Raw genomic sequence first — 72,089 nt, forward strand, 5'->3', positions numbered from 1 at the left:
TAACAGGGGGTCAACACTAAAACATCATGAGCATGCCTCAATGAATTCAAAGAAATGAGGGACCATTTGGATGACATATTATGAAAGACCACAATGCCAAATATTTACCACCACGTGTCTCAATTTTACTTTGTAAATGAAAATCTTAGTGCAAGAAGCCTCTTGAAGGCTCTTGGGATGCTTATGTATTTCGAGATCAAGAACCTCTTCATATCTGTTTCAAACTAGAGCGGGGTTCTTGGTCATGTCTTTTGTCTATGGGAATTTTCTTGGATAATCAAATTTTGAAGGAATGAAGTGAGAAGTGTATGAGATATCCCCAAGAAAATTGACCCAAGTCTCAAGTTGTGTGATGTATCAGCAGGAACATCCATCTCAATGAGCCAAGATTGTTCTATCTTCTCCTTTTCTTAGAAACGTTTTGGTGCTAGAAAATATATTTTTGGAGAATAAAATGTTGCATGTTATCTTTAAAATATTTTCTTCTCCAAGAAACTTCATGCCTTGATTTTCATTCTCAATAGAATGTTAATAATGGGCTTTTCCTTGGACATGCACCACATATGCTTTTCACGTAGAACTAATTCTACAAGACACTATATTAACTTCCACCTCGAGTGTACTTAAAAGCCACTCTCCATCTTATACCATCGTTTATTTTATTCACACTATTATCTCAGAACCTGCAATAATAGTCAGTGATGTTGATGCAAGCCAAAAGCTAGCGATGATCTACCTTAATCTTGAAAACTACACACGATAGGATGCATGGCGCACGATAGCCCCTTGTATACTCTCCTAAAAAAATGCACAACTTGACTATGATTTGGCTTCCTAATTTTCACTAGCTGTGAAATGACCCATACAATATCCCAACTTGTGATCATTACTTCAACCTTGGCTTTTATTTTATAGATTGAAGTTCCTTCATGTCTATAAATATAACCATGATGCAGAGTCCTTGTTGTCTTAGAGTTTGATTTAGTTTGTTGCATATTAGGAGCTTGGATACTCCCATTAGGTTCTCATTACTTCATCTTGAGCTCCTCTTGGAAGCTCAGGTTCTTGAGCCATGTATTCACAAAGGGCCTTCCCTTAGATTACCTTGGTGGGTCTGATGTCAATGCCATACTCAAGAATCTTGGTAATTCAATTGGCTCTCTTATCTGTCATTTCTCCTTTCATTATGTATTTATAGACCATAGGGTGAACCATGTAGATAGTTGTCTTATTATAGACAATGAAATGCCTAAATTTCTTCAAGCTTTTTACTATGGCAAATGCTTGTTTTTAAACAGATTTGTACTTTACCTCATATGCTTTATCATTTTTGATTGAAAGGAAATTGGACGCTCCCCTGTACCTTCTACATCCCTCTGTTTTAGTACAATATTAATCAAGTTATTGGCATAAACATACATTAGAAAATCTTTGGACATATTTGGTTTAGACAAGACAAGGGAAGATGGGATGGCTTCTTTAATCTTTTTGAAAGCTTCTTTAGCTTCCGGAGTCCATTTGAAATGAAGGTCCTTTCTTAGCATAAGATTTATCAATCTTACCATTCCAGTAAAATCTGAAATGAATCGACTAATGAAATTCATCTTCCCCAAAAAGGATTGGACACCCTTCTGTTCATGGAAAAAGAAATCTCTTTGCTAGGTTTCACATAGTCTAGGTCAATGGAAATCCCCTCTTTAGACACTACATATCCTAGTAGCTTTACTTAAGAAACTCCAAAGTTACATTTCTTGGGGTTCAACAAGATACCAAACTCTAGCCATTTCTAGAAAACTAGCTCTACATGATCAAAATAGTCTTCTTTATTTTTTAAAAACATTGTCAAGTCATCCATGTAAATAAGAATAATCTTGTTAATCATGTCCCAAAAGGCTATATACATGACTCTTTGGAAAGTAGTACGAGCATTAGACAACCTGAATAGCATCTTTTGATAAGAAAACATTCCCCATTTGGTGGTGAAAGAGGTTTTGTGCTGGTCTTCTGGCTTGACAAGGACTTGGTTATATCCGAATAACCATCAAGCATAGAAAACATCTCAAACCCGACTACTTTATGCAAGATCTATTCTATTGGAGGCAAGTGTAATGGTCATTCAAGGACGCTCTATTTAGATACTAAAAATTCACACAGAGGCAAATGTATCCATTATTTTTCCAAACCGGCACCATGTTACAAACCCAAGTACTATGTTTGATCGGATAAATGATCAGGGATTCAATTAGATTTTGTAACTTTTGTGACATTAGGAAATCGATCTTGGGGTTCATAGGACGTTGCTTATATTGGACAAGATTTGCCCCTTCAGTTAGCTCAATGGTGTGTTGTATGACCTCAAAATTGTAGCCTTTGAGGTCATCATATGACCATATGATATCTCTTATGCATTCATCATAGAAATGAACCAGCCTCCTTATCATGTTGAGGGACATTTTTTCCTACCCTGAGCTTCTCCCCATCTCCAACATGAAGTTTGGTATAATCTCCCTTATATGTGATCAATTTCCTTTTATCATTTTTTGCATCCTCTCAATCAAAAAGGTTTTCCAAAGTGATCAAACCCTATGGGACTTTATTTGATCATAGTTTAATAACTTGTTCTTCGTTTGCCTTAGTGACCTTGGGCAACAGTTGGTATGCAAATTCCTTGGATTTCTGAATAAACGTGGCTATATGTTGATCATTTTCAAAGAATTTCTAGTGTGCATCATTGTCTAGGATATCTTGTCTAATGTCAGCCAAACTGAGTGTTTATTTTCTAGCAACTCAGAGGCCGAGTCAAACTGTGATCCTACTAAGGTCATACGATCAACACCTTCATTCTTCTTCCTCGAAATCCTCTGAATATTGAAAGCATCAAATATTTCAATTAGATCCCAAACTCAATAGCAATATGAATGCATGGGAACATGCTTTGCAGCTAATATCTCCTAGAATTGTTGAACCACTAGCTCAAAATGTCCCAAAACTTTAAACCGCTTGACTCCAAGGTATTATTTGTTAAGTTTGCAACAAATTCCTTGAATTTTCAATCATGTGATGAATCAAAGTTACTTTCTCTCTTATCCATGAGATAAAATAAATTTTGAATGTATCTTCTTGATGTTAGATTACACTTAGATTCTTAAACCCTACTTATATGATTTTCTACTCAATAATCCTTCCGCATGGAATGAATATTTGTGTTCGTTCCTTATTTCTTTGTAGTTTTTTTTTTGTTTCCATTTAGTTTAGTTACCTTTCTTTGTTTCTAATAAAAAGAAATACCCTTAAGAACCCAACCCTTATCATATGAAGGGGTTGGCTCTTTCAAACATAGAGGAAAATCATTAATCCCATAGTGATCTCTCCACTATTAAAGCATTTTTCACTATCTACTAGATCATTTAGGGTCATTTTCAATGTAAAACTATTGTGACAAGTATGTTTACAGATAGGCATAAAGAGTACTGCCCTAGATACAAATACCAAGAAGTCTAAGGCCACCCATAGTTCTGGGATGACAACTAAATCTCTAGAAATTTTATGAAAACCCTTGAAAACATAAGATTTATCTTGTAAAAGTCCTCGATGTAATTATTTATTTAATAATAGGAATCTGTGAAAGCTCAATTTCATGAAGTAAAAAAAATTGATTGACATAAATATCCTAGAATAAATATGAAATTTACTAGCCAATGAAATGTCTTTAGTAATCCAATAAACAAGTTAAGAATTTTAAATAAATATTTATAACTAAATAAATTGGAAAGAAAAAGATTCCCTATAACATTGATTCCTTTTCATTGAATGGGAGAATTTAAAACTACATGATAAATGTTAAAAGATTCTATAGCATGGACCATTTACTAGCCAAGTAGCCTATATGCAACTCCTAAGCCTTCTTTCAGTGAAAGACCTAGCTAACACTAGTACTTGCATCTAGGTAAGATGCATTGTATAATGCTGATAGTAATTTATATGATTATAAATGTGAGATAAAATTATAAAAATTCAAAACGTGTCAACATTTTTTTTTCAAAGATGTAATAAATGGATCCAAGGAGTCCTTATGTTTCCTCCTACATTAGGTGTTGGTCCCTTGAAAATAAGTTGAGGAACTAATCTTGGTGAGCCTTGAATAATGCATGTAGAATTTTGGGTGGACAATTGTGTTGCATTCAACTCGTTCAACAATGTCAACAATGATAAATGTTTATGATGTTTGAATTTTCGACAATAATTTTTTTTAGGCATGAAAACTAGCAATGACATTCTAGTGTGAGACAATATTTTTGGTGGGGGCTTCCCCACCATAAGATAGTCTACTAGTGCTTGCATCTAAATGAGGTGTAATGGACAAGTCAATAGTAATTTATTTATCTTTAGAATTTTAATATAGAGGATTTTCTTCATTAATTACTATTATTAAAAAAAACTTTAAAACAACTAATAAGAAAAATATAAAGGATGCAATCATAAAATAAAAGGAAAACCATCTCGAGTTAGTCTAAATATGTGATTTGATAATTTGTTAGATTGTCATATATATATATATATATATATATATAGTTTTTGTTTTGTTTTGTGTTAATATTCATAGATATTAATAATATTGATAAGTACATTTGTTGGATTATCATACTTTTAAAATTAATGAACCCTAAATTAATTCTCACATATTATTCTAATATTGAAAAGTAATAAAAACAGTTAATTCCTACAAGCATTTCAAAGAGGTTGAAAGAAAATATGTTTCTTGGTGAAAGTTTTGGAATGAATTACATTTGTGGAATTCGTTGAAACCCTAGAGAAATTTCCTCTAAAATTTTAACAAAATAGATTTGAATAGAATTGGCAGATACAAAATTTGTAGCCAAATCTCCTCAAAGTTAAACTAAAACAAATTAAAGAGGATCGGCCACTGTGCAACACTGAGGCAAATTTCATCCACAACAAATTCTAAGCAACTTGAAATGTAAAAACAGTATCAAAGAGGTAAAATCCGACACTTGATTAAATTTTCACAAAAAACATTCAAATTCAACAACAACCGTCCACAGAGCACACATGGAATCTTAAGAAATAATTAATATTAAATACAAATTCTACACCTTCAAATTCAACAACCACCATCCATAGAGCACACATGAAATCTTAAGAAATACTTGATATTAAATGTAAATTATACACCTTCAAATTTAACAAACACTGTCTACAAAGCACCATGAAATCTTAAGAAACACTTAAGATTAAATACAAATTGTACACAGCTATCTAATTCGTTCATCCCTACGGGATCAAACCCACCCAATCCTAAATCAAACTACAAACACATTCCAAATTCTGTGTTGCCAAATTTGTAGATAAATACACAGAATTTGGATTCTCTGTAATTTGTAATTGATCTTGGGTATTTTCATCTTCAGAAGATCTCGGTTTTGGAGCCCACAAAGACTTTAAATTTTGCCTAAAAATTCCTTTCACCCCGTCATTTGTTTCTATAAGAATAAATTTCACCACTACTTGGAAGCCATCTGTGGGAAGGGCTCATCGAACCACGCGTAACACAAATAATGTTCGGAAAATTGTTTTGAGATGACCGATTTTGACATGAGACAATTTCCCGATGGGGAGTTCCTCCCGAGGGAATGATGGGGAGTTCCTCCCTAGGGAATAGTAACAGAAATGAAAAAATATATTCGTAATCAAAAAGACAACTTTCAGGCAGCAACTTCCTCACATATTATGAGAGCATTGGAAGACAGTGGATGCCAGGGCTGTGCTAAGCACATTTAATGTTGCTTATTCACATTTATTGTAGGTCATTCATTGATAGTTGAGATAGTAAATGCACTTCTTGCAGAGTTTCTTGAATTTCCAGTCAGTGGGAAGGATTGATGTGAGCATGCAGCCAAAGCCAAAATTCTTTCCGATGTTATTCTTAAGAGATTGATCATGCAGCTTTCATATCTTAGCGAATAAAACATATACATATTCCAGCTACTAGCTTAAGAGATTGATCATGCAGCTTTCGTATCTTAGCGAATAAGACGAGACGAGAGGAATGCAGAAGTTGTTGGCTTTGGCATCCTTGGGCATGTTGAGCGTCTGTGTTGATTTATTGTATGACTGGTTGGGCATATTTTTCCCGAAGCAAACTGAGGTAACTATAAAGCATACCTCAACTATGTTGTTTTTCTTTGCAAAGTGCTTGCAAGATTTTTGGTTTGCTCTATCTGGTCACCTTCAAAAAGCTTGCATTTGTATTGTAAGTAGAGGGGTTCCGTTTGGCTTTCGGTTTACAAGATTTAAACTCATTTGAGGCGGTTTATTTCAGGCCGCGTGTCTGGGTTACACGATGCAGGCACAGTGACAAATGTAGCCAATGGAGAATGACCTTTCTTTTCCCGACACTACACCAAAATTTCATCACCGACGGAAACATGTACCACATAACACACAATGCTCGGAAAATTGTTTTAAGATGGTCGGTTCTGGCGTGAGACAATTTCCCGGTGAGGAGTTCCTCCCCAGGGAATAGCCTATCAGCTTAAAAAAACCCGTATAGTACTGAAACTATGTACAAGAATTATCGATTTGAGGCAATTCTAAATTAATCTCAATCTCAAGGAAAAGTGCTTCTAGAGGAAGATTAGCCCGGACCAGCAACATACATAATTTATCAAAGAGATTGAAAAGAGATAAAAAGAAATGGTTAGAGAATCACGTTGGACGATAGTTTAGAATAATCCTATTTTATTGTGCAAACGAGAGGGAGAAGGATACTCTAAAAAGAAAAAGTTAGGTCGAAAACTTTGTAATTATTGATGAATTTAATCTCTTTTATACTGTTAATGAGAAAGCTACAAAATAAAGCAGCAGCAGCGGTAACAAGAAATGGCACCCTAAGATAGGGATTGGAGCTTTGGACTGTAGGTAAGAGGACATATACAGAGATCTGCAGCGGGTGGGAGTAAAGGAGAGCCTCTGCTTAGCGTTGTCATACAGAATATGGTAATCTTGTTGCTGAAAACTTCCAAGGACGGCCGGTACACCTGCAACCGAAGCCTCATCCATATCTAACATTGCCAGACATAGTAAATTTCCAATTTTAGTCGGACCAGATTCTGTATATTGAACGAAATTATGTTTACCTTCGACAATATAATCTGCACCAAGCATATGGAAAGTCATATTCACATCAGGGATATAGTCATAGTAGGGTGATGAATAGCATACACTTAACCCAGCTTTAGAATCGTTAGATCTGGGTAGCCCTAGGACAGAATCTAAAACAGATGCCACTGCAGTGAAGGCAGCGTGCGGCAAAACTGTGTAGTGTGTTCCAGAGTCGATGATGAATCCCCCGCTTCCATTTGATTGTATATCGAACGTTCCTCGTGGAATATTGAGAGACACGTTCCCCAGAGTTATTCCTTCCACGGAGAAATAATAGTAGCTGTTAAGCTTGGGCAGGACTGTGTTGTTTATCACCATCGTCGACTGCACTCCTATGCCGTTCAACTCGGCTGCGCTGCCCAACAGGAGAGGCGTCGAAAATCTGTCAATGTCATGAAAGGGGGATCCATTGTATTCGAAAGATAAGCAGTAGGAAAATTTGGATTCTCCAATCTGTGAGATAAGCGATAATTGTCCTCGGCCGAGCCCCACTACGCCATTGGCCTCCTCCAAGCCATCTCCCTGAACGATATGGCTGCACCCAAACGCTATTCCGCCAAAGGAATGCGCAGCCCCGGATGTATCCGCCATGGTGAACGTCTCGAATGACAGTTCTCCCTGCGTGCTCCAGCTTCCGCTGTATATATGAGAATATTGACAGTCCAGCGCACAAGTTGAATTGCCAAGGGCAGAGCAGAGGGAAGAAGAGCAGGGAACCGGTCTGTATGTGGAGGAATCTTCTGGGTAGAACATAGGAAGAGTATATCTCCTAGAGCCATTGAAGGGATCGCACTGAAACCAAATCAAATCGCTTCCCGTGTCCACTTTTCCTCGGAAATTTCTTGGTGGGGTTCCGATGCCAATGTTCACTACATGTGTTGTGGGCAAGCGGATCAAAGGAGCAACAGCGCCACCCAGTTGGGTTTCGGTCCTTCCTGATTGCACAGCTTTAATCGAGGCTTCCATTCTTTTGAGCCTAGCAATGGCGGAATTCCTTTCCAAATGGGGGCCTCCACGCGCTTCTTCTGAACAGAGCAAACTGAAAAAACAACATATTGTTAGATTCGCCACAACTAATGTGATCGCATTTTTGTGTGCCATTGGGCACCTATTCAATCCCGCTTTCAAATTTCCCTTAATTACTACTACAGGCAGGTTTACTGAGGGTCGTCATTTATAAGGATTAGTCTATATCTTAATCGGATTGTTTAATAAATTGTGCGCCTGCAGGTAACTTCAGCATTCTGTGTTTCATCTGTCCAACCGTAGGATATAACGACGAGATTGATGAGATTATAGAATAAAAAGGGCATCTTGTTTAACAAGAAACAACGTGCGGAGTTTTCTAGTTGTTGTATCGAACGTGACAATGGGAAAGGCGCGGAATCAAGAGAGTTGTTATTTTTTTGTAATTTCAATTTTGGCCGAAGTGAACATGTTGATCAAACATTTCACGTAAAATTCGACCTTGTAAAACATTTCTGAATTCCCATTTTAAATTTTACTATAGATTAAAAAGTTTTTTTCTAATTTAGTTTGGATTTTAGAAATATGGCATGTTTCAATTACTTTTTAAAATATAATTCATATTATATTATAAATGATAACATAAATATTGTTAGTAAAAAAGATGTTCTATGTTTATGTTTTTTTAAGGAGAGATGATGTAAGATTATATCTATGTAAGATAGACAATTGCTTTATTAATCACTTTTATTTTTTTGTCCTATCTATTATCGAAAAGTTGTAGACTAATCTAATTATGAAAATAATGTTCTTCATTAATTTTACAAGAAATGCCTAACAAATCATGGTTCATGGTTACATATGACACGATGGAAAGCCAAAATTAATGTAAATATAAATGAACAAAAAATGTCCCATATCTAACATAGTGATCTTTCTACTATAGACAACCATCATAGCAATCCTCAAGAATTTATCTATATTATACTAATATGTTTATGTAAAAATAGATTGATTTCTTAAAATTATTTATTTTAGTCTCACAATTTGCACATGAAGTAATCAAAATTTAGTTTATTAAAACGGACTTTTTCTCCTCAATATGAAATACTTTTATTTTTGTGATTATATATCAAGATCAATTAATAGAGCATTTCCAAAGGTCAATAATGTGATGGCATATGTCATCTTCATAGTTGCATATTTAGAATCTCAATAAACATTATTTTTACAATACTTTGATGATCCCTCTATAATCATTACCCTATGTAAAGTATGAGATAGCCCTTCAAACCATGTCTTCCCTACCATTTCAATTTAAACTAGGTTGTGTATATATGAACTATTTGTTGTGACCTTCTAAAAATTTAAACCAATCCTAAATATCATAATAAATGGGTTTCTCTTTTGAATGGTTGAACTCCAAAACTATCTTTCCTTATTTTAAGTTCTTCCTTGTCAACTAAATAGAATCACTCGATGATTGATTGATCATATGAACTCTTGACCTCATTTGTATACATGTATACTACTAATCTCACTCTATCTTGATGTTTTTATCATGTGTTGTGGAAACTTATATGACCAATATATAGGATGTCCATATATAAAATAATTTTATTAAAAATTGTAATGTCTACCTCAAAAAAATATATACCTCTTCAAGAGTAATATCTTCCTATTGTTCTATGTATTTTGTTCTAAGTATGTTAAAAACTAGCCTCTTTATAATGGTTGTATTTTCCCTTTGCTAATTGCATATATTATATCCTTATCAAACCAGCCTCTACCTTTATCTAAACATTTCTACCTTATTGATATTGGTTCCTTATTTATACGAACCTATTGATAGGCTTCTTAAAAAAATTATAGTTTTACAGTGTTCGAACCATACTTTATATTCATCTTTAGGACATTGACATATCATGAAGCCTTCACATGATCTAGCTATTATTATCCGATCTTATGGAAGTTTTATTTTTTTTCTTTACATGCAACTCCATTTTTTATAATTTCTAAAATTTATTCAATAACTCAAGTTGATAACCAGGTTGGAATAGCATGGCCTTCATTCTAGTAACTATCCTATTTTAAGTAGTCATTTTTCTTCCCACTTCTGTTTATTTCAACAACACATCTTTCCACCAAAGTACAACATGCAATTTTATCTTGGTTTATGTTACCTTGATTCTGTTGGGGTCCTCTATTTGATTATACTCAAAATATTTTTACATTTCAATTAGCTAAGGAATTAGATGTTCTAAACCTAGACACACTAAGAAACTTCAAATTTTCATTTTCGTTATTTTTTCTAATCTCGAAAATAAGATTAATTAATTTATAATCTCTAACATCCATTCCATTTAGATCATTTTCCCATCTCACACTCTATACTCTCCAATGTTCATGGCCATTTCCATCCTCTTAAAATAAATCCATTATAATTTACATTTTAATTATGGATTCACTCTATTGATCTGAAATTATTTTTATTAGAGGAATACTCTCTTCATTACTCTCATTCCTCACTACAACATCCTTTGTCAAAATCCTATGCAAGGATACACACACTCTCTCTTACACATTGTTTTGGATTATTGCTAACCTTAAAGTGAGAATAGTGCATTCCTTCCTGTATTTGTAGCACGGTATGATAACAATGGATTTGATATAGTAAACTCACAAATCAATTTGTAGCAGTACACAGGATGGAATTGGGATAAATTATCTCGTACAAATGTGGCATCAAACACAATTATTGGCCGTCTAGAGATAAAAACAAAGTAATGCTTAATCAATAAATTACCAACTAGCATCGTCGACAAGTACATGTACAGACTGTAAACGCTTTCCTCGAATCCCCTTTCCTTTCGTCGTCTTGTGGGAGATTCTCATCAAAACAAATATGTATCAATGTCAAAGTACAAGAATGGTCCAAGAACCAGCCGGCTGCGATGAAAGCTGTCAAAAACCCAAAAAAAATAAAATATCTAAACACAAGAATGGTCCAAGAACCAACAGGGAGCCAATATAGAAGTTGTCAGAAACCGACTCATAGATTTAGTAGGGTATTGTTATACAAGGCGATCCCCACTCCCCACTAAGCAGGCCTGCAACTAAAGGCTAGAAAAATTAAGTCCACAATGGCATACAAAAATGTGGTCACAATGCTTGCGGTAAATCTGTTCATGTGCTGCTTTTGTACGTTACTTCTTGCGGAAGCTATGCGCGCAAACCACCAGTTCAGAAGTGATTCAGCCTTTAGCAGGCTCAAAAGAATGGAATCCTCAATTAAAGCTCAAAGTACAGGAAAACTGGAACCTCTAGTGGGTATGGGTATTCCTGAGGTGGGCGAGGACAGAGCATATTTCATGATAATCGGAATGGGAACGCCACCAATAAGCATACGCTCACAAGTTGATACGGGCAGCGATCTAATTTGGTTTGACTGCACAGCCCTCCCCACGAGTTCCTCTACCTTCAAATCTCTCCCCTGCCCATCTTCCCTCTGCTCTAATCTTCCCAATTCGACCTGTTCAACCAGCTGTCAATTTTCTCATAATTACACAGGCAGCCGGAACATATCGGGCGAGTTATTCTCGGAGACCTTCACCATGACAAATGGAAGCGGGACTTCGCATTCCTTTGCTGGAGTAGCATTTGGGTGTAGCCATGACACCCAGCGAGACGGCGAGGTGGGTGCTGACGGCGTAGTGTGGAAAAATAGCCTCGTCGGGAGAAATGGCGTCGTGGGGCTTGGGCGACGGAAATTATCGCTCATCTCACAGATTGGCGAGTCTAAATTTTCCTACTGTCTTGCCGATGATTACTCGGAAGACTACGATGACATATCCTCCACGCCTCTCCTTTTCGGCAGCGCAGCAGAATTGAGCGCCACAGGAGTGTAGTCGACGATGATGATAAAAAACTCAGCCACGCCGGAGCTCAACAGCTACTATTACCTCTCAGTGGAAGGAATAAGTGTGGGGAACTTATCTGTGAATATTCCGCAAGGAACGTTCGATATACAAGCGAATGGAAGCGGGGGATTCATCATTGACTCTGTAACACCGTATACTGTTTTACCGAATGGAGCCTTCACTGCAGTAGGATCTGTTTTGGATTCTTTTTTGGATTCTTCTCCTTGGTACAAGAGAATTAACATCTCTCGAGATGGGTTTAGTCTATGCTATCAAGCAACTTATGCCTTTGCACCTTATCTGAATATGACGTTTCACATGGGTGGGGGCGCAGACTATGTTATTGAAGGAAAACAGAATTTCATTACATATACAGACGTTGATCCATCTGTAGTGTGTCTGGCAGTGCTGGATATGGGGGATGCTTCTGTTGAAGGTGTGCCAGCCGTCCTTGGAAATTTCCAACAACAAAATTATCATATTCTCTACGACAATGGCAATGAGACTCTTTCGTTTGTCCCCACCAATTGCAGGCGTCTTATCAATGGCCCTTTATTCTATCCCGAATACACACAGTCTAAAGCTCCAACTTTGAGCTGCCATGGTTTGTCGCTGGTGATACTTTCTATTGTAATTTCTTTATTAATAGATTAATCAAACGCAATAAAATTTCCAAGTTGTTGCTTGATATCAATCGTATGTTAACTGAAAGTAACCATCGCTCCATAATGTTGAATGGGCATGTTGGATAAATAAAGAACACTATAAATGAAGATATTAGTCAATAAATTATTTGATATAGTACATATAAATGATGCCACTGATTATTCATATTTATAATTGTTTTTTTCTATTGTTGTGTAATTTAAAATAGGTTGAAACATTTTTAATAATTTTTATTATGAACATTTCATTCAAAGATATTAGTTAATAGATTGTTTGATATAGTATTATTATTTCATATATATATATTTTTTCTTTTGTTATAATGTAATTTGAAATAGGCTGAAAATATTTATTTGTTTAGATTTGATAATGATTAAATTTTGGTTAATTTGGTCAAGCAATTTTAATTGTAATAATTGTGATGTTGAATCATATTGAACTTTTCATGAAAGTTCAATCAATTGTTTGGAGGTTCAAACTCATCAAAATGAAAAGGAATCATTCAATTTAATATTAATACAAATATATATTAAATAAAATATTAAGATTTGTTCTTTTAGAAATTTATAAATCATGAGCAATAATAATAAGGGGTATTAACTTTTAGTAACAGCATGCTTTGCATGACATTGTGCTTTCCTCAAAATCATTTGCACATTCCCATCTATTTAGAGTTTTGATATTTACAAATAGAAAAAACTATTGTAGCATCTCTAATAACTTTTTGTTTGTTTTCAAGAAAAGAATGACCATTATAGCGAAATATAATCATTAAATTACCGCAATAGATGCAAAGCTCAACTTAGTTAATATATCAAGACTTTTATCCCTGCACATATGAAATGCTCTTTTTTTTATTTTTATTTTTATAGTTTTCTATATTTTTTAAATTTTCTACATCACACCCCCCAAGAATAACAAGTTTCTATTGTAATAGAAATTTAAATTGCACCTTCTAAGCTAGAAAATTTAGAAAAACCTTACATAACTTTAAATTACATTCTAATATAAGTATAAATTCATATGATAGTAGTAACAACATTCATTTAATTTAAGTGTAAAATGAGAAAAATAATGACAACATTGATATGCAAGCTAGAAAACAAATTTATTAAATTAACATTTCCCCAAGTGCATTCACAAGAAAACTATCATGGATGGTGCAATATGGCAACTCAAAAGGAACTTCAAATGATTTATCGATTCTCTTCAATATAGGTACAATATTATTAGTGTATGATATAACATTGTATTAATTGTTATTACACCTGATATGATGCATGTAACCTTTTGAAATGTTAGAACAACATCTTATATGACTATTCTAGCGTTTTGATGATTGGTATAATGACACATATGATTGATGTAGGCTTCCAAAATACTAAAATAACACCTTATTTAACTAGTATAACTTTATAACAATTAGAACAACACCTTATATGACTAATTAAATACTAAGGATGATTAGTGGTGGCTGGGAATGATGTAAACTAATAAATATGTAATTTGACCTTGCGGTTGGGATTTACTAATTTTACTCCTCCAAAGGTAGTTCTTAGGTATGGTTGACTAGAAATATAATAAAGAATTCATATCCATAAGTTTTTAATGCACACCAACTCTCTAAAGCCTTCAAAATTAATGCAACAACCCTTAAATACAATAAGAAAAATTCTATTACCTCTATAATATATCTTTAAATATCTAATGAATCAATGAAGTATTTAATAAACTATTATCTCGTAGGTCTATCTCTCAAAAATCTATCAAAAAATGGTCAAACACAGGTGTTGGGCACCCTACTCGAGGTGTTTCCACCTATTCAAAAGTCATCACAACTTTTAATAGTCTACTCTATGCTCTTATACCACTTTTGATGTTAGATATAAACTTGCACACACAGAAAAAAAGGAAGAAGGGTTATGTTGTATAATGTCTTCCCTAAATCAAAATCCATGCTAGTGTTCCCAACTTGATAATAACTATAATCATGAAAAAAAATGCACACCTAAAAAAGATGGAAGAAAAATAATATTGAAATGTTAAATGAAATGATTACACCTTAAGAATGAAACCCTCTCATGGAGTTTTGCATAATTTTAGTGGCGTAATGATATTTATGGAAGTCCTCCAAATGTTTTGTACAACCATTAAGATATAAGTTATCTAAAGCAGATACCGAGTTGAATAGTTTAGATTGGTTAATAGGAAAATGATAGCTAAATTTCAGTATAACAGATGTCAAACCAAAATTCTCAAAATCTTATCTTATTTATGGTTTCCGACTCATCTATTATTATTGTAGTTTCTATCTGAATCAATCGCATAAGAAAAGAAGAGCTAGAAAGCAACGAAGTTTCTGCCTATGAATGCAGGGACTGAGTTTGCGAAAAGGAGTCAGTCTATGGTTGAGCCACTTGCAAACTATGAAATGGTTCTCCATTGTGTGTATGGTTCTCCACTTGTAGACAGTTGTGAAATGGTTCTTCAGGGTTCTCCATTCAATTTCAAAAGATTCTTTCCCCTCCATTGAATTTAAAAATTTACTAAGGCATACCTTAGTTAAACTTCCCCACCACCTTGTCCAGCATACCCTTGAGATTCTGTTGATCCAGTCGCCTATAGATAAGTAGGGGGTAGCTTCGCCGAGAGCACCTGTTCCAGATCCTGAAGCAGCGAAGAGAGCAAAGGCAAAGCCCAGTAGCAAAAGGTGATACTACCAAGCCATAAAGTTCTCGCGAGCTACCCCCCACCAATATTGATAGCTTGTTCCGACTTTATGCACATTGCCTAGTTTATCCTAATAAGCATCCGTATAATAACCAGCAGCACCAGAGCAAGCAGAGGCAGTAGTAGGAGAGGCGTAGGAAATGGCGAGAGCATAGGCTTCAGTGGCAAAGCAAGCACCACAACTAATAGCATCAGAGCTGGTCTACAACCTATATTAACAAATCTTCCAAAATTTTGTCTATCAGAAATTATTGTCAACTAAAACTTTCATCAACTAACAGATTTTTTGATTTGAATACCCCGCATGTCATTAGATTTTATAAAATTTAAGACTTCCTGGTCGATTACACCTGTTGTGATGCTTTTCACTCCATTCAGTCTACTAGAGCCTAAGAATATATTTGCAGCATACATGGTTCCCATCATCATGAACAGGTCCTGTTCGCTATCTTGCTCTTGATTTTATTACACTTGAATCTTAGTAATTATGGATTAGAATTAAAACAAAAACACAGATATTGCTTACTATGAAATTTGAATATTCCAATTGAACTATAGAGTGCCATATTTTATCGTGAAAAGTTAATTCAACTCCAACTTCATATCACATCGGCTCACATATTTGTCCCTTGTTGCCAGTAGATGATACCACAGATCAATCTTGAGATAAAAGTGAAAGAAAAACATAGCAGATTGTAACCAGGACTTCGCCAATATGTTTAAAACTGTTTCAGAAAATAACATGTAAATTGTATCCAAAGATTTTGAGCATATAGAGCTGGAAAGTAAAGATCCTTGGCAGCAGAAACATGGACACTTAACTCCTTAACTAGTTAAATATTTTACCTTTATAAAATGCTATATTTCAGTATTTGAAAATAATTAGAAGATCCAAAGATTCTGACCGAGATGGAAGATGAAGAAGTGATTGGAAATGAATTGTTGTAATGAGCTTCACTTGTACTTACCTACAAAGATTCAATTCTTTGTAGATCTCAGTGAATTTTCTACCAAGTTGGTGCGCAACAGCCACAGAGGTTACCTCTAACATCAAAGTTGCAGGATTATGCCCATCCCTCATCTTGAGAATGGCCGGAATAGCCTTCAAGAAAATTATACCAATATTCACTCAAACCTTGCCTCATAATTTTTAGGCATAAATGACACTCAAGAAAAACCATACTTTCTTGGTATAGGGAATTTCTTTCTACCTCAAAATATTCTATTAGATTTTTTTATTGAAGGCCCAGTGCACCAGCATTAATGATTTCACTTTCCCACTTCACTAACAACAACTGCAATAAATGAAAAATTCACCAAGATTAGACTACAAAAAGAAGAATCTACCATTCTCAAATGTCATACCCCATGTAATTACCTCATCAAATGCTTAAAAAATATCAATACTTGGCTGGTGAATAGTGCAAACTACGATACACCCTGTATCCACAGTATTCCGCACTGCACATATTATAATAGCAGCAACCCGAGCATCTAAAGCCGAGGTGCGCTCATCCATGAATATGACTGAAGTTCATTTGTTGCTTCTAAAGCTCTCTTAACCAATTGACAATTTTTTGTATTTATGGCACTTTGTAAAGCATTAAAATGCTCCAGAGGTGATAAGATCTAAGCTGGAATTATGCTGCCAAAGTAGACAAGAAGCAATCACCCAAATTGAGGAATGCTTGAATGAGTTTCTGCATTCACTCTGGTTCCAGAGAACCATAAGATTCTTCCTCTAAAATTTTATTCAAGCATAATGAATGAAACCAAAAATTGAAATAAAATGGGGAATGAATTTAGGCTTCAAGCTAGTGTTGAAAAGTGAAATTGCTCTTAGAAACCAAACATAGAAGTTCAGGTAATTCCAACCAGAGTATACATAGCATAAACAAGATATTTTCACATACACGCACTACTTATTTGAAACATATAACTTCAAATGATACAAAAAAATTCCTATGCAAAATGTTGACAAAGAAAATCACATGGACAAACAATATGGCCAAAAAAGATTAATTTAATCTTTACTCTTGTTGCGTAAACTAGTTACCACTAAGACAAATCTATTAGGCATACCTTTATCAAATCTGCTAGATAATGTACGTCTATGTCATCAGAAACAATCGCTTTATTGAGTTGGTTTCGTAAATGCTCTTCTTCTGTACTCTCTGCATTTATGCAGAATATACCTTCCATTTGCAAGCTCATATAAAACAAATGTCAGTGAGACCGCAAGACAATTGTGAACTCCTCAAGCACTATTCAGATGCAATGAAATATGTTTATTATGTAAGAATAGAACTACATACCTTCAAACCTCCTTAGGCATACAGCCATTCCTGCATAAGCAAAAGAATAGGGAGCACATTGTTCCCTTTTGAATCATAACAGCACAACATTGATTCTACCGACAACCCAAAGACGCACTGCAAAATATTTTTTAAAAGGAATAAGATGCACATCCGTACAATTTGCCATTAGAAAATATATAATCCACCAGCTGTTGAATCTGAAGGATATGAAACATGACCAGACAGAATTAAAAAAGAAGCTGGAAGGCAACTATAGGAGAAGAGATGCAAATGTAGCATAGCAGACCTAGAACTAAAGAGACCAAAAATAAAAAAAATATAATCCATCCAACTTTCATCAGTTACCGTTACTTCGTAACACTAACAAATCTATGATATCCGTCTCACCAGTTTGATCGCTATCTGGCATGCAACATACATGATAAAAATGATTTGCCACCAGAAAAGATCACAAAGGATGAAAGAAAATATGAGAAGACAACTGTTTACTTATTTACCGATACCAGCTCCTGTAGATCTTGCAATGTACTGGCAGAGACCTCGTCGATAGTGCGTTCTCTTGCATTGATACCTACAAATTCATCTACCAACTAATTGCAGACTACCAAAATATGTTGGATTAAAGATAATTGATGTCGCAAACATGCATACAACTCATGCTTTAATTGTAGAACTCCAGTTCTTTCTATGCACAAGAAGAAAACTTTTTTCAGTTTTTTTGAGACAATTATTTCAGTTTTATTTTTAGTGGAATAAATCATGTGTACTCACATGTTTTATTTTTAGGAGACTATTCAATTAATTATTTTATTTAAATAATGCATAATGAATGTAATCAGGAATGAATTATTTGTTGGAAGAGGTTGCAACCTCTATAAAAACTCCTAAATTGCAATGTTTAGTATGGCTTGCAACAATTTAATTTGGTTTTCCAGATTTGACTAAAAGATTTGTGTTTGTAATTAAAAGATTTCTTTTCTTTAATGAATTTGTTGTAGCAGTTCTTTGTTTTTCAGAATTCAACAAATGGTATTAGAGCATTAGAAGGGATCCATGGAAGAGTTCAAGAATTTGCAGTGTTGAAAAAGATTGTGGGAAAGTCCATTACTGTTATTGGAAGTCAGAAAGGAAGGTTGCAGATCCCTGAAAGGTGAGATTTCAGTCACCAATAATTATTGAAGTCTTTGTTTCCTTAGTCGCTTGATTGTAGAAGCTTCCATAAAAGAAGTTTGAAGAAAATTGAAAAGTCTTAGAAGAGAAAGAAGAGCGTAGAAGAAGTGTATTAGGGAAATTTAAATTGTGTGTTTGAATGGGAAAAATAGGAAAAAAGACGAAAAAACAAAACACAAGTTTAATTTGTGAGAAGGATCTATTGAAAGAAGAATTGATGAAAACAAACAAGTGTAATTCAAAATTAATGGAAACTAAAATGAGATTGAAGATGGCATCGTTCGCAAAGGAGTCTACTGGGTTTCAAGCTAGGGCATCGATGCCTTAGCTCATGGGTAGTTGTTGTCTGCTGGTGCGTCCAAGGGAGGGTGGTGGAGTTTAGTGTAGGGAGGGGAGGAGTTTCTTTAGGGGTGGTAGGTATTGGTGGTTGAGTGGTGGTCTGCGGGAGGAGGGTTGTGTTGCGCATGACAAGGGCTCGGGGTTCCCTGCAGGCCCATGGATAGCCAGTGGGGTAGGGGGGTTGTCTTCTTTTCCATTCAGTGGTGCTTGGGAGGGGTGGGTTTTTGTTACCTTGCAGGGGTGTGATTCCTTGCTTTTTCCCCTTTGGGATGTGGGTTTTTTGTGAGGTACAATGTCTAGTATTGAGGGAGAGGCCTCGAAGGCACCTCCCATCATGGATTTTCATGTCATGGTGGGTTCAAAGTCCCCATCCCAAAGTATCAAGACTTTTGATAGAATCTTTTTGCCTCAGATTCGGGGTTTGGTAGTGATGGTGGTTCTTGGATTACAAAGATTAATGGCTGTCTGGAGAGATGCAGTGAGAGACTGAAGTTGGTTATTCCTCCAAAGATGATAGCTGAAGATGTTGAATACTTTTCAAAACACTCACTATGTTACAAGTTTTTGGGGATGAGGGTTTCTCTGCAATTTTTGGAAAAATAGGTGCAGAGGACTTGGGCAGCAGAAGGGGAAATGGAGATTATGCTATTGGAAAACAACTACTTCATGGTTACATTCAACTGCATGGAGGATCACAATAGGGTTTTTGAAGGAGGCCTGTATTTTTACAACCAGGTGGGGTTGTTCATCAAACCTTGACATGCAAGGTTTAAACCTTCAGAGGAGAGCCTGAATAGGGTCCCAGTGTGGGTTTGATTATAGCATTTTCCGGTGAAATGCTATCAAGAGGATGTGTTGTGGATGATCACTTCATTGCTTGGGAAGCTTGTTGGATCTTCAACGCAAACCCTAGGGAGAAAGGTAATGAATTTTCTTGTATCTATGTTGAAATTGATCTTAGTAAACCTTTACCAAATATGATAGATATGTGTGCGGGCTCTTATTCTTGGGTTCAATAGTTGTATTATGAGAATTTTCCATTTCGGCGCCGTCTATGTCATGAGTATGGTCATTTACAGTGCAAGTGTCCTAGGTATAAACTGGTGGTGCGCCAACATCAACAGTTGACCCATAACGTAGATGGGCCTGATAAAGGAAAAGATGCCATGTTGGATGAGGTAGTGGGTGTAGATAGTTGTCTTAGTTAGGACAAAGAAAAGGAATCAAGGACAAAAGAGGTCCTTGAAGGAGACACAAGAGGAGGACACCTTTAACAGATTTGAAGCCTTGGATGAACTTATCCAATAGGAAGTGAACCCTGGGTTAATTTCTTTGGATCAAGGTGCATCAAGGTTGGTTCTAGAAAGTGTGATCTGGACTCTACCCAAGCTCTGCAAGTGTTTGGAAGTCAGAAAATAGAGATGGATCAGCGAGTAGTGGCCCAATTGGGACCCACTTCTAGTGCAGAAGTGAAGTTGGCTGGGGGAGAGTGTTCTCCTGTAGCTCAAACATTGGAATTTGCTGAGGTCAAAAGTAATAAAACCTCCTTACACCTGGGTCTTCATCAAAAAGACATTAAGAAAGGAGCATCGAAGAAGAATTCGAAGGTTGGCAGAAAGAAGGATTTGGATAAGATAAAATTGATGGGAGAGAATTTGGTTGAGTCAGGGTCAGTAAAGACTCTGGATTCTCATTTTTCCAATCCCCTAAAATGATTGTGCTATCATGGAATGTGAGGGGCTTGAACAAAGGCCCTAGACAAAAAATTGTTTGGGAGTTGATAAGGAGTCATTCACCTGATGTCCTTTTTGGCAAGAAACTAAACTTTTTGTGGAAAGTATGATGGGTGTGGTGTTGAAGCTTTGGAGGAGAGGTGAGTGTCAATGTATTGTAGTAGTTGGCTCCTCTAGAGGGGTGGCCTATCTTTGGAACCCCTTGAGGATTCATCCTATTTAGTGGGTTGCTTCCAGATCTTATTTATCCAGGGTTTCCTCTAGTCTTGAGACTGGGGAATATATCTTGTTTACTAACATTTATGCCCCCACTAATTTTTAGGGTAAGTAGAATTTATGGTCTCACATTTCTTTTATGTGAGGGTTGTTCCCTTTTCATCCTTGGATTATGATGGGAGATTTCAATGCTATTTTAGAGTTGTGTTAGAAGAAGGGTGGTGTTATGCATTTGTAACCTTCTTCTTTCCTTCTCCAGAATAGTATATCTTCATTCCATCTTATTGATATTAAGCCTGGTAATTATCTGTTCACATGGAACAACAGGAGGGTAGGGGAGTATTGGATTGCAGAGATTTTGGATTGCTTTCTGGGTTTTGGTTTTTGGGTTGGTGGGGGGTGGTCCACATCTTTGGAGATTCTAGACTGGAGAGGGTCAGACCACTAGCCCATAAAGTTGGTGTCTTCTTCTGCTCGAGTCACCCTCACTCATTCATTCAAATTCTAGCTTATGTGGTTACGGGATCCTTCTTTAGAGGATCATGTTGCGGAGTAGTGGAGGAAAGGGAGGCCAACTTTTGGCACTGCTATGTACACTTTTGCCAAGAAGTTGCAATTTGTTAAGGTTCAGTTTAAATGGTGGAACCACCCGTGTTTCAAGAATATTTTTCATGCTAAGAAAGGTGCTCAAATAGTGTTCAATGGCATTACCAGGGAAATAAGAGAGCATGGTTTGTCTGAATCCTTTCTTAGGGAAGAAGACAGAGAAGTCAAGGCTTTAGAAGAATGCGAGCTTAGGGAGGAAGTCTATTGGAAAGAGAGAGCTCATATTGATTGGCATCAAGCGGGGGACAAGAAGACTACATTCTTCTTCAATTTAGTGAAAGAAAGAAGACATGGCAATTCTATTCCTGTTCTGGCCAATGTTAAAGGTGAGTAGTGTTTATCCTTGCACGATATCTCTAGGGAGTCTATACAATATTTTTGGTCCTTCTTTAGTGAGGATATGTAGGGGAAATCAGAAGAGGAGAATCAGGTTCTTTCTTGTATTCCTTCTATAGTTACTAGGGAGATGAATGAGTAGCTTATGGGTCCTATTTTGCTAGAAGAACTTGAGAGGATTATTTTTCACATGAGGAAAGGAAAAGACCCTGGTCCAGATGGGTTTCCAATTGAGTTCTTTCAAGATTTCTGGGATATTATCAAATTGGACTTATTGGAGGTGGTCCAAGAGTCCCAGAGGAATAAGAAGATGCTTCATGCATTGAATGCAACTTTCATTGCACTAATCCCCAAGTGTGATGGGGTTGACTGGTTAGGCCAGTTCCACCCTATCTCTCTCTGTAATATGATCTATAAGATCATTTCTAAGTTGATAGCAGAGAGGTTGAAGAACTGGCTTGGAGATGTCATCTTAGAGGAAGAGAGTGGGTTCGTGGAAGGTTGCCAAATCCTGGATGGTGTGATCATTGCTACTGATACCTGTAATTTTATGGAAGCTTCCAAGGAAAAAGCTATGTTTATTAAGCTGGATATGGCTAAGGCTTATGATAGTCCATTAGTCCTTTATCCAGAAGATCCTTAGGGCCTTTGGCTTTGTTGATGAATGGATTCAATGGGTAATGAGTTGTGTTACATCTACCTCCTTCTCTGTGCGAATTAATGGAGATCATACATAGTTTTTTGGTACATCTAGGGGTCTTCGTCAGGGGGACCCCCTCTCCCCGTACTTATTCATTCTTCTAGATGAGGGTCTGGGGAGGTTGATTAAGCATAATGTGGGTCTGGGTATTCTTCAAGGTTGGAGTTGGGGAAATGACTTGCATCCTCAATCTCATTTGCATTTTGCTGATGACACAACCCTGATGGGATTAGCTCGGATTAGAGAAGCTCCAAATCTATGTAAAGTTTTGGATGTTTATCTTTTTGCTTTAGGCCAGTTGATCAATGAGGATAAATCTACCATTCTCTTCTTCAACACACCTGGAACTATTCAGAGGAGGATTTCTCATATCCTGAGATTCCAGGTCGGTTCTCTTCCTTTGACTTACTTTGGTATTCCTATCTCTACTGGTAATCCTCCTAGGGATTCATGGCAGGGTATCTTGGATAAATTTTGCGTGAAGGTTGAACATTGGACACATAGATGGTTATCCTTTGTTGGGAGGGTTCAATTGATCCAATTGGTCGTTCAAGCTCTTCCGATTGATCATTGTATGCTCCAAGTGGCCCCTAAGTGGTTCTTGAAGGGATTGGATTCTTTGGGAAGACAATTCTTATGGGTAGGTAACCTGTCTTCCTACAAATGGTGTCTTGTCAATTGGGACTTGGTGTGTAGCCCGAAGCAGTTGGGTGATCTTGGCTTAAGGCAATTTGTTTTATTTGGGGAGACTTTGGCGGCTAAATTGTACTGGAGGTTGTGTGTTAAACAAGATCAAGGTTGGGCTAGGATTTTGTCTTGTAAATATATGCAGAGCATCCCAAAGGAGGAAATCCCAAGATATCCACTTGAGGGAAAAGGTTCATCGATTTAGAGTACTCTCAAGAAAGGGGCTTTTGTTATAAAGGAAGGAGTTTTTTGGATATGTAAGAGGGGAGAAGAGGTTCTTTTCTGGTTCAACTCTTGGGATGGATATCCCCCCATCCTTGATCAGTTTCCCAACCTTGAGAACCTTTACCAGAGGTTCCTGGAGGCAGGTGGGTCTAGGGTGAGTGACTTTAAGGTTGTTTATAGGTGTGGGCATTTGGATTTGGAGCGGTGGAAGGATCCTAGTGAATAGTCAATTGCTAGTATGGAATAAGAGTGTGCTGAGCTGTATGGCATTTTGACAAGTAGACATTGTATCTCCCTTAAGGGTAGGGATAGACTTGCTTGGTCCCCAAACCATGAGGGCATATTTTGTTGTGGCTAGTGGGTACTAAGAGCTGTTGTCCCGAAGATTGGAGGACTTGGTAATGGGGAGGAGGATTCCTCACACCTATTCTTCAGATGCCCTTTCTTGCTACTAATTTGGCATTACTGGTGGAGGGTGTGGAAGCACCCTTGTGTTCCCGCAGATTCTTTGGTGGAGTTTTGGAGTAGTTTGGGCAGGCCTCCTATTTTGTCCTCTTTTCTCCAGACTGTCTGGCATATTAGGCCCATTTTCATACTATGGTAGATCTGGCTAGAGAGGAATAGGAGGATATTTTGGGAGGTTAGATCGTTAGTTTAGCAAATGTGAAATACAATCATTGGTATGATTAGGGAGATGATGGAAGCTAAATGTGAGGTGAATTTTCCTTTGGATAGAGGTGAGGATGATATTGTGAGTAGGTTGGATTTGTAGGAGATATCTCCTGCCTCAGCTTGTGTCATGAGAGGTAGATGTGCTATGAAGAAGGTTCAAAGGGTGGGAAGGTGGATTCCCCCTTAGGATGAGTCTATCAAGATTAGCACTGATGGTTTCTCTAGGGGTAATCTGGGCTCTTCTAGGATTGGTGGTGTTGGTAGGGATAGTAGGGGGAGGTGGTTTTCTTCTTCTTGGTGCATAAAGGGCGACAGTCTAATAAATTTATGAAGGGATTAGCAATTTTCTATTCCCTCGAGTGTGCCTTGGAGTTGGAGTGGTGGAAGGTTATGCAAGTCAGATTCATTAATTATTGTTAACTTGTTGATTGAGCAGAAGGTGAATGGGATTCACTAGCAGCTGGCAGGGATCGTTCACTAGATTCTTCAAATTAGTTCTATGATCAAGAAGGTGTCTTTCATCCACATTCCTCATGAATCAAATAGAGCAATTGATTGTTTGGCTAAGTGGGCCTCGGAACATGATGATGATTGGAAAGTTTAAGGTTGGGAGAAACTCTCCCCGTATTACTGTTAGGACCTGCATAAGATATTTGTTAAGGATATGGATAGTTACGGAGCTGACTAATCTTGGGTTGGTCTTGTGGTTCCCTCCTGGGTCTTTGAGACTCTAGTTCTCTTTTGTAATTCTTGATTCTGATTTTCAATAAAGTTTTTACCCCTTTATTAAAAAAAATTCAGAATTGATAGAAACAATAAAAAAATTGAGAAAAGACATATATGAAAGTTCATGTGAGAATGATATTCTTAAAAAAGAATTGGAGAAAGTTGAACAATAAAATGTAGAATTAAATAAAAAGTTAAAGGTTTTTTAATAAGTCCAAAAAAAGAATGATGATCTTTAAAAATAGATAACATTGTTGGCCTAAGAAAATGTGAGTTTAAGGTTGAAAGCTTTAGCATGTGATGCTTCATGTGATACAAGTGATTTGTGTCCTTCAATTGATATGGATAATATACCAAAAGTTTGTTCGGGTGGAGATAGTCAAGTTGAAAGTAAGGATGTGTTTGCATGCACATGTGCAAGTTGTCATATTAAAAACAAAGGTTACGCTAAAAATAATATTGGTATGAAGATGATGTAGAAAATGGGTTATAAAGGAAAAGGTTTGGAAAAGCATGAGCAATAAATTCAAGAGCCCATCCATCCAATTATGAGACCAAAGTATGAAGGTCTTGGATATTGTAAGAAATAGAGATTTGATGTTGCTAGTGTTACACGCTTGTGTAAATCAGCTAAAAGAATTCAGTGTTCACATTGCCATTGAGAAGGACATACTGAAGATAAGTGTTGAGGTCTTCACCCTTATTCAATTTGAGGGTTGAAGAATCATTGTGAGAAGTCATGTTGGAATGAAGAGATGAATGAGAAATCTAAGAAAGGTTGTATGCAGATTGATTATGGTTGGATCGATGGATCTTGCTGGCAAAAGTTAATGAATATGTTCAAAACATTGTACAAGCCTAAATGTTTGCATGTGAATGGGAGAAGTGATCAAACATAGTTTGGATGTTTGAGTCAAGTTACAGATGACTGGTTGCTATGATGGCACATTGAAGTGCCACGAGTCTACTTTAAGTAAAGGAAGGGGAGGGAAGACTTTGTGATCTCTCATGAAGTGAGTTGCCAAAGTTTGGATTTTACTACATTGAATTCTCTTGTACAACAAGGTCACATAAGGTTACAAAGATTTAGTTTCTCAAAGCTTCAAGATAAATTTGTGATTCTCAGCATCAAGGGGGAGTATGAAGATAATTGATGCCCTGAATATGCATACAACTCATGTTTTAATTTTAGAAGTCTAGTTTCTTTCCATGTACAACAAGAAAACTTATATTAGTTTTCTTTTAGAGAATTAGTTCATTTTTATTTTTAGTGAAATAAATCATGTGCACTCACATGTTTTATTTTTAGGAGAAAATTTATAGTTTTATTTAGTTAATTATTTTTGAGACTCAATTAATTATTTTATTCGAATAATGCATAGTGAATGCATGAAATGTAATCAGGAGTGAACTATTTGTTGGAAGAGGTTGAAACCTCTATAAAAACTGTTGAATTGCAATGTTTAGTATGTCTTGCAACAATTTAATTGGGTTTTCCAGATTTGAATAAAGGATTTGTGTTTGTATTAAAAGATTTCTTTTTTTTATGAATTTTCTATACCAGTTCTCAGTTTTTTTAGAATTCAACATGGATAAGTATTTCAAATAAAAAAATGTGCAAGTTGTACATAATGTATACATGAAAAAAATTTAGACAAAAAAATGAGATAGTTTGATTGGCTTAGGAAAAAAAGATTAATCATTGTTTCATAAAGAATCGCTCAGGTATAATTTCTTGCAAGCAAGAACTAATAATTGAAAAGCAATTTATCTACTAACTTCTAACAATATTGGCATTAGAAAACTATCCTACCTAGTAGTGAAGTCATATCAAGTGTGAGAAGTTGCCCCTCCTCCTGATGAAGCTCTCTTGATTTATCTTACTGGTGATGATCTGATTCAACTAGCTTCCTCTATCCTTTCTTAATGGAGTGTTGATTTTCTTCTTTTGGTAAAGTTATGTGACTCAATCTATCTCTCACTCATATGACAATGATCATGATAACACTTATAAGAATATGGCAGCAGATGGAAGAAGATTTAGAAAGGAAATGGAAGATGAGACTAACACAAGGTAATGATGGTTTATAATCCATGTCTTACATAAAGTCTCCTGAGGGCATGGGGAAATATCATTCAAATTCGTGGCATTTCATCCTTTGTTTTTCCTTGATATTAAGTATTCTCATGGTGTGATTTTAAAAAAAATACATCGTCTTCTCTTTTTTGTTGCCACACCATTTAGAAGGTATGAGTGGTAACTAGTTGACATAGAATTTGAACAAAAACTACATGGATGGCTTTTCTCTTTCCCCATGTCACTATTTCTCTTGTCGATTAGGTTTTCATTAAACTCAACTTCATTCATCATGAGTTGGTTTATTCCCATATTATTTTAGTTTGTAAAATTTAATATATTTTATTATTAATTAGCTATTATTTTAAGTCAATTAAATTTATATTATATTAAAACAACATAATACATAAATTCAAATATCAAGACAAATTGACATGAGCACCAAGTTATGAGTGGCAAGAGGAGTTCATAACATTGACAAAGGGTGTTATAATAGGAAAGAAGAGTAATTAAAAAAGGATGCCTCTTAGAATAAAATAAAAAGAAGATTAATAGAGTAATTGAATCCCTAATTAAGATGTTCATAAGAATGGAACTAGTTTAAGAGGAAAAAGGAAGTGGCCATGCACATTGAAGAGTAGAATATGTGAGTGATGAAAATGAAGGACCAAAATAGGAGGGATGGGAAAAGGAAGGTGCACTAGATAAAATGGATGCTGGAGACTATAATTAAATAATTTCATCTTCAAGATTGATAAAAAAATGAAAATGGAGTTTCTAGTTAGTATTTTTAGGCTAAGAAAATCTAATTCATTAGGTAATTAAATGTAAGGATATTTTGAGTATAATCAAATAGAGGACCTTAAGAGTATCAAGGTATCACTACTAAAGAAACAATTTCATGTTGCACATTAGTAGAAAGATGTTGAATTGAAATAAAAAATAGTGGGAAGAAAAAATGACAAGTTAGAATACAAAAGTGACTATAATGAACGCCATATTATTTTCACGATTATTGATCTAAGTTGTAGAATAAATTATAGAAATTATAGAAAATGGAGCTTCATGCAAATACACAAAATATTTTTTTTATAAAATTAAGTCATAATGACTAGATCATGTGAGAGTTTCTTCATGCATCAATGTCTTAAAGATGAAAATTTAGTATGATTTGAGCATCATAAAGCTATATTATTTTTAAGAGGCATATCAATAGGTACCAATAATTAAGAGATAAAAATCAAGAAATTATAGCTACTTATATAAAGTTAGAGGCTGGTATATTAAGGATACATATATGTAATCAAGAAAGGGAAATTACAACCACTATATATTGGTTAGATTTTTACATAGAAGAAAAGACATAGAACAATACGAATATGTTATTCTTGAAAAACCATTTTGTTTTTGATGTAGAGGTTAGATTTTTCAATCAAATTATTCTATATGTGGACATTCTAGATGTTGATTCTATAAATTTCCACAACACATGTTAGAAGAAATAAGATGGAGGAGGCTACTAATTTACATGTAATTAAACAAGTTCAAGAATCCATATGATCCAACAATCATTGAGTGATTCTATTTAGTTGTCAAGGGAGAACTTACAATAAAAAAAGATAACTTTGGAGTTGACAAATAATTAGAATGGGACCATTTGAAGGATAAACCTATTTGCTACAATACTCAATATTGGTTTCAATTTGTAGGAGAACACAACTAATAGTGCATATATACACAACCTAGTTTCAACAGAATACAAGAGAAGTTAGGGTTTAAAGGAGTGTCTGTACAAGTTGTCATTATCTCCCATTGTTTGATAGATCTAAAAAATAATGATAAAAAACCAATAGGTGCCCAATTAATTAAACAATTTGATTAACATACAGACTAATCTTTATAAATGATGACCCCCAGTGAACTTGCCTCTAGTAGTAATTAAGAGAATTTGGAAAACGGGATTGAATAGATGCTCAATGAAATACAATTAAGTGATCACATTATTTTTGATTAAGGGAAAACAGGTTTGGAGAGGACTAGAAACCCCGTACATCAAGTTTTAAAGGGACTTGAAACCCTCAAATTTTGTGAGGATTTGAAACCTACAAAGAAACTTCTACCATAAAGATAGGCAAATAAGATCAACAAACTAAAACAATAGATTTGGCTAGAACTAGCCAAAAGCTAGCACAACCAAAAATAGAAAAAAATGAGCACCAAACCAGCTGGCAACACAACATAAATCATTAGATTAAGTCGATAGACTCCCACATCAAAACATCAAGGATTTTCTGAGCTCCCTTAGCCATATTCAGAAAAATTAGGCAGCAAAAGGCTAGCCCATCCCTTAACCAAAAACAACTACAGTCTGTGATGGGCCCTCAAAAACTATTAGCAGCTAGTGAGAATTGATTACATAAAAGAAACATTAAAAACTGAATCGAGACATAGGGGTTTTGAAAGGCTCCCCTAACCTTCAAGAGATTGTGTTTTGAATGCCTCCCACAACCAAAGGGTATATCAAGGCCCCTGCAAACCACAATGGGTTTTGAGCAAGCTCCCAAAACCAATAGTAAACTGAGTTTTGGGAAAGGTCCCAAAATCCACAAGTTAAAGCCAACAGAGAAAAACTAGTTGAAAATAATCTCCCCTTTGTTAGAGCACTTTTCCACCTCTATAAGAAAAGGACCCACTTCTATAGGATCTAAAGAGATACAGATCACTAGTTGAGCCTTCCAAGCACCATTCAACACCATAAAGGTCAAGGGAAAAAAAAAACCACACCCACACACAGAAGATCTGAGATTAAAAAAGGCTCTTGAAGCCTTCATAGAAAATAAAGGCCCATAGTAAGTAAGAACCTAGCGAACTGACAGAACTAGATAATACACCTCCACAGGATTAGAGTGGTCAGGAACAATCATTTTGGTAAAGAAAGAAGATTAGTTTCCAACCTCCAAAAATAGGGCAATAGATCCCCTTAAAAAAATCTATCTTGAAAAGATTGACCAGACACTGCTTCCTCCCACCAGGATTCTATTCACCTCTATAGATTAATTAAGGAGGGAAAAAGGAGGAACAGAGCTCCCCTACGAAGAAAAAAACTCTCCAAAGGCAATAGACAACCTGAGGGGGTAGAAGAGCTCAAGAACCCTAACAAAGGCCAAGTCCAAGTAGATCCATCTAGGTCCCAAATAGCACCCCCACACTCCACTGAGATAAGGGTAGTGACACATCCATAGGTCACAGTCAGACCAAGAGGGAGGATAGCAATGAGGAACCCACAACTACAAAGGGGCTATAGAGGGTGAGCCACAAAAGGCCAAATCTCCCACCGCCAAGCCTCCCCCTTGACGAGGCCCACATAGAGGAACAACAACCACTGCACCAAGTCTCCATTAGACCAGCATCCACTCTTTCAACCACTTCTAGTTCTGCTATCATGGCTACCCAGTAAACAACAATAAGCGAAGGAGTGGACCAAAATGAAACAAGGCACAAAAATGCCATCGCCATCACCATCTTTCAAGTCTTCAACAACCTCCTCTGAAACCCTAGTCCCGCTCTTGCATCCCTTCCTGCTCCTAGACTCACCATGCTCCTTGTTCTCTCCTTTGTTATGTGTGTTAAGTGATCACACTATTAGTGTTGAATTGAATCATATTTTGTATTCTTAGATTACTCTTAGTAGAAGTAGTGCGTGGAGGCCTCCATTTGGAAATAAATTTTGCCATTACCAAGCCCAAAAGAATGGAAGCCTTGGTTAGATTTGTACAATCAGAAAGGACAAAAACCTAACTGGTTGTTGTCATTTCTCCTTTAACCCACTTTCCCACAACACGTGCAATTTAGCATTAAAACCCCACCAAAAAATTTCCAAGGACAAGTGGACATAGGAAGTGATCCAATTTGGTTTTAGTGCGATCCATTCAGTGGCTCTAATGGCTCTAATCTTCCTACATTCTACTTGGAACTATTGGGATGTGAAGCCCAATAGTCATGACTATTCGTCTTTTAGAAACTCTTTGCTTGAAGCCTTTATATGATTATATATATACTTGAGTATAGTCCATGCTTGATGTGTTGTATTTGTATTATTGATTAATAGAGATTACTCCCTACATTTTTGGTGGACGTAACCACTTAGTGGTGAACCACATTAAAACTTGTGTTATGTGTTTTCTATTTTAGTTTTCTGTTAGGAGTTCTTAAATATATTTTCTCTGCTTGTTTATAATTAACAATTGTTAACAGAGCTATGGTAAAATGTTGAGCAGACATGGGTTCCCATGTATTGTGTTTGATCCCAGAGCTGGGTGCTTTCATGTTATAAGGAGACATGCTAAAGTTTCAAATGATGAGTCCGAATTAGTTGACGAAGCCAAATTAATCATCAATAAATTTCTTGGTAGTCTAGACTTAGTAGAGAGTGATCTCCAAGTGAAGGTTGAAAATAAATCTCATGTTCATTGGTGGGATGGATGTAAAAAGGGGGAGACTTTGGCTAAAGAAGAAGAGGGCTTGAAGTAATCATTATTTGAAGAAGAAGAGACTATTTTTTTTTCTTCCAGGATGAGAAGGATGCCTCTTGGGGTGAGGAGGATAGAGTCTCAAATCTGACAAATGAAAATGACCCTGAAGAAGGTAAGGCCAAAAACTTAGAAGATTGCCTATACGAACGAATTGAGAGACTGAGAGGAAAATTTTATTCTCATGGAGTGAATATACAATATGGAAGATGAAATGGCATATTTACGAGACAAATTTATGAAAGAGTGGGAGTTTTTTTAACAAAAAAAGAAATGAAGAGCTGAAAAAGGAATTGGTTACCGTCAATACATTTTTTTCTAGATTAGACAGTGTTTTAGGTTCTATGGATATGTCAGTAGAAATGAATATAGAGAAGGACATCGTGTCCTAAGTTTAAATTTTGGACATTGAAGAGGTGAATAAGTGGCTAGACAAGTGAACCCTGTTTGAAACACTCGATCATGGATGGTTGGACAACATAATACAGAGTTTGTTAGTGATAGAAGCAATAAAGGCTGAGAAATTCGACGTGGAGGATGAGGAGAACAAGAAGTTGTATCTAGTAGATTTTCCTGAGACCATGAAAGTAGAAGAGGCCATTGTCACCATCCCTAATTGCACAAAATATGGGATTCTAGTTTGGAAGCAGTGCCTGCCAGAAAAAGGTAGCAACCATGAATTAGCAGAGTTAAATCAGGAAAGATCCATTGGAATATTTAATTCCCTAGATTTCATTTCCATTGAATGCATTAAGGAATGAGAACCTCCACTGACAAGAACTAACGAAGGGGTTTTGTTGCCAGAGGATGAAGGAGGAAGTACATATTAGGCATGTGAAGATGATGAATTTCATTCTTCTCAGCATGATATTTCCATTGATAGCTTGTCCACATCTGCCCAAGGTAAGGATCTTCTAAAGAATGCATCTATGAAAATTTCTCATGGAAAGCATTCTGAGCTTTTGGATGAACTAGTGTGTGAATATGAATCACTGGAGGCATTGGCCTAAATTGGAGAATACCCACATAGCTTGGTGTGTACTGATTGGATGAAAATTAATGTTGTGGATTTGTTAAAGGAAGGACGACTTGGGCTTCAACAACTAGCCATGGTGGATGGACTTTGTGACATCGTGTATCCTGCTAGACCAATGGTTTTCCATGTGAAGTTGTTACAATATGATTGCATTAGTAGGCATGCAAAATGCAACAATGCATCATACTTATGGGCCCTTCCACACCTAACGGCTAGTGGATTTGTAACGGTTTTGGACGTAATCGAGTTTGGTAGCTTGGTACCAAAAGCTATAGGTGGCATGATGACAATGTCTATTCCAAGGAATATGATGTTTGTTCTAGAACCTTATGAATTGGTATTATTGAGCAGGCCTCATCAATCATGGTGTTTGAGAAAGATGCCATGTCTTTAGATTTTTTGTTGACGGGGAGCACAAGAGGAGTGTATCGTGATGGAGTGTTTTTTGAACCTCCAAAAAGTGGATTTGTACCTGAGTTTTTATTAGGAGGAGATGATATATTTGACTCTGATTTGACTTGGAAAAGGCTTATCCATAGTGTCTGTGAGAAAAATTGTGTGATATTGAAGTCTTTGATGTGCCTGATTTCAATGTGGAGAATTTGAAATGTAGAGAATACTGAGAGAATGGCTATGCCAGTTGGATTTCAAGTGGTAGATTGTTGGGATGTGAAGCCCAATGGTGATGACTATTCATCTTCTATAGACTCTTCGCTTGAAGGCTCTATATGATTATATACATACTTGAGTTTAGTTCATGCTTGATGTGTCTTATTTTCATTATTGATTAATAGAGATTACTCCCTATTTTTTAAATTGTGGATGTTGCCACTTAGTGGTGAACCATGTCAAAACTTGTCTTATGCATTTTTTGTTTAAGTTTTCTATTTTAAGTTCTTAAATATGTTTTCTCTACTTGTTCATAATTAACAAGAAGATTCCTCCACTTACAAACGGATTCCCAACTTCTCTTCTCTTCTTCCTTCCCCTTTGCCCTTGGCAATTCAACATGCATTATTTCAAACAGGTCTTTTAACTAAAAGAAATAACTAAATTATTGAAAATCATATCTAAATAGTTGTCTAAAAATTATAACCAAGGATGAATTTATTGCATGGTAGTGCATGCTAGTGAAATTGAGTTGAATAATAGGACACAAGCATCACTTGTCAACATGAATTTACTATCATGGATATTTGTAAGATAAAAATGGAGAGCATTCTCTCATTTAAATGAATGAATGCATATCTTATTATGCATCTAGTATAAAATGATAGGTCATTTCTGAATCTCTGAGTCATGAAATGTTTTGTGAGTGTATCCCTTTGATGTTAGATCATATTATAATTTTTAAAATTTAGTTGAATGATTTTCTTTTCAATAATTCTTCCCTATGGAATGGATCTTTGTATTCTTCTTTTTTTGTTAGTTTAGCTATCTTTCTTGCATACTCTTCAAATTTTAAATCATACCGTCTGAAATAGTTGACCCTCTCAAACATTGTTAATTCAATAATTATTGAAACATTTGTCCATATTTATTTGTAATCATAAATATAAAAAAGAAGAAAAAAATCTTTGTACAGTTGTTCAGAATAATCATCTCTTTACATAGTAGTTTAGAACTATTTCACCTTATTGTGCAAACAAAAATAAGAGAGTATGTGAAATCCAAGAAGTTAGATCAAAATGTTTGTAATTTTTCATGAATTTAGTCTCTGTTATAGGGTTACTGAAAGGGCTACAAAATAAAGAAGCAACATTGATAACACATGTTATTTAGATTATGGGTGTTATAGCCATATGTCAAAAAATGAGAACCTATTTTCTACAATAGACAAATATTTCAAATCCAACTTCAAGCTTGGTGATGATGAAACATTGGAGGATGCTGCAAAAGGAAATATGAAAGTCCATACAAGAAAAGATATGAAAAGTGTGAAAGAAATTTATTACACTCCACAATTAAAGAATAATTTGTTGACTATTGGATAATTTGAAGAGAATAAATATAAAGTATTATTTTAAAATTAGTAATATACAATATATGATATGAATCAAGACAATTGGGTGGTTACAGTTGTGTCTATGTCAAAGAATTGGATGTCCTCATTGATGTTTGGTGAACACAATTGGAAATTCTTGTCAATATGGAATATGAATATAAAATTTTGTTGTGGCATCTCAAGTATGACCATTTGAAATTTCATAGCTTGAAGCTTTGTTGAGGAACACAAGAAGGTTTGTCAAAGATGTTCTAAAGGAGAGCATGTAATGGAAAAAAGTTTCAAAAGGCAATGCATGGAGGATCCATTATTCACTTCGGCTAGTTAAGTCAGGCATTTGTGGTCCTATGTAAACAAAGAGTTTAGGTAAGTCATCATATTTTTTTATGTTTATTGATGAATACTCACAAAAGTGTTTCGTTCACTTATTGAGGACCAAGGATTAAGCCTCTAAAACATTTGAGAGGTTTAAATCCCTTACGGAAAATGAAAAATTGTACAAAATCAAATGCTTAATAAATACTCATAGAGGATAATTTTGTTGAAGAGATTTTTGAAATTATTGTAATATGAATCCTATCAAAAGACAAATCACCACTTCTTACACACCTCAAGAAAATGGAGTAGATGAAGAGAAAAATTATATAGCGGTGGAAATGACAAGGAGTATGTTATAGACCAAGTGATTAGGCAATTATTTCTAGGGTGGTCTAGTTACTACAATATTGCACATTCTCAATTGCAGTCTCACTAGTGTGCTGAATATGATGACTCTTTCTAAAGCCTTGTAGGAGAAAAAGCCAAATGTTAGTTATTTAATTTTTTTGGTTATTTAGCCTATGTTCATGTGGCTAATCAAAAGAGATAAAATTTAGATTCAAAAATTAAGTCAAGGATTTTTGTTGGGTATAATAAGAAAATTAAGGCTTACATGTTGCATAATCCTCTCACTAATAGCCTTATTGTGTTATGACATGTTATTTTTTATGGAGGGGGAGATTATGCTAATAAAAAGGGCCATGTTAAGATGTCAAAATCTATTTTGAATAGTTATAGTATTCAAGGTATTCACCATGAATAACCAACCAATATTTTAGTTTCAAGTGCTACAAATCCACCAAGTAGTCCCTTATATAATTCTTTAATTCCAAGTTCTACATTTAGAAAGTAAAACATTTATGTGATATTTATCAAAGGAGCAGAAGACAAACACATGAAGAGAACTCATTTGGTGATATAGTAAGTTTTTCTTTGCTTTCAAAAAAATTGAGCCATCTTGTTTTCAAGATGCATGCACTAATGAGGTTCAGTTGCAACGAAAGGAAGAAGAGATAGGTTTAATTCATAGGAATAATGATTGGGAGTTTATAAAGCTCCCAAATATCGATAAAAAGTTTGGTGTTAAGTTGGTCTACAAGACTAAGAGAAACAATCATAAGAGTGTGGAAAAAATACAAAGCATAGTTAGTTGAAAAGGTTGAGTATTCAAAGATTCAAGATCAGATTGCAAGAACTCTTTGAATCAAGGAAGTTGAAAAATGATGCTTTAGCACCACCATGGTCCAACTCACTTTAATTGTTAGATGCACCACCAGTAAAATCATCTTGATTTCCATATGTAGTTCTACATATTTTGACAATTAAATTCAATTTTGTTTATCTTTTAACAAGCTTTATTTTCCATTCAAGTCAATTGTTATACATAGTGAGAATAATGCATGAAAATTTACCTAAATTTTTACCTACCATAATAAACTCCTATTATATTTACGTGATCTTGTTAGATAGTTTAAATAACCAAAAGACAACTGAGAGCAGGGGGGTGAATGAGTTGTCTTAGATTACCAGAACCTTAAGCAATTAAAACTTTAATAAAGAAACCCAAAAGATCAATATCGGAATGCATAAACCAAATAAAGACATAGCAGATAAACTAATTAAGCATAAAAAACAATCAGAGAATAAATACCAACCACATGACACTAAGATTTGTACTTGGAAAACCTGGTAAAGGGAAAAACCACGGTGTGAAGCCTACCCATAGTTAGATAATACTTTTGCAGTAAGTATGTGAATTACAAATGAGGGGCCTACACTTGTAGGAAGGCCAACAACCTAGAGAACACTGCTTATCACAAAAGGAGTCTCACTAACTACATAGAAATATAGACTACAATCTAAAAGAAAGAATGAATTGCAAAGATAGCATGCATCTCCTATGCCTGAGTCTAGTTCTAGTTAAGCTCAATGCCAGAGGACTAAATCCTCTTACATAAATCCAACTCGATCACCAATGATCGACCAAATCCTCTACTTGAATGATAATTACTTTATTCGCACATTACATATCCATATCTCGTACCCATATGATCTACAATGAGAGCTTACATCATATATCTACAAACTCTCGACCATAGATAATAAGGTCGGCCATCAGACAATAAACCAATTACATAATTACAAAACATGTTAGCTTGATAACAAACAAATAGTATCCAACCCATAACACATCCCAGAAATGAATCAAGAGGTCCAATCCACATGTTACATTATGTCGGTCCATAACCTAGATAAACCGAGACCCAATTTTAGGTCCACACATGCTAAAGCAATGATCCCAATCAACCAAGCCTCTAACACAATCACCATCAATATCCTAAATCTCCACTAGAAGTTGCACCAACACCACTTATGCATAACATCAAATATCTTCATCAAAGCTCTACTGGTGAAACCCTCACCGGAATAATAAACCAAGCTTACTAGCCTACAAGACAACAGTCGATCACCAAATCAAAACCAACTAACTGAACATGAATTAGAGTAGCATTCATAAGCCAATTCCATAAACCAAACATGTCGGAGCATACCAGATCATCATGATCTAATCCAACCAGAAACCAAACAACCTACCCGAACAAGAAGAATGTCAGTAAAGCAACCAAAACAACTATTGTTGACATCAATGACAAAACAACAATGCAACACATAATCAATTCCTCCAGATGGCCAAAAATATCCCCCTTTGGCATTGATGGAAACACTACATGTGAAAAAAATCCAAGTACCAAGAAGTGCTAAACAAATCTTCACAAAAGAATATAGCAGTGAAGTTCTAAAACATGCTCCCCCTGAAGTATACATCCCTTAAGTTTTTCACATGAATATCTCTCCCCCTTTGATATCAATGCCAGAAATCTAATAAAAATATCAAAGCAAAAATAAAAAACCACTGAATCATAAGGCTAACTACTCCCCCTGAGTAGTAGCATCCCCACATCAGTCCAAAATGAATGGAATCTATGATAATGCATACCGATCTTATGCCAAAAAAATCAATTAGTTCTTTGTCGAAGGGGTAGAAACCCCTAATTTGTCTCTCAGGTACTCAAACGATTCTTTAGGCAAACATTTAGTGAAAATATCTGCAATCTTCTCTTTAATGTTCATAGAAACTAGTCTAACCTAATTCTCTTCCACCTTTTCCTTCAAAAAGTTATACTTAATAGATATATACTTTGTATTAGAGTGAAATATCAGCTTCTTTCATATGTCAATATCAGTAGAGTTATCACAATAAATAACTACTGGTCCAATGTAATGAACTTTAATATCATTCAACATTTTCTTCATCCATAGAACTTGTGTACAATTAGTTAGAACATCAACATAGTCATCTTCAACAATAGATAAAGAAGTACATGACCTTTTCTTGCTGATACATGAAACCAACTTATTTCCAAGAAAGAAAGCTTCACCGAAAGTTCTTTTCCGATCATCAACATCACCTTCCCAATCTGCATCTGTATATGCACATAAAGTAAAGTCATCATCCTTAAGGTACCACAAACTATATTTAGAAGTACCTTGCAAGTATCTAAAAACTCTTTTCATAGAAGTCTCATGATTTTCTCTAGGATCACTTTGATAACTTGATGCAATACAAACAACATTCATTATGTCAGGCCTAATCTAAGTCAAATATAGCATACCTCCAATCATAGACTTGTATCTTGTAAGATTTACCAGTGCAGATACATCTTTCCTTGACAATTTCTCACTGGTGACCATATGAGTACTTATAGATTTAGTCTTCCATACCAAATTTCTTCAATAGTTCCCTAGCATACTTAGTTTGATAGATGAAAATATCTTTATTAGTTTGAGTAATCTGCAAACCAAAGAAAATTTCATTTCCCCAATCATAGACATTTCAAATTCTTTCTCCATATTTTTAGAAAATTTCATGCATAACTTATCTTCACCTGCAAAAATGATGCCATCAACAAATACCTCAATAATTAGTATATCATCATTAGTGACTTCATAGTATAGATTACTGTCAGCATTACCTTTATTGAAACCAAGCCTAAAAGTATATTTATTCAACCTTGCATACCAAGCTCTAAGTGCCTATTTCAATCAATATAAAGCTTTCCTTAACCTGCAAACCATATTTTTATCATCTGAAAGTGAAAAGCCATCAGGTTGCCCAATATAAACTTCCTCATCAAGATCTCCATTCAAAAATGCACACTTAACATCCATTTGATGAACCTTGTAGTTTTTATGTGCAACATAGGCAAGAAATAATCTTACAACTTCAATCCTAGCTACCGATGCAAAAGTTTCACCATAATCAATTCCTTACTTATGAGAATATCCTTTACAAACCAATCTAGCTTTATTCCTTACAACTTGTCCATCTTCATTAAATTTATTCCTAAAATCCCATTTAGTTCCAATAACATTCTTAATTTTAGGCTGGGGAACTAAAGTTCATGTGTTATTCTTCTCAATTTGATCTAATTATTCTTCTATAGCTTTCATCCAACATTCATCTTTACATGCTTCAATTACCGATACCGGTTCAACTTGAGAAATTAAATATACCTCATTAGCTACCAATCTCCTTCTTGTCATCACTCCATTTCTCTTATCCCCAATGATATGATCTTTTGAATGATTCAATGTCACATACCTAGGAGTGTTCTAATTCTTTGTTCCTCTTTCCCATCCTTCAGTTACTGTTGAATTTTTTGATACTGCTAGAGTAACTTGCTCAACTTTCTATTCTGGTAAAGGTATTACCAGTTTAGTTATGATCATTTCCACTACCAGTTTTTGCTCATAAACTCTGATTTGACTTCTATTCAGCTCATCCACCTTGATATTAGTGCTCTCCACAATTCTCTTCAATCTTTTGTTATAATATCTATATACTTTGCTTTCATTAGAATAACCAATAAATATTCCTTCATCACATCTAAGATCAAATTTTCCAATGATATCATCTCTCCTAATATAATATTTACTACAAAAGATTTTGAAATACTTAGTTGTAGGTGTATTGCCAAACCATAATTCATAAGGTGTCTTACCAGTTTTTTCTTTGATATGTACTCTGTTGAATGTATAGACTGCTTTTCTTATTGCTTGTCTCCAATAAATTTGAGCTAGATTAGCTTCCATCATCATTTTTCTAAAGCCGGAACAATTGTCAAGAAATCTTCGAGAGCTTAACCTCACTCATGGGTAACTTCCTGAGTAGTGAAGACATTCTCATTTAGACAACGAAATTCCTAAATAATGTCTGAAATCTTTGAGAGAATCAACTCACCTTCTTTAATTCTCTTAATGCCCAGTGGGGAATGATGAGCCTACAAAGTAAGGAAAAATTTCTTAGATGCTCGATAACTCATATTTAAGAGATGAAGCTTGTATTTGATGTAATCTCTTGTAGCAACAAAGATATCATTAACCTATTTTTTGTGGTAAAGGTTCTCCATCGTCACTTGTAGATTGTAAGAAAAGGGATTGTGACAAGATACTCAATGGTATAGTAGAGATCTGAAGTGGTAGTTTCCTAGGACCATTCATGGAAGAGAGGAAGTTGTAAATCATATATATGGAGGAACAAAGTGTCATGTAGGATAGAATGGTTCTACCAAGCAATCTAACCAGCCTATTGAGTAGGATGGCACTTTAGGTTATAGACCCATAGCATGTGGGCCACCATAGGCATATAACTTCAAGAAATATTCTAGAAAAAATGAATTTTAGATGAATGAGCTTAGACCACCAGTTAGTAAACAAAAAAATTGATGGGAAAAGGGTTTGACAAGGTGACCTTAGGATGAGGCAAAATCATTAGTGCCTAGGAACTGAAGAGAAGGTAAAAATAGATTGTTCTATCAACATGGCATGATCAATCCTTTTAAGAACTCGGTCATTACCTACCTAAAACTCACTCCATGCATGCCACACAATATTTTGTTGGTAGTAAAAGGAATTAGGAGTATAAAAACTTGATTTATGGCATGAAAGGGAACTTATCCCTTTTTATAAAATGCTACTTCAACCATATTTATATTATCACATAACACCCAAGTGTCTAGAGGCATTTAATTAGCAATCCACTACTAAAGACTAGGTCTCTTTATAATATCATTGGGAGCACAAACATTAATTATCCTAAATAAGTGATTTATGATAGACAAGAAGGTCCATAACTCGCTATTGTATGGTCAAATCAATGATCAATCGCACAAATTGACCAATGTGGTGCAAGCGTAGTGACTACCCCTCCATGCCTAGCCTTGTTATAGGAAGCAAGAAAAAGGCTACTTAACCAAATAACTCTGCATGTTGCAAAAAAGGTTAGTTGGATGAGATGAAATCATAGATATAGGATAGAGTGTCTACACAAAAGTTGAAGACACAAAAGCCTCAATAGTGGTGGGAGCAATATTTTCCTTCCCCTTCTTAGAAGGGTTTGAAATGGGCATGGTAGGTGGTGACTACATAAGCAATGATTGCATGCTAGTTGCATCAATTGGCTTAGCTGAACAATTGCTAGAATTACCAGAGATTTTACCCTTGTAGGTAATTATAGGCCATTTTCCCTCCAAAATAGAAACCTCAAGAGAACGTTGAGAATCATAACTCTTAGGAGGTGACCTAGCTCAAGGATAACCTAAAGAGAAATCTTAGTTTCATGCTCTAAAGATTAACCCAAAAAGAGTATTGGGTAAATTTACATAGGGCACATGTTTGGTGTGGTAAAGACCTCCTATTTGAATGTCCACCATCCCTTTGAGGTCACAATACAAGTTGACATTAACATAGACCCTTTTTTGGGATCGAGCATGATAAAAGAGGTCAGGTTTGACACAAACAAACATTACTAAAGGATTGGGTAATGATTAGCAATAAAAGGCCAACAAGGAAAAGGCAACTCAATGAATTTAATCTAAACTGGGAAACAAAGCCTTTTCTGATTACAAACTATGAAGTCTCAAGACCAAGGTTGGAAGACCAAGAAAGAGGACCTGACATACTAGGGGACATGTTGGAAAATAGCTTGAACATGGTTAACCTCAATTAAACAAAATAAAAAAATATGCTTGGTCAGATTTTGGATGCCATGTAAGCAATCCTCGTTAGGGTTCCATGCCTTCACAACTCAAGCCTAGAGAATTCTTTGAGGGGGGATCCTCATAGCAAAAAATCCTATCAAATTATGCTTCTCTAACCATTAATATGCATTCTCAAAATCCCAGATGGACAAAATGAAATTTATAGGTTTATCGAAAGATGTACCTCATGAAACACTTTGGGCACAATTTTTTGGGCACGTTTATTCACACGAGCTATTATCACCAATTGCCAAATCATCAACCCCAACATTAACTATTATTGTGAGGCTGACTGAGGCCATTATAAAGCCAAAGGACCCCCATAGTTAAAGTATTATGACATAAGGTTGAGGAAAACCACACAGTATGCAAGGAAGACACAAAACCTTAGCAAAGCACAAAACCATCAATGTAGGACCAATTTTGGGAGAGGGACAAGCATCGATTTCGATATATAATATATTTTATCATAATATATAAAAATCTATTTAAAAATTAAAATAGTTTACAGAAATTCAGTTATTAAAATATGAAAGTTATTAAACTTCAATGTATTTAATTGTTAATGAAATCTAATAGAAATTAAACTTAAATTTTGTTAAAAAAAGAAAAAAACTCTTTCGTAATAAAAAATTGAAATTTAAAATATTTAATTATTACTAAATACATAAGATTTATATTTTTATTCATAATCAAACAAGTAAATGAAATAAAAATTTATTTCTATCAAAATATAAATTTTAATTTATATTAAAAATACTAAAATTTTAATATTTAAATAATTTAATATAAATAACATTTTAAAATGAGAGCAAGCACTAAAAGGATGCAAAGACACAACAAAGCCACTAAAAGGATGCAAAGCCACAACACGGAAATTGAGGATATTAAGCTGCCTGTGGACAATATGGAACAAATGGAGCTGGGGTGGAAATGCTTTAGAAATTGACCTAAGCCTGAGCTACAATCGGTCTTTTTTAGTTTTTAGTCTGTGTTCTCTTGTTTGCTGGCGTTTTGTTCGCCAACTGTCTTTCCTTTGGTTGTTGTCTTTTGTTTAGCTACACTGTAATGTTTATCTTTTGATCTTCTGTCTCCATCAAAAACTATTTTCCCTTAATCAAAAACATTTTAAATGACGTATTTAAATATTTGTACAACTTTAAAACATTACAATTAATAAAAGAAAAATAAAATATATTAAAAATTAAATTAAATTAAATTAAATTAAATTAAATTAAATTAATTAAATATATTTAAAATACTCTCATGCTCACATGTTGTATAGACCATTCCTCAATGCGTAAGTGCAATTTATAAATCCAGCAATTACTGATGGTGAAAAACAACATTCCCAAACTTCCCTTCTACTGCTAAAATCAACATAAACTGTGATAAAACTTTTAACAGCCGGAAACAGTAACAACACACTAAGCCCAGAGTTCATAGTGACTGGGAAAGGGGTTGAGTTAAGAGAGACAACCACCAAAGCAGTCAGCGCTTAGTGTATTGTTTAAGCTAAGCAGAAAAAAATGAAGTCATGCTGAAGAAAAAATTTCGCACATTTATTCAAGACAAGTACAATATAGTTCTTCTCCAGTAGTGCAGACTCTCTATTCTCGACAAGTACAAACTATGTAAACTCTTTGCCCGAATCCACCGTCTTATTGTTGTGCTGTGGAAGCTTTTCGTCCAGACAAAGAAGCTTTTCTTATTTATTCCCTCGCAATCATCTCGAATGAAGCACTCTATGGAAGAATCTCTGATATCTCCTACCCAAACATCCCCATCCAAAAAGGTTACAACACAAGAATACCTTTAAAGTAGTACAATTATAAAAGGCGATCCCCACTCTCTAGTAGGCAAACCTGCACTCGGTAGATATAAGGTTATTTCAAGATGTGTTCATCTCAAAAATCTATAAATTATTCATAGTAGTGATAAAGGAGTCTTAATTTTTTATAACAAAATTCTTAACTAGTCATAGTGGTAGCCTATGAATCACTAAATCCAATAATTGTAGAGTTGTGATGTTTATGAATTAAAGAAATTATTGATGCATTTTTTAGAATTTTGTGTTTGTTTTAATATAGAAAATGATTAATATAGTAAAATATATTATCCTAAACTAATAATATGATTAACTATTAGATTATCTTGCCATAAACAATGTACAATGTAAGAAGTTAAGATATGATTTTGTTTAAAAGGAAAATTGAATGTATCCCAAATTAAGACCTCCAAAATAGCATTATTTGTATGTCAAATAGCCGTTCCTAATTGATAGGACAAAAAAAAGTGGCTAAATTATTTCAAAAGCAATAAACACTATAGAACATAAAAATATATACAATAATAATGTCTATAAATTATTGATAAAAATAATGATAACCTCAATATAATAAATGTAGTGCTCTACCTAATTATACATTTTTTCTATAGACATAAACTTTGTTGATGACAAAATATCATGACTTTTCAATTTATTAACTTTTTTAATGAATACATTAAAAATTCCATGACTTTTCAATTTATTAAAAGCCTTAATATCTTTATATGTAGACACGTTTAATACATGCATAAAGCATAAAGTAATAACAAATTCACCTAAATAGTGATGGGGCTATGATATGGATAGGACTGACAGATATCAAATAGAATTTTTGTTTGTTTTCAAACTATATTTTTCAAAATGGCTGAAGGTTATAGTTGCTCCTACTATTCTAATGGTAGGGTGGAGGGGATTACGTTATGTATAAAATCTGGCATATCCAATTGAATATTTCAGACTTCATGAAATTTATGTTCCTATCCTCCGACCAATGTTAGTAGGAATAAAGGTGGTATCCCCTTTGGTTTCCGGATATAACCAAAAAAGATTCCCTATAAAATTGATTCCTTTTCGTTAAATGGAAAAATTTAAGGCTGCATGATTTTATGTTAAAAAATTATATAGCATGTAACATTTACTATAAGTTTGCCAAGTAGCCTATATGCAGCTCCTAAGCCTACCTTCAATGAAAGACCTATCTAACAAAATAACCGTATAGCACTGAAACTATGTACAAGAATTATCGATTTGATCTCAATCTCAAGCAAAAGTGCTTCTAGAGGAAGATTAGCCAAGACCGGCAATATACATAATTTACCATAGAGATTGAAAGGAGATAAAAAGAATTATTTAGAGAATCACGTAAGACAGTAGTTTAGAATAACTCCATTTTATTGTGCAAACAAGAGGGAGAAGCATACTCTCTTTATTGAAGTAAAAGCCAAAAAAATAAAAAAATTACATTGAAACGTTTGTAATTATTCGTGAATTTAATCTCTTTTATAGGGTTAATGAGAAAGCTACAAAATAAAGAAGTAGCACGGGTAACAAGACATGGGACCCTAAGATAGGAATGGGAGCTTTGGACTGTAGGTAGGAGGGATTGGGAGACATAGAGAGAGAACTGCAGCGGGTGGGAGTAAAGGACAGCCTCTGGTTAGCGTTGTCATACAGAATATGGTAATCTTGTTGCTGAAAACTTCCAAGGACGGCCGGTACACCTGCAACCGAAGCCTCATCCATATCTAACATTGCCAGACATAGTAAATTTCCTATTTTAGTCGGACCAGATTCCATATATTGAACGAAATTATGTTTACCTTCGACAACATAATCTGCACCAAGCATATGGAAAGTCATATTCAGATCAGGGACATAGTCATAGTAGGGTGATGAATAGCATACACTTAACCCATGTTTAGAATCGTTAGCTCTGGGTAGTCCTAGCACAGAATCCAAAACAGATGCCACTGCAGTGAAGGCAGCGTGCGGCAAAACTGTGAAGTGTATTCCAGAGTCAATGATGAATCCCCCGCTTCCATTCGCTTGAATATCAAACATTCCCCGTGAAATATTGAGAGACACGTTCCCCAGACTTATTCCTTCCACAGAGAGATAATAGTAGCTGTTGAGCTTGGGCAGGACTGTGTTGTTTATCACCATCGTCGACTGCACTCCTATGCCGTTAAACTCGGCTGCGCTACCGAACAGCAGAGGCGTGGAAAAGCTGTCAGTGTCCTGAAACGGGGATCCATTGTATTCGAAAGGTAAGCAATAGGAAAATTTGGATTCTCCAATCTGTGAGATAAGCGATAATTGTCCTCGGCCGAGCCCCAGAACGCCGTTGGCCTCCTCTAAGACATCTTCCTGAACGACATGGCTGCACCCAAACGCAATTCCGCCAAAGAAATGCGCCGCCCCGGTTGTATCCGCCATGGTGAATGTCTCGAATGACAATTCTTCCTGCGTGCTCCAGCTTTCGCTGTATATATGAGAATATTGACAGTCCGACGCACAAGTTGAATTGGCAAGGGCAGAGCAGAGGGAAGAAGAGCAAGGAACCCGCCTGTAAGTGGATGAATGTTCAGGGTAGAACGGAGGAGGATAATACCAGTTAGACCGATTGAACAGATCGCACTGAAGCCAAATCAGATCGCTTCCCGTGTCCACTTGTCCCTGGAAATTTTTTGGTGGGGTTCCGATGCCAATGTTCACTACATGTGTTTTGGGCAAGCGGATCACAGGTGCAACGGCACCACCCAATCGGGTTTGGGTCCTTCCTGATTGCACGGCTTTAATCGAGGCTTCCATTCTTTTGAGCCTGGCAATGGCGGAATTCCTTTCCAAATGGGAGACTCCGCGCGCTTCTTCTGCACAAAGCAAATTGAAAAAACAACATATGGTTATACTCACCACCACTAATGTCATCACCTTATTGTGTAATGTCATCACCTTATTGTGTGCCATTGAGCACCTATTCAATCCTGCTTTCAAAATTCCCTTAATTATTACTACAGACAGGTTTACTGGGGTCGTCATTTATAAGGATTAGTCTGTATGTTAATCAGATTGTTTAATAAATTGGGCGCCTGCTGGTTACTTAACCATTCTGTGTTTCATCTGTCCAACAGTAGGAGATGACGACAAGATTGATGAGGTTATAGATAACAAAAGGGAATCTTGTTATTCACGAAATAACGTGCCGTATTTTCTTGTTGTTGTATCGCAGGTGAAAATGGGAAGGCCCAGAACCAAGAGAGATGAAAACTTTTGTAATTTCCATTTTGGCGAAGCGAACTTGTTGGGTGGTCTTACTTTGGTAAGATTTATGGTGTGCAAGTACAAATGATAGCTGGTTTAAGTTCCAACCGTAAATCCTTTGGCCGTCTAGCGACAAGAACAAAGTAATGCTTAATAAATAAATTTCCCACTTGCATCATTGACAAATACATGTGCAGACTGTAAACTCTTTCCCCGAATCCCCTTTCCGTTCGTCGTCTTGTGGGAGATTCCCGTCAAAACAAAAATATAAAGCTGTCAAAAACCAAGAAAATAAAAAAAATGTCCAAACACAAGAATGGTCCCGCATAATTGTAGTGGCATAATGGTATTTGTAGAAGTCCTACAAATATTTTTTATCAAGGTAAAGTGGATTTTTTATAGGACCCAATTTTGAACAAAAAAAGGAGGATACAAATAGGTTAACTAGCAACAACAAAATAACAAAGGTGAATCAAAAGATCATTACAACTAATATATATATCAAAAAAATTGCAATGAAAATAGACTACTAGCCATATCTAGAGAAATAAATTAAAATCAGAGTTGGCACCCAAATTCATCCCAAAGGAGCTACCTCAAAGGGAGTAGCCTTTTAGGATTGGCATTTCTTCTTTCATCAAACAAATGTCTGAGAAGCCTTATTATTATGATCCAAAAATTTAGGAGTAGCAGAGGAATCGCCATTTGAATAAACTATAGAGACTCCGCCCAATTGTGAATTAGGTTTAAAAGGAGAGACTAAGTATCTAGGATAACTAAGCAAAGAGGAGAGTTATCAAAGCCACATGTGAATGATGTAGCAAAAGAGGAAATAACATTTAGGCAATCCTAGCCATTTGAACTAGCAGAGGAAGAAGGCACCAATTGAGTAGGACCATTTGAATCAAAATTTGGTTCACTAGAAAAAAAAAACCGAAATGGATTAGAAGAGAAATTTTTCACCAAGTAAGGGAAGGCCTTAGAAAAGAACCATGAGTACAAGTCAAGGTTGAATGGCTAGTAACAAAATAACATATATAATAAAAAGAAACACCCTCGTAATTAATCATCTAAGTTTAACAATATTTAAGCGCATAATATACAATGTCACCTTGTAAATCATTCAAGATATTCATATTAAAATAGATATGGGTAGAGGAAGAATGGGTGAAATTAGTAATATTTGAGTCTACCTTAAGGAACTAGCCTACAGTATTACCAACAACCTCATAAAAAATTATGTACTAAAACTATAGTGGAAGAAAGGGAAGTTTTATCCAAATAGAGGAAATATCATTAGACTACATTAACAAGTTGAAAGAGGCCATCCAAGGATGAAGAGAGGAAGTATAACCCCATTTTTAGTCCCCCACAACAAAGATAGCATTTTAGTCTCTTGGAAAGGGAAGACAAACAATAAAGAAAATATGGATAGAAGGGTTGATTTCCATTTTATCCTCTACCACAAAGGTCCATTGCTCAAAGATCAACTATTGCAAATCTAGGAACATCATCCAAAAATGGATAAACTTACAAATTAACATTAAACTCTCAAAAGAAGAGATATTGTTAACCATCTATTGACCAAGAACCACCATAGGAGTTGTGAAGGCACATAGAAGTTATTTCTAGGTGATTGTTGATCACTAAAATTGCTTTAAGGACTATAGCCTTATGGGAAACTCAGTGATGCGAGACTTGTTTTTTTTCATTAAGTGACCTCCGGGATTTTAGAAGTTGGCTCTTCATTCATTTAGTCCCATTCAAAAATTTGCATGCCCAGAACATTAATTAAGATATAACCAAAATTCCTTTTAACATAAAGCAATATACACCACACATCAACCAAATAACAAGTGCAAAAATAGTTTAATCGGCAGAGTATTAGGCATATAATTCTAAAGTTATATTAGAATTTCACATTCACATAAAACTATCAAATGCACAATGAATAATAACAATCATAAAGGCTACAAATATAATCTGATTATCTTGTCTTCAAAAATACAAAACAACACATTAAAGGCTAAATTCCTATAGAATATCAGTTTATCTTTTTAAAATAAGTTTTGAACCCTTGCCAAGCTAACCTCACTATTCTTATAAAACAAAATTCAACAACCCATAAGATGGGAAAACAAAAAAAAATACTACTAGCAACTCCTCCTCATTTGACGACATGCAAAAACCTACAAATGAAAACCATCCTTAGCTTCTAGTGAAACCACATTTTGTTGTTTTGTTATTTGGATCAAAAATATCTTTTGTCAGCTCATCTGCAACTAAAATGTGAAAAATTTTGTTCCGCCTCCATGGGAGACATGTGATAGTAGGAGGAAGAGAGGAGTGGGCCATGCAAACTACCAACCCAGGACCACCCAGGGAACTGCCATGTAACACGACATACTCCTCTGCAAACTGCGGGTCCCATTTACTTGGGGCAAAAATGAGCATCATAAATGAAATGCCATGTGTCAAGAGCACATGACTTAACTAAAATGAAAAAGAAAATGGTGGTAAGAATGAGTTTTGTGCCAATACATTATGGGCATGAGCCAAACTCTTCAAATTAGAGCATGTACAAAATAAAATACATAGTTTTTTGGTGACTTCTGGGGAAATCCTACCTGTAGGGTGCCGATACCCTAAATTTTTGGTTTCAAACAGATTCAAGTATAAGTAGGGAATAGTCGGTCAAGGACCTGCTGCAAAGGGACCCAATCATTCTCTGAGAGGTGCTCCCAAGATTCAAGGATTTGATAATTTTGATCAAGGTGAATAATCTCATGGAAAGGGAGATTGCCGAGCTCATTCTAAGTAACCTGAGAAAAGTATGGAGTCAAGTCAAAGGATGCAATAATTCTTCAACCTCTTTGGTAGTAGGGGTAATCCTTAGATTTTGGAGAAAAGTCTACTCTTGCCATTGTTTCTCAATCAAACTCACGATCTTCTCAATCTTCAAAACTAAACCATCAGGAGGAAGAGGGGAGGGTAAGCCAAGACTTACAAAATGTTCAAAATGCTCCTTAATATCTGACATCAAGGATTTGAGTGATCTTAAGGTGGACGCAACCTGAGCTACTATTTGGTGGTGATAGATGAAACTATTATCCTTTCTAACCAATTGCTTATAATCATTTACCCCCTTGGCCATCAATTCTTCCTCATAAGTGGTGTACAACCACTTGACTAGTTTTTGAGCATCAAGGACCTTAGTCATGGTATACTGCATGGACTCATCGATCAAAATTCTCACCTTAGCACATAGAGATTGCGCATTACCTAGAAACTTTAGGGCCGATTGCAAGACATGGAGAAATTGTTTAATTTTTTCCCAATGCAAGACATATAACTCCCAGATGAACAAGATGAAATTTGTCAAAGAAATAGGTGGAACATCGATGGTTTTTGACAAGAGATCAATTTCCTCTTCTTTTGCCTAGACTTTTGCATACAATTCTCTCACCTTTTTCCTGCAACAGATGCTTTATGTTCTAATGCTATGACCCTGGTGGCCTTGACTCACAATGTTTCTTATGTCCAGGCTAGTTCACTACATTATTTTTCTAGAATATGCTTTGAATCTCACAACTCATCATCTAATTGGGCCTACCTTGTCTACCATTCTTGTGCTGCCCATTCCTTTTCCTCTTTCTCCTTCGAGATGAGTGCCTACATTTGAGTCAAATCTTTGAAGAGTCTATTTTTATCCCGGATTGCATCTTGTGACTAGATCAAGATTTGAGCTATATTCGGGGAGTCCACCTGGAGTTGTAGGAACTCTTGTTCTTTATCATAGAACCTTTTACTCAATTCACTATTTGATACTTGCTTGACTTGCAGTTAATCTGTCACCACATTTAAAGCACTTTGAAACCTTTCCATTTCAATCCTCTCCTTTTGAACATCAACTTGATGGTGATATATCTTAGCATTCTTAGCCTTCTCCTCTACTTTGTAATGGTCAAGCGTGGTTTTAACATGATTCAATTTTGATATGAGATTTTCTACGTGCTTGCTCCCTTTGAAGGAAATCAAAAGACATAACCTTTTGTGTCTACTCCATCATCTTGACTTTACACTGTGTGCAAGCCTACTTCAAATCTATACCAATGACATGCAATGAATAGTTCATGGGATGCATTTCCTTTGTGGTTTGATGACATTAGGAACCATAGTTTCAAACATTATGTTTTTGGTCTCTTCATTGAAGTCCGTCTATATACTAGGCTGCAAGGGCTTTCAACAATATTTATCTATCCACTTTGCAACCCTTTGAACTTGATCCATTTTATAGGAGTTCATCTATTGTATAAAATATGAGGGAGACAAAATTTCCTGCCCTACAAAGGGAGTGCCATGAGGAAGAGTGAAGGGTACTGAGACAATAGGATCTCTTAGCCGCATTTGTATGGGCTAGGGAAGTGTAGCAAGAGAGAAAGGAAGGATACCAAACATAGCCCCAACAGGATGGGATGAGATAATACCAACACTTGAAGATGCAAGAGGTCTAGCGGAGTTGTAAATCCTAATATCCATGCGGTAGGAAAACATACTAGGGGATCTTCGTAGATAGGAAAACATACTGAATATTACTCAAGGCCCAAGAATCACATAGGGACATTGTGGGAATGCTAGTAGCTATAAGGCATGGCAAGGGTTGTGGCCTTGCTATAAAAACTATAACTCAGGCAGGGGAGAATACCATGGTGGTTGAGACTATAGAAATGGTGACACTGGGAGCGACTAGAGATTGAGAAGAAGGAAGAGGGGGAGCAAAGAGTACTTTAGCCAATGATCTTGCTTCTATTAATGAAACCTGAAATGCAACAGGTAATTAGGCTTGGGATCCCTCCAGAGGTTCTTCTAATATTTTCTTTTTCCTTGAAGGAGAGGAGCTCGCTCAAGTCTCACTAGTCCTTTTCATTGACAACTGGGAATGATGCCTTTGAGTGAGCTCAGTGGAAGCGAATGATACAACTGCTTGGCTTGTTGAACCCAACTCAATCTCCTTCCCTTTTCTAGGTCATTGTTGAGTATCTTTCAACAAGGTTGATTCTTGAGGGTCAGAGTCATTTCAAAAATATTCCTCGGCAAACTCTACATCTACATTTTGTTTATCCCACTCCTCAAAAATTTTATCCAAAGTGTAGTTTCCTATAGAAACTTGGGTCTATTGAACCTCCTTTTGGTACATCCAAAAAGATAAATTATTTCTTTGCGTCCATTTATCATCATCCATCCTCCTAAGAAAAGTGGTATAAATTAGTTTAGATGGATTTTCTCTTGTAGTTGGGTCATAAAAAATTAACCATGGTGTCCATTCTTTGATGGGAATAGCATTCAGGTCCACATATAATCGAGAATCATCTCTTGGAGGGTTAATCTAGGCTTTCCAGGATTCACATGGCTCATGCGCTATAGGATTCTTTCTCCTTGCTAAAAAGCCATTTTGGATCATAACTCCATGGGTCATCAATAACCACGAGACCCAATTTTATCAATTTTGAAGTGAGAACTCCCTCTGTGAGGAGTCTTTTTATCACAACAATAGGACCTATCATTTTACGGTTTTGGTTGATAGCGATGCCATTCTTGCCTATGCCTATAGCATTTTCAATCATAACTAATTGCCTAAAAATATCTAAGGCCAGTGTACGATCAGTTACATAAGTGGGAGGTGAAAAGGCTTGTCTATAACACCATGTACTCTGACAAAACAAAAATACTTACCTAGAAACTAGTCACAACGGGAGCTACATGTAAACATCCAACTAATTTTCTATAACAAAAAGCAAGAAATAGAAACCAAGACTTCGATCACCAAATCTTGCATGGTAGGTGTTAGGAAAGGGTCAATAAGAGAATATGCATCATGTGTGGGAGATAGTATGGGAGTCTATGTAGTCACATGCTTTCACCTATTGTGCTCATAAAAAATTGATAACTCAATATACTTGACTGAAAAACCCCCATTCTGATGCAAGAACATGTAAACCAAAAAAGAAGTGTACCTAAATTTGTAATGTGTCTTGAAGTTTATTAATTGCTTTTCTATTCCTTGGGCAATGTCCTCGAATAATTCATATAGGAAAGATTCCTTTTGCTTCTAGAGTTTGAAAAACACACCCATTTGGAAAGTATGGACATGTAGATTATTATCAAGGCCGCAGACATAGGCCAACATTGAGATGACCTCTTTTAGGTCATCTTACTTCAAATCATTGAATGCCAATGGGAATTTTGAAAGCTAAGTGAGACTCGTATCCAGTGCAATTCCGCAAAAATTAAAGTAGCCTTCCTTTTACATCAATAATTTTCTAATAATTCCCTACTAAAAATATCCATTATATTAGAAAGCAAAGGGATTCACAACATGTCTCGGGTGGCATCTACACTTATATAAATTCTCAATGAAGTGCCTTAAATAATAGGGGGTCGACACTAAAACATCATGAGCATGCCTCAAGGAATTCAAGGAAATGAGGGACCATTGGGATGACATATTATGAAAGACCACAATACCAAATCTTTACTACCATGTGTCTCAATTCTAATTTGTAAATGAGAATCCTAGTGGAAGCAGCCTCTTAAAGACCCTTATGTATTTTGAGATCAAGAACCTCTTCATATCTGTCTAAAACTAGAGAGGGGTTCTTGGTCATGTCTTTGGTCTTTGGGAATTTAATTAGCTAATTAGGTTTTGAAGGAATGAGGTAAGAAGCGTATGAGATATCCCAAACAACATCGACCCAAGTCTCAAGGTGTGAGGAACCCGACGTCTCAGCAGGAACATCCATCTCCATGAGCCAAAATTGTTCTATCTTCTGCTTTTCTTAGAAACTTTTTGGCACTAGAAAATAAATGTTTGGAGAATAAAATGTTGCATGATATCTTTAAAAAAAAAATTTCTCTAACAAGCTTCATGCCTCAATTTTTATGCTCAATAGCATGTTAATAATGGCCTTTGCCTCATACATGTACCACCTATGATTTTCATGTAGAACTAACTCTATAGGACATTATATTAACTTCCACGTCAAGTGTATTAAAAAGCCACTCTCTAGTTTATACCATCATTTCTTTTATTCAGACTGTTATCTCAGAACCTGCACCCCTTTCTCTATTGCAATTAAAATAGCCAGCGATGTTGATGCAAGTCAAAAGCTAGTGATGATCTACCTTAATCTTGAGAAGTACATACGATGAGATGCATGGTGCATGATCGCCCCTTGCACACTCTCCTAAAAATTGCACAACTCGATTATGATTTGGCTTCCTAATTTTCAATAGTTGTGAAATGACCCATACAATATCCTAACTTGTGCTCATTACTTCAACCTTGGCTTTTCTTTTATGGATTAAAGTCTCGTCATGTCTATAAATATGACCATGATGCATAGTCCTCGTTGTCTCAGAATTTGACTTAGTTTGTTGCATATTAGGAGCTTGGATACTCCCATTCAGCTAGTCTGTGTTGGGACTTAGGTGGTATTATAAGGGAACATTTATGTCTATCACTTTCAAAGCTTGAGTAGCCATAAAAACCTGATAGTCATTGCAACCATGAAATGGGTATTGGGAGAGGACTTTGTAGGCTCTCTAGATAGGTATAGGGTGAATACAGATATCACCTCTCACTTTGTTGCTTCTCTATTGGACATTGCATTGTCTAAACACCTTATTACCCTTATTACTGAGGTACTTTTCCCTATGATGTACTTGGGTGGGTTGGAAGAAGTAGTTGAGTATGCAGAGTTTTATGTGGGCATCATGTCAATGTCGAACTTGCGATGTTTTATCAACAACAATGAGGTGGTCCCATGGCTCCCATTTGTTTCTTGCTTTAAGACTATGATCTTGACACTACAGTGTGAATGGGTTTGGCGAGCTACTAGTTTCTCGTTGCAATTGAATCTCCTAGTTGACTTGGATGGGGTCACCTAGTAATTTTAATTTTGCGACTACATCTTCCCGAGGATCTTGACTTTGGAGGATCCTCCCATTCTTTAGGTAATCATGGATTTCTCAGATTCAAACTCGGAGTTCTTAAGGAGAGCAAATGATGACGAGGAAGATGACAATGGAGAGAAATTGTAGGCTCCTCCACTACAACACCTTCTTCTTACCGCTTTCTTTTCTTCTCTGCAACAATGCCTACTTTTTCATGTAACTATATAAAAACATAATACATAATATAATATGATATATGCTTTTATATATCTATGGATTTTCTCTTTTCAACAATGCTTGCTCCTCATGATTACTATTATTGGTTACATGCTTCATTTAGAAACTAAGGTCTCAACAAACTCTAGAGTTAGGACAAAAGGCCTCCAATGAAACAAAGAACATTATTTTATAATATTGACATAGAAATAAGCAATTAAGGCTTAATTGAATGGCTTAAGATGGATCACATTAATTGGGATCTCCAATAGTTCACCTTGCATGTTTTCTAGGGTGAAAGCATTAAATTCTTTGCACACAAAAAATATGGAGTGGACCTTCCCATAGGATATCAAACTTTGTGTTTTACCCTAGCTTAGCACCACATTCATTATATTTTAGGACACGATCTCCACAGTGAAAACCAGGGTCAGAACTCTTCTTGTTGAACCACTTTTTGATAATTTGTTGTCGATCTTGGAGAGATTCGAAAGCCTTTTCCTTTTTTTCTTGCAACTCTAAGAGTTACGCCAACCTTACCTCCGTGGGTTCATTCTCCTCTAGCTCTAGAGATTTAAGATGTGGCAAAGCTGGTATCCCTAGTGAGACTGGGAATTGTGCTTCTTTTCCATATACAAGCTCATATGGAGAAATTTTAAGCACCTACTTGGGGGTCACTCAATCTTCCCAGAGTGCATTCTTCAAGTGATGGTGCCATTCTCTCTTATATTCAGCTTTGATCCTTTTAATGAGTTGAATCAAGGTTTTGTTAGTTGATTCAACTAGACCATTCCCTTGCGAGTAGTAGTTCGAGGAAGTCTTTAGATAAATGCCATGGCTAAAGATGAACTGGGTAACCCTAGAACCCGTGAATGCTCTAGCATTGTCTGATTTTATAGTCTTTGGTGGGCCAAATCTCATAACCAGCTCCTCCAGGAAACCCAACATCTCAGCTTCTATTGCAATCTTCAATGAAAGTGCCTATTTCCAATAGGTGAAATAAACTATTGCAATAAGAATCTATTTACAGTGGATGGAGGACAACTAGTTGATCATTCTTATGAAATCCAACCCCCATAGAGAAAAAGGTTCATCTACTAATGCATGCTCAACTTACATAGATGCATTTTTACGTTTCCTAACGTAGAACTGGCATTCCTTGCATTTTCACATAAGAGAACATGCATCCTTGAATAGTGAAGGCCAGTAGTACAATCTGCATGGGCAATTTTAGTTACAATTGTCTGAGCTGAGAAGTGACCTCTCATAGGGCCGTTATGGAAATCGTGCAGAATCCTCTCAACTTGCTTCTTGTCTACAAAGCGGAGTAAAACTCCTTCGAAGTTTGTCTTGAGTAAGACTTCTTCTAGCAACTGATAACCATTATTTTGGAGCCTATAGAATCTTCTCTTTTCATGAGGAAGGTCTACTAGGAATCTTCCGGTTCAGATGAAATCCTCCTGGTCAATGATCTAGGTCATTTCCTCTAGTTTTGATTACATCAACATGGTCTCATCTTGAGCTCCTCCTGGAACCTCAGGTTCCTGAGCCATGTATTCACAAAGGGCCTTCCCTTGGATTACCTTGGTGGATATGATGTCAACGTCATACTCAAGAATCTTGGTAATTCAATTGGCTCTCTTATCTATCATTTCTCCTTCCATTATGTATTTATAGACCATGTAGGGTGAACCACGCAAATAGTTGTCTTATTACAGACAATGAAATGCCTAAATTTATTCAAGCCTTTTACTATGGCGAGTGTTTGTTTTTAAACAAATTTGTACTTTACCTCATATGCTTTTAGCATTTTTGAATGAAAGGAAATTGGACGTTCCGCTGAACCTTCTATATCCCTCTGTTTTAGTACAATATTACTCACGTTACTGGTATAAACATACATTAGGAAATATTTGGACATATCTGGGTTAGACAAGACAAGGGTAGATGAGATGGCTTCTTTAATCTTTTTGAAAGCTTCTTTAGCTTCCAGAGTCCATTTGAAATGAAGGTCCTTTCTTAGCATAAGATTGATCAGTCTTACCATTCCAACAAAATCTGAAATGAATCGACTAATGAAATTAATCTTCCCCAAAAAGGATTGGACACCCTTCTTGTCCATAGAAAAAGAAATCTCTTTGATGGGTTTCACATAGTCTAGGTCAATCGACACTCCCTCTTTAGACACCGCATATCCTAGAAGCTTTACTTGAGGCAATCCAAAGTTACATTTCTTGGGGTTTAATTAGATACCAAACTCTATGCATTTCTACAAAACTATCTCTAAATGATCAAAATGGTCTTCTTTATGTTTTGAAAACACTGTCAAGTCATCAATGTAAATAAGAATAATCTCTTTAATCATCTCCCAGAAGGTTATATACATGGCTCTTTGGAAAGTAGCACCAGCATTGGACAACCTGAATAACATCTTTTGATAAGAAAAAAATCCCCATTTGGTGGTGAATGTGACTTTGTGTTGGTCTTCTAGCTTGACAAGGACTTGTTATATCCAAAAAACCATCAAGCATAGAAAACTTCTCAAACCCGGCTACTTTATGCAGGATCTATTCTATAGGAGGCAAGCATAATGGTCATTCAAGGATGCTCTATTTAGACGCTAAAATTCCACATGGAGGCAAATGTCTCCATTATTTTTCCAAACCAGCACCATTTTACAAAACCAAGTACTATGCTTGATCGGATAAATGATCAAGGATTAAATTAGTTTTTGTAACTCTTGTGACATTAGGAAATTGATCTTGGGGTTCACAGGATGATGCTTCTATTGGACATACTTTACCCCTTCAGCTAGCTCAATGGTGTGTTGTATTACCTTGAGGTTGTATCCTTTGAGGTCATCGTATGACCATACAATATCTCCTATGTATTCATCACAAAAATGGATCAACATCCTTATCATGTTGAGGGACATTTTTTCCTACCTTGAGATTCTCCCCATCTCAAACATGAAGTTTTGTATAATCTCCCTTATATGTGATCAATTTCCTTTTGTCATTTTTTGCATCCTCGCAATCAAAAAGGTTTTCCAAAGTGATCAAACCCTGTGGGACTTTATTTGATTGTAGTTGGATAACTTGTTTTTCGTATGCCTTAGTGACCTTGGGTAGTAGTTGATCTTCAAATTCCTTGGATTGCTGAATGAACATGGTTATATGTTCATCATTTTCAAAGAATTTCTAGTGTATATCATTGTCTAGGATATCTTGTCTAATGTCACCTGAACTAAGTGTTTATTTTCTAGTAACTTAGAGGTCGGGTCAAATTGTGATCCTACTAAGGCCATACAATCAACACCTTCATTCATCTTTCACGAAATCCTCTGAATATTGAAAGTGTCAAAGCTTTCAATTATATCCCAAACCCGATAGTGGTATGAACGCATGTGAACATTCTTTGTAGCTAATATCTCCCAAACTTGTTGAACAACTAGCTCAGAATCTCCCAAAACTTTAAACTGCTTGACTCCAAGGCATCAGTTATTAAGTTTGCAATAATTTCCCTGAATTTTCAATCATGTGATGAATCATAGTTACTTTCTCTCTCATCGATGACATAAAATAAATTTTGAATGTATCTTCCCGATGTTAGATTACACGTAGATTCTTAAACCCTAGTTATATGATTTTGTATTCAATAATCCTTCCCCAAGGAATAAATATTTGTGTTTGTTGTTTATTTCTTTATATTTTATTTTTTTGTTTCCATTTAGTTTAGTTACCTCTCTTTATTTCTAATAAAAATAAATACCTTTATTGGCCCTTTCAAACATAGAGGAAAATCATGAATCCAATAGTTATCTCTCCACTATTAAAGCATTTTTCACTATCTACTAGATCATTTAGGGTCATTTTCAATGTAAAATTATTGTGACAAATATGTTTACAGACAGGCATAAAGAATACTACTCTAGATCCAAATACCAAGAAGTTTAAGGCCACCCATAGTTTTGGGATGACAACTAAATCTCAAGAAATTTTATGAAAACCCTTGAAAATATAAGAATTATCTTGTAAAAGTCCTCGATGTAATTATTTATTTAATAATAGGAATCTGTAAAAGCTCAATTTTATGAAGTAAAAGAAATTGTTTGACATAAATATCCTAGAATAAATATGAAATTTACTATCCAATGAAATGTCTTTAGTAATCCAATAAATAAGTTAGTCATTTTAAATAAATAGTTATAACTACATAAATTTGATAGAAAAAGATTCCCTATAACATTGATTCCTTTTCATTAAATGGAAGAATTTATAACTACATGATAAATGTTAAAATATTATATAACATGGACCATTTACTATCCAAGTAGCCTATATGCAACTCCTAAGCCTTCTTTCAATGAAAGACCTAGATAACACTAGTACTTGCATCTAGGTAAGATGCAATGCATAATGCCGATAGTAATTTATATGATTATAAATGTGAGATAAAGTTATACAAATTCAAAACATGTCAACATTTTTTTGTCAAAGGTGTAATAAATTGATCCAAGGAGTCCTTGTGTTTCCTCCTACATTAGGTGTTGGTCCCTTCAAAATAAGTTGAGGAACTAATCTTGGTGAGCCTTGAATAATGCATGTAGAATTTTGGGTGGACAATTGTGTTGCATTCAACTCGGTCAACAATGTGAGCAACAATAAATGTTTATGATGTTTGAATTTTCCACCATAAAGTTTTTTAGTCATGAAAACTAGCAATGACATTGATAGTCTACTAGAGCTTGCATCTAAATGAGGTGCAATGGACAAGTCAATAGTAATTTATTTATCTTTATAATTTTAATATAGAGTTTTTTCTTCATTAATTACTACTATTAAATAAAACCTTAAAACAACTAATAAGAAAAATATAAAGGATGCCATCATAAAAAAAAGGAAAACCATCTCGAGTTAGTCTAAATATGTGATTTGATAATTTGTCAGATTATCCTATATATATATATATATATATATATATATATATATACATATATATATATATATATATATATATATATATATATATATATATATATATATATATATATATATAGTTTTTGTTTTGTTTGTCTTGATATTCATAGATATTAATAATACTCATATTTCCTTTTTTGGATTATCAAACTTTTAAAATTAATGAACCCTAAATTAATTCTCACGTATTATTCTAATATTGAAAAATAATAAAAACAGTTAATTCCTCAAGCATTTCAAAGAGGTTGAAAGAAAATATGTTTCTTGGTGAAATCGATGGTAGTGAAAGTTTTGGAATGAATTATATTTGTGGAATTCATTGAAGCCCTAGAGAAATTTCCTCTAAAATTTTAACAAAATATATTTGAATAGAATTGGCAGATACAAAATTTGTAGCCATATCTCCTCAAGGTTAAACTTAAACAAATTAAAGAGGATTGGCAACCATGCAAGATAGACAAATTTCATCTACAAAATTAATAGTGCAACAAATTCTAAGCAACTTAAAATGTAAAAACAGTATCAAAGAGGTAGAATCCGACCCTTGATTAAATTTTCACAAAAACATTCAAATTCAACAACCATCCATGGAACACACATAAAATCTTAAGAAATACTTAATATTAAATACAAATTACACACCTTCAAATTCAACAACAACCGTCCATGGAACACACATGAAATCTTAAGAAATACTTAATTAAATACAAATTATACACCTTCAAATTATACACATGAGACAATTTCCCGATGGGGAGTTCCTCCCTAGGGAATACTAACAGAAATGAAAATATATATTTGTAAACAAAAAAGACAACTTTCAGGTGGCAACTTCGTCACATATTATGAGAGCATTGGAAGGCAGTGGATGCCAATGTTGCTTATTCACATTTATTGTAGGTCGTTCATTGATACTTGAGATAGTAAATGCACTTCTTGCAGAGTTTCTTGAATTTGCAGTCAATGGGAAGGATTGATGTGAGCGTGCAGCCAAAGACAAAATTCTTTCCGATGTTATTCTTTCTGGGAATATTCCAAATAGGATATACAAACACATACATCCATTTATGTGTATATGTGTACACATTCCAGCTACTAGCTTAAGACATCGATCATGCAGCTTTTATATCTTAGCGAATAAAACAATAGCAAATAAGACGAGACGAGAGGAATGCAGAAGTTGTTGGCTTTGGCATCCTTGGGCATGTTGAGCGTCTGTGTTGATTTATTGTATGACTGGTTGGGCATATTTCTCCCGAAGCAAACTGAGGTAACTATAAAGCATACCTCAACTATGATGTGTTTCTTTGCAAAGTGCTTGCAAGATTTTTGGTTTGCCCTATCTGGTCACCTTCAAAAAGCTTGCATTTTTATTGTAAGTAGAGGGGTTCTGTTTGGCTTTCGGTTTACCAGATTTAAAGTCAGTTGAGGCGGTGTATTTCAGGCCGCGTGTCTACTTGAACAACACGTCTGGGTTACACGATGCAGGCAGAATGACAAATGTAGACAATGGAGAATGACCTTTCCTTTCCCAACACTACACCAAAATTTCAATCACCGACGTAAACATGTACCACATAACACACAATGCTGGGAAAATTATTTTAAGACGGTCGGTTCTGGCGTGAGACAATTTCCTGGTGAGGAGTTCTTCGTCAGGGTATAGCCCATCGGCTAAAAAAAACCGTATAGCACTGAAACTATGTACAAGAATTATCGATTTGAGGCAATTCTAAATTAATCTCAATCTCAAGGAAAAGTGCTTCTAGAGGAAGATTAGGCTTCTAGAGGAAGAGCAACATAAATAATTTATCATAGATATTGAAAAGAGATGAAAAGAAATGGTTAGAGAATCACGTTGCACGATAGTTTAGAATAACTCTATTTTATTGTGCAAACAAGAGGGAGAAGGATACTCTAAAAAGAAAAAGTTAGGTCGAAAACTTTATAATTACTCATGAATTTAATCTCTTTTATACTGTTAATGAGAAAGCTACAAAATAAAGCAGAAGCAGCGGTAACAAGATATGGCACCCTAATATAGGGACTGGAACTTTGGACTGTAGGTACGAGGGGTAAGAGGACATATACAGAGACCTGCAGAGGGTGGGAGTAAAGGAGAGCCTCTGCTTAGCGTTGTCATACAGAATATGGTAATCTTGTTGCTGAAAACTTCCAAGGACGGTCGGCACACCTGCAACCGAAGCCTCATCCATATCTAACATTGCCAGACATAGTAAATATCCTATTTTAGTCGGACCAGATTCTCTATATTGAACAAAATTATGTTCACCATCGACAACATAATCTGCACCAAGCATATGGAAAGTCATATTCACATCAGGGATATAGTCGTAGTAGGGTGATGAATAGCATACACTTAAACCAGCTTTGGAATCGTTAGCTCTGGGTAGCCATAGGACAGAATCCAAAACAGATACCACTGCAGTGAAGGCAGCATGCGGCAAAACTGTGTAGTGTGTTCCAGAGTCAATGATGAATCCACCGCTTTCATTTGCTTGTATATCGAACGATCCTCGTGGAATATTGAGAGACACGTTCCCCAGAGTTATTCCTTCTACGGAGAGATGATAGTAACCATTAAGCTTGGGCAGGACTGTGTTGTTTATCACCATCGTCGACTGCACTCCTATGCCGTTCAACTCGGCTGCGCTGCCGAACAGGAGAGCCGTGGAAAATCTGCCAATGTCCTGAAAGGGGCATCCATTGTATTCGAAAGTTAAGCAATAGGAAAATTTGGATTCTCCAATCTGTGAGATAAGCGATAATTATCCTCGGCCGAGCCCCACTACATCGAGCCCCACTACGTCGTTGGCCTACTCCAAGTCATCTCCCTGAACGACAAAGCTGCACCCAAACGCTATTCCGCCAAAGGAATGCGCAGCCCGGAATGTAGCGGCCATGGTGAACGTCTCAAATGTGTAGCCTCTCTGAATCAGGGGATTAACAAAAATAATAATAGAGAGAGCAAACAATAATAAGAAAAGAATAAATTGTAAAAAGAAATCACAATTCAGAATAAACAAAGTGTCTTGCTTTTGGAATTGCACACACCAATTTCTTTTATTGCACCATAATTAAAAATTACATAGAGACTGTGTATATAAATAATTTGCAGCTTAAAAGAATTAATAATAACTGCAGTTCTAAATATATTCCCAGCATTGCATGGAAAGCTAGCATTGCATGGAAAGCTACTGAGTCTCTCAAACTAAAAACAAACTACTCCTTAAATTAAGAATACAATAAGTGCATGCACAACATGCTTTATTTACAAAAAACAAATATTAAGTAATCTAAAAAAAAACTATTCAAATCTTCCTATATTTAGCTTAATGAATCTCATGCAAAAACTAAAAAAACTGTATGGCAGTGCATGATAGTTTTTAATGCTGAATTCTAAGAATAGTGGTGATGCATGTAGTTGCATGTGTGAATAGCATCAGTTCTCCACATACTCCTCCTTGATGCTAAGAAAACTTACTATCTTATCTCGTAGTATCAAAAACTTAGCTTTCGCAACTGCTTTGGTGAATATATCTGCTAGCTGATCCTGTGTGTTGATGTGCTTCAATTCAACATCCTTCTTTTGCACCAAATCTTGTATGAAATGATATTTCATATCAAAATGCTTTGTTTTGCCATGATAAATCGGATTCTTAGCTAACTTGATGGCTCTCACATTGTCACAATAAATTACTATAGGCTGAATTTGTTTTTCTCCAATTTCTTCCAAAACTTTTCTGAGCCAAAGAGCTTGTGTACCTACTAAGGTAATTGCAACATACTCTGCTTCTGTAGATGAGAGGGAAACAATACTTTTCTTTTTTGAGCTCCAGGTAATCAAACCATAACGAAAAGAAAAACAATTTCTAGATGTAAATTTACGGTCATCCATACTACCTCCCCAATCTGAATCACTAAAGCCAACAAGATTGCACTTTTCAAAAAAGTAGTAATGAATATCAAAATTTAAGTTCCCTTTCACATACCTCAAAATCCTCTTGGCTGCCTTCATATGTATTTCAGATGGATTTGTCATATACCTTGAAACAAGTGAAACTGAATATGTAATATCTGGCCTCATGTGGGTTAGAAACATCAAGCTCCCCACAATAGTTTTGTAAGTTGTCTCATCAACTAAATCAACACCATCATCTCGACATAACACATCTCCATGAGCACTTTGAGTGGAGACAGGGTTACAACCAGACATATCAAATTTCTTCAACATATCTTGTGCATACTTTGTTTGACAAATGAAAATCTTATCCTTACTTTGATAAACCTCCATTCCTAGAAAATATTTCATTAGATCAAGATCTTTCATCTCAAATTCTTTCATCATAACAGCTTTGAGTTTATCTTTCATCTTAGAACTACTACCCACATACAAAATATCATCAGCATACAAACTTATGATGAGGATATCAGTACCTTCTTGTTTGTAGTAAAGGGTAGGATCACTCTTACTTCTCTGGAAGTCATTCTCCTGAAAGTATCCATCAATCTCGGCATACCATGCTCTTGGCTCTTGCTTGAGGCCATACAAAGCCTTCTTCAACCTGTAGACATGATTCTCTTTTCCTTCCACTTCAAATCCTTGTGGCTGCTCCACATATACTTCCTCTTCTAAGTGCCCTTTCAAGAAGGCACTTTTCACATCCATATGATATATGCTCCACTTCTTTTGAGCTGCTAATGAAATCAGCAATTATGGTCTCTTGTCTTGCTACTAGTGCAAATGTCTCTTCATAATCAATTCCATACTTCTGTATGAAGCCTTTAACAACTAATCTTGCCTTGTGTCTTTCAACACTCCCATCACTGTTAAACTTGGTCTTGTAGACCCAATTGGTGCCAATCCATTTTTTGTCATGTGAAAGTTCTGTTAACTCCCAAGTGTCATTCCTGCGAATGAAATCCATTTCTTCTTCCATGGCTTTCACCCAAACCTCATTAGTAAATGCATCTTCAAAATATGATGGTTCAAAATCAGCTTTGGCTAATAAAGAAAAATTTATTGTCTCACCTATTGGGTTTTCTTCATGTACTTGATTTCCACTCCTCTGGTAGATATCACTCAATTGCCTTACCTTCCTTGTAGAACTTGGAGAAGAAGCTGGACTTGAACTTGGTACTAAAGAACTTGATGAAGGGCTGCTTGGTGGAGTTAAAACACTAGATATAGAAACATTAGTTGGCTACTCATGATCAATATCAACAATTATATCATTGTTCAAAACAGATTTTGGCTTCTCAACATGGCCTTTTTTATGACCATAAACTCCCCTTTCATCAAAAATCACATCACTTGAGACAATAAGCTTGTTAGTGAGGGGATTATACAATATATAAGCCTTTCTTTTCTCACTATACCCCATAAAAATACATGACTCACTCTTTGCATCTAACTTTTGTCTATTATAATAAGGTACATGCACATATGTCAAACAACCAAAAACTTTTAAATGATTAACAGTAGGCCTTTTTTAGTACCAAGCTTCATAAGGAGTCTTCTTTTCTAGTGCACTAGTGGGGCTACGGTTGAAGATGTACACCATTGTAGCAACTACATCTCCCCAATAAGAATTGTTCAATCCCTTGGTTTGTAACATGCACCTTGCCATTTCAACCACAGTACAATTCTTCCTTTCAACTACTCCATTCTGTTGAGGTGTGTATGTAGTAGTAAGTTGCCTCTTGATACCATTAAAATCACAATATCTTTGGAAAGCCTTTGAGAAAAATTCTCCTCCACGGTCAGTCCTTACACACTTGATCTTGCATGTTTTCTCATTTTCCACAAGTGATTTAAACTTCTTGAATGTATCTAGGGCTTCATCTTTGGCCTTCAAAAAATATACCCAACAATTTTGTGAGTAATCATCAATAAAAGTGATGAAATATGATGACTTACCCAAACTCTTAGCCTGCATAGGACCACATATATCTGAATGAACAAGCTAAAGTGGGTGATGAGCCCTCCATCCATTTCCCTTTGGAAACTTTTCCCTTGCATGCTTTCCTTTAGCACAACCTTCACAAACCTCCTCATGTTCCTCAACCTTGGGCAAACCAGAAACTAATGCATGCAAGGTTAGAAACTTCAATCTATGAAAATTTAAATGCTCATACTTGAGATGCCACAACCAACTTGAATCCTCTTAATCCATATTTTCCAAATTGATGTTATGTTCACCAAACCTCAAGGGGAACATCCTCTTTCTTGTCATAGGAACAATAGTGATCACCCTATTACCCTTATTTTTATCATAGATAGTACGTCTTATTCTCAAAAACTACTTTATAATTTTTCTCACATAGCTGCCCAACACTTAACAAATTGTGCTTCCATTAATGAGTATAATAAATATCATGAATACTCTTTATATGTTCTTTTATTTGGACCTCCAATGATTTATCATCACCAAGATGGATCTTGGATTTGAAACTTCCATCTTTTGTTGAGAACAACTTCTCATTCCTTGTCATATGGTTAAAACATCCAGAATCTAGGTACCAAACATCTTTACTAGTATTTTCACCCTTGACATAAGATAAAAATAAGTGATTAGGAGGATTCTCACTACTTTCTTGAGCATAGCTAGTACTTTTACCTTCTTTCAATCTACATTCTCTTTTAAAGTGGCCATACCTATTGCAAAGGTAACATTGAACATTTCTCTTATCAAATTTGTCTCTACCTCTTCCTCTGAAACCACCTCTTCTTCTTGAGCCGCCTCTATCTCTACCTCTTGAAGAATTTTGGTTTTGCCCTTTATCTTGGCCTTGATTTATTTTGGCACTACTACTGCTTGCATCTCTATTTTTTGTGATTAGCAATTTAGAGGAAAATGCTTTCTCTACGCCTTCAAAAAAATCTGTCAATCTTTCTTCATGAGACATCAGGGATCCAACCAGTTGATCAAATTGTAGTTTTGTCGAATCTTTGCTTTCTTCTATGATTATTGCTACATGATTCCATCTGGGTGTCAAAGATCTCAACACATTTTTTTATCAAAACTTCATTGCTTACAATTTCCCCAAGTGTAGTGGCTAGCCATTTTATTGACCACATCTTTGACTTTGACACAATAATCACTTATACTTTCAGCTTCTTGCATCTTCAAATTCTCAAATTCTCGCTTCAATGTCTGAAGCCTAACTACTTTAACTTGATCACTACCCTCATAAACTTTTTGTAGAGTCTTCTAGGCATCTTTGGCAGTTGTTGCTCCTGATATTCTTGGAAATAAACTCTTATCAAGAGCTATATGAATGTGAAACAAAGCTTGAGCATTCTTTTTCCTTGCTTCTTTTCTTGTTGTTCTTTCATTGGCTGTAAGGGCATTCCAATCAGTTGGCTCTTCATAACCCGATTCAATAATCTCCCACAAATCTCTTATAATAAAAAAGGTCAGCATCTTAATGCACCAATAATCATAATCATTCCCATCAAATTCTAGAATAGGCATATGGTTAGAATTCGACATGATTAACTTTGTCAAAATTCCAACAATAAAAATTTAACCCAAAACAATTTTACCTGCTCTGATACCACGTGTAGAATTTTGAACTTGACCTATCCTCTTTGAACTAGTTGATTAACAAAAATAATAATAGAGAGAGCAAACAACAACAAAAGAATAAATTGCAAAAAGAAATCACAATTCAGAATAAAAAAACAAAGTGCCCTGTTTTTGGAATTGTACACACCAATTTCTTTTATTGTGGCATAATTAGAAATTACATAGAGGCTATGTATATAAAGAATTTGCAGTCTAGAAGAATTAATAATAACTATAGTTCTAAATATATTCCAGCATTGCATGGAAAGCTACTCAGTCTATCAAAATGAAAACAAACTACTCCCTAAATTAAGAATATAATAAGTGCATGCACAACATGCTTTATTTACTAAAAACAAATATTAACTAACCTAAAAAAAACTATTCGAATCTTCCTATATTTAGCTTAGTGAATCTCATGCAAAAACTAAAAAAACTGTATGACAGTGCATGATAGTTTTTTACGTTGAATTCTTAGAATAGTGGCGATGCATGTAGTTGCATGCGTGAATAGCATCCGTTCTCCACAGAATGACAGTTCTCCCTACGTGTCCCAGCTTCCGATGTATATATGAGAATATTGACAGTCCAGCGCACAAGTTGAATTGCCAAGGGCAGAGCAGAGGGAAGAAGAGCAGGGAACCCATCTTTTAGTGGAGGAATCTTCTGGGTAGAACATAGGAGGAGTACATCTCCTAGAGCCATTGAAGGTATCGCACTGAAACCAAATCAAATCGCTTCCCGTGTCCACTTGTCCTCGGAAATTTCTTGGTGGGGTTCTGATGCCAATGTTCACTACATGTGTTGTGGGCAAGCGGATCAAAGGAGCAACAGCGCCACCCAGTTGGGCTTCGGTCATTCCTGATTGCACAGCTTTAATCGAGGCTTCTATTCTTTTGAGGCAGAATTACTTTCCAAATGGGAGCCTCCACGCGCTTCTTCTGAATAGAGCAAACTGAAAAACAACATATTGTTAGATCCGCCACAAGTAATGTTATCGCATTATTGTGTGCCATTGGGCACCTATCAATCCGGCTTTCAAATTTCCCTTAATTACTACTACAGGCAGGTTTACTGGGGGTCGTCATCTATAAGGATTAGTCTAAATGTTAATCGGATTGTTTAATAAATTGTGCGCCTGCAGGTAACTTCAGCATTCTGTGTTTCATCTGTCCAACCGTAGGATATAACGACGAGATTGATGAGATTATAGAATAAAAAGGGCATCTTGTTTTACAAGAAACAACGTGTGGAGTTTTCTAGTTGTTGTATCGAACGCGACAATGGGAAAGGCGCGGAATCAAGAGAAGAGTTGGTTTTTTGTAATTTCAATTTTGGCCGAAGTGAACATGTTGATCAAACATTTCACGTAAAATTCGACCTTGTAAAACATTTCTGAATTCCCATTTTAAATTTTACTATAGATTAAAAAGTTTTTTTCTAATTTAGTTTGGATTTTAGAAATATGGCATGTTTCAATTACTTTTTTAAATATAATTCATATTATATTATAAATGATAACATAAATATTGTTAGTAAAAAAGATGTTCTATGTTTATATTTTTTTAAGGAGAGATGATGTAAGATTATATCTATGTAAGATAGACAATTGCTTTATTAATCACTTTTATTTATTTGTCCTATCTATTATCGAAAAGTTATAGACTAATCTAATTATGAAAATAATGTTCTTCATTAATTTTACAAGAAATGCCTAACAAATCATGGTTCATGGTTACATATGATACGATGGAAAGCCAAAATTAATGTAAATATAAATGAACAAAAAATGTCCCATATCTAACATAGTGATCTTTCTACTATAGACAACCATCATAGCAATCCTCAAGAATTTATCTATATTATACTAATATGTTTATGTAAAAATAGGTTGATTTCTTAAAATTATTTATTTTAGTCTCACAATTTGCACATGAAGTAATCAAAATTTAGTTTATTAAAACGGACTTTTTCTCCTCAATATGAAATACTTTTATTTTTGTGATTATATATCAAGATCAATTAATAGAGCATTTCCAAAGGTCAATAATGTGATGGCATATGTTATCTTCATAGTTGCATATTTAGAATCTCAATAAACATTATTTTTACAATACTTTGATGATCCCTCTATAATCATTACCCTATGTAAGGTATGAGATAGCCCTTCAAACCATGTCTTCCCTACCATTTCAATTTAAACTAGGTTGTGTATATATGAACTATTTGTTGTGACCTTCTAAAAATTTAAACCAATCTTAAACATCATAATAAATGGGTTTCTCTTTTGAATGGTTGAACTCCAAAACTATCTTTCCTTATTTTAAGTTCTTCCTTGTCAACTAAATAGAATCACTCGATGATTGATTGATCATATGAACTCTTGACCTCATTTGTATACATGTATACTACTAATCTCACTCTATCTTGATGTTTTTATCATGTGTTGTGGAAACTTATATGACCAATATCTAGGATGTCCATATATAAAATAATTTTATTAAAAATTCTAACATCTACCTCAAAAAAATATATACCTCTTCAAGAGTAACATCTTCCTATTGTTCTATGTATTTTGTTCTAAGTATGTTAAAAACTAGCCTCTTTATAATGGTTGTATTTTCCCTTTGTTAATTGCATATATTGTATCCTTATCAAACCAGCCTCTACCTTTATCTAAACATTTGTGCCTTTTTGATATTGGTTCCTTATTTATACAAACCTATTGATAGGGTTCTTAAAAAAATTATAGTTTTACAATGTTCAAATCATACATTGTATTCATCTTTAGGACATTGACATATCATGAAGCCTTCACATGATCTAGCTATTATTATCCGATCTTATGGAAATTTTATTTTATTTCTTTACACGCATTTCCATTTTTTATAATTTCTAAAATTTATTCAATAACTCAAGTTGATAACCATGTTGGAATAACATGGTTTTCATTCTAGTAACTATCCTATTTTAAGTAGTCATTTTTCTTCCCACTTGTTTATTTCAACAACACATTTTTCCACTAAAGTAAAACATGCATTTTTTTCTTGGTTGATGTTACCTTTGTTTTGTTGGGGTCCTCTATTGGATCATACTCAAAATATCCTTACATTTCAATTAGCTAATGAATTAGATGTTCTAAACCTAGACACACTAAGAAACTTCAAATTTTTATTTTTCGTTATTTCTTCTAATCTTGAAAATAACATTTATTAATTTATAGTCTCTAACATCCATTCCATTTAGATCATTTTCCAATCCCATTATTTTGCCTCCTTCATTTTGTTCACTCACACTCTATACTCTCACACTCTTACTCTCCAATGTTCATGGCTATTTGCATCCTCTTAAAATAATTCAATTATAATTTTCATTTTGATTATGAATTCACTCTGTTGATCTGAAATTGTTTTTATTAGAGGAATACTCTCTTCATTACTCACATTCCTCACTACAACATCATTTGTCAAAATCCTATGCAAGGATTCTCTCTCTCTCTTACACATTGTTTTGGATTATTGCTAACCCTAAATTGAGAATAGTGCATTCCTTCCTGTATTTGTAGCACGGTATGATAAGAAAGTAATGGATTTGATATAGTAAACTCACAAATCAATTTGTAGCAGTACACAGGATGGAATTGGGATAAATTATCTCGCACAAATGTGCCATCAAACGCAATTACTGGCCGTCTAGAGATAAAAACAAAGTAATGCTTAATAAATAAATTACCAACTTGCATCGTCGACAAGTAAATGTACAGACTGTAAACGACTTCCTTGAATCCCCTTTCCATTCATCGTCTTGTGGGAGATTCTCATCAAAACAAAAATATATCAATGTCAAAGTACAAGAATGGTCCAAGAACCAGCCGGCTGCCATGAAAGCTGTCAAAAACCCCAAAAAATTAAAATATCTAAACACAAGAATGGCCCAAGAATCCAACAGGGAGCCAATATAGAAAACCAAATATAAGAAAGTTGTCAGAAACCGACTCATAGAT

The 72,089-nt window shown here is 35.3% G+C and overlaps 4 protein-coding genes across 4 annotated transcripts; 1 reads left to right on the plus strand and 3 right to left on the minus strand.

Moving 5' to 3' along the window:
• Positions 1-6,846: 6,846 nt before the first annotated feature.
• Positions 6,847-8,283, minus strand: LOC131864822 (aspartic proteinase nepenthesin-2-like). Its single transcript, XM_059215290.1, has one exon. The coding sequence runs from the start codon at positions 8,281-8,283 to the stop codon at positions 6,847-6,849; it is 1,437 nt and encodes a 478-aa protein (XP_059071273.1).
• A 3,008-nt stretch (positions 8,284-11,291) lies between these two features.
• LOC131864808 (aspartic proteinase nepenthesin-2-like) lies at positions 11,292-12,056 on the plus strand. The gene has a single exon (XM_059215276.1). The coding sequence runs from the start codon at positions 11,292-11,294 to the stop codon at positions 12,054-12,056; it is 765 nt and encodes a 254-aa protein (XP_059071259.1).
• Positions 12,057-45,585: 33,529 nt separating this feature from the next.
• Positions 45,586-47,124, minus strand: LOC131864810 (aspartic proteinase nepenthesin-2-like). Its single transcript, XM_059215277.1, has one exon. It carries the CDS (start codon positions 47,122-47,124, stop codon positions 45,586-45,588), a length of 1,539 nt encoding a protein of 512 aa, XP_059071260.1.
• Positions 47,125-62,467: 15,343 nt separating this feature from the next.
• LOC131864811 (aspartic proteinase nepenthesin-2-like) lies at positions 62,468-63,418 on the minus strand. Its single transcript, XM_059215278.1, has 2 exons — positions 63,336-63,418; positions 62,468-63,194 (listed from the first exon to the last, which is right to left on the minus strand). Exons 1-2 carry the CDS (start codon positions 63,416-63,418, stop codon positions 62,468-62,470), a joined length of 810 nt encoding a protein of 269 aa, XP_059071261.1.
• Positions 63,419-72,089: the final 8,671 nt, after the last annotated feature.

Source organism: Cryptomeria japonica, unplaced genomic scaffold (genome assembly GCF_030272615.1).
Source record: "Cryptomeria japonica unplaced genomic scaffold, Sugi_1.0 HiC_scaffold_94, whole genome shotgun sequence".
In the NCBI taxonomy this organism is placed as follows: Eukaryota; Viridiplantae; Streptophyta; class Pinopsida; order Cupressales; family Cupressaceae; genus Cryptomeria; species Cryptomeria japonica.

Coding starts and splice junctions, on each gene's coding strand:
- LOC131864822 (XM_059215290.1), bottom strand. CDS start 8,283: ATGGCACACAAAAATGCGATCACATTAGTTGTGGCGAATCTAACAATA.
- LOC131864808 (XM_059215276.1), top strand. CDS start 11,292: ATGGCATACAAAAATGTGGTCACAATGCTTGCGGTAAATCTGTTCATG.
- LOC131864810 (XM_059215277.1), bottom strand. CDS start 47,124: ATGACGACCCCAGTAAACCTGTCTGTAGTAATAATTAAGGGAATTTTG.
- LOC131864811 (XM_059215278.1), bottom strand. CDS start 63,418: ATGGCCGCTACATTCCGGGCTGCGCATTCCTTTGGCGGAATAGCGTTT. Junction 63,195..63,335: donor GTTCAGGGAGATGACTTGGA/GTAGGCCAACGA, acceptor GGACATTGGCAG/ATTTTCCACGGCTCTCCTGT.